Source organism: Xenopus tropicalis, chromosome 6, assembly GCF_000004195.4.
Source record: "Xenopus tropicalis strain Nigerian chromosome 6, UCB_Xtro_10.0, whole genome shotgun sequence".
NCBI classification, from domain to species: Eukaryota; Metazoa; Chordata; class Amphibia; order Anura; family Pipidae; genus Xenopus; species Xenopus tropicalis.
Window position 1 is genome coordinate 2,549,915 of NC_030682.2, and position 72,089 is coordinate 2,622,003.

The 72,089-nt window shown below is 44.0% G+C and overlaps 1 protein-coding gene across 1 annotated transcript; it reads left to right on the forward strand.

Moving 5' to 3' along the window:
* The first annotated feature begins 2,484 nt into the window (after window positions 1–2,484).
* On the forward strand, window positions 2,485–33,492 carry LOC116411661 (zinc finger protein 665-like). Its single transcript, XM_031904416.1, has 4 exons — window positions 2,485–2,851; window positions 6,499–6,609; window positions 29,521–29,663; window positions 29,745–33,492. The coding sequence occupies exons 1-4, from the start codon at window positions 2,812–2,814 to the stop codon at window positions 32,214–32,216; spliced, it is 2,766 nt and encodes a 921-aa protein (XP_031760276.1). The 5' UTR covers window positions 2,485–2,811; the 3' UTR covers window positions 32,217–33,492.
* Window positions 33,493–72,089: the final 38,597 nt, after the last annotated feature.

Here is a 72,089-nt window from a genome sequence, read left to right on the forward strand (position 1 = left end):
GTGGATAGGTCAGTATGGGTCTGTATGTGAGTGGATAGGTCAGTGTGGGTCTGTATGTGAAGTGGATAGATAGGTCAGTGTGGGTCTGTATGTGAGTGGATAGATAGGTCAGTGTGGGTCTGTATGTGAGTGGATAGATAGGTCAGTGTGGGTCTGTATGTGAGTGGATAGGTCAGTGTGGGTCTGTATGTGAGTGGATAGATAGGTCAGTGTGGGTCTGTATGTGAGTGGATAGATAGGTCAGTGTGGGTCTGTATGTGAGTGGATAGATAGGTCAGTATGGGTCTGTATGTGAGTGGATAGATAGGTCAGTGTGGGTCTGTATGTGAGTGGATAGGTCAGTGTGGGTCTGTATGTGAGTGGATAGATAGGTCAGTGTGGGTCTGTATTTGAGTGGATAGGTCAGTGTGGGTCTGTATGTGAGTGGATAGGTCAGTGTGGGTCTGTATGTGAGTGGATAGGTCAGTATGGGTCTGTATGTGAGTGGATAGATAGGTCAGTATGGGTCTGTATGTGAGTGGATAGGTCAGTGTGGGGTCTGTATGTGAGTGGATAGGTCAGTGTGGGTCTGTATGTGAGTGGATAGGTCAGTGTGGGTCTGTATGTGAGTGGATAGGTTCAGTATGGGTCTGTATGTGAGTGGATAGATAGGTCAGTATGGGTCTGTATGTGAGTGGATAGGTCAGTGTGGGTCTGTATGTGAGTGGATAGGTCAGTATGGGTCTGTATGTGAGTGGATAGGTCAGTGTGGGTCTGTATGTGAGTGGATAGGTCAGTGTGGGTCTGTATGTGAGTGGATAGGTCAGTATGGGTCTGTATGTGAGTGGATAGATAGGTCAGTATGGGTCTGTATGTGAGTGGATAGGTCAGTGTGGGTCTGTATGTGAGTGGATAGGTCAGTGTGGGTCTGTATGTGAGTGGATAGGTCAGTGTGGGTCTGTATGTGAGTGGATAGGTCAGTGTGGGTCTGTATGTGAGTGGATAGGTCAGTGTGGGTCTGTATGTGAGTGGATAGATAGGTCAGTGTGGGTCTGTATGTGAGTGGATAGGTCAGTATGGGTCTGTATGTGAGTGGATAGGTCAGTGTGGGTCTGTATGTGAGTGGATAGATAGGTCAGTGTGGGTCTGTATGTGAGTGGATAGGTCAGTGTGGGTCTGTATGTGAGTGGATAGATAGGTCAGTGTGGGTCTGTATGTGAGTGGATAGATAGGTCAGTGTGGGTCTGTATGTGAGTGGATAGATAGGTCAGTGTGGGTCTGTATGTGAGTGGATAGGTCAGTATGGGTCTGTATGTGAGTGGATAGATAGGTCAGTGTGGGTCTGTATGTGAGTGGATAGATAGGTCAGTATGGGTCTGTATGTGAGTGGATAGATAGGTCAGTGTGGGTCTGTATGTGAGTGGATAGGTCAGTGTGGGTCTGTATGTGAGTGGATAGGTCAGTGTGGGTCTGTATGTGAGTGGATAGGTCAGTGTGGGGTCTGTATGTGAGTGGATAGGTCAGTGTGGGTCCTGTATGTAGTGGATAGGTCAGTATGGGTCTGTATGTGAGTGGATAGATGGGTCAGTGTGGGTCTGTATGTGAGTGATAGGTCAGTGTGGGTCTGTATGTGAGTGGATAGGTCAGTGTGGGTCTGTATGTGAGTGGATAGGTCAGTATGGGTCTGTATGTGAGTGGATAGATAGGTCAGTATGGGTCTGTATGTGAAGTGGATAGGTCAGTGTGGGTCTGTATGTGAGTGGATAGGTCAGTATGGGTCTGTATGTGAGTGGATAGGTCAGTGTGGGTCTGTATGTGAGTGGATAGGTCAGTGTGGGTCTGTATGTGAGTGGATAGGTCAGTATGGTCTGTATGTGAGTGGATAAGATAGGTCAGTATGGATGGAGTCAGGGTCTGTATGTGAGTGGATAGGTCAGTGTGGGTCTGTATGTGAGTGGATAGGTCAGTGTGGGTCTGTATGTGAGTGGATAGGTCAGTGTGGGTCTGTATGTGAGTGGATAGGTCAGTTGTGGGTCTGTATGTGAGTGGATAGGTCAGTGTGGGTCTGTATGTGAGTGGATAGGTCAGTGTGGGTCTGTATGTGAGTGGATAGGTCAGTATGGGTCTGTATGTGAGTGGATAGATAGGTCAGTATGGGTCTGTATGTGAGTGGATAGGTCAGTGTGGGTCTGTATGTGAGTGGATAGATAGGTCAGTGTGGGTCTGTATGTGAGTGGATAGGTCAGTATGGGTCTGTATGTGAGTGGATAGGTCAGTGTGGGTCTGTATGTGAGTGGATAGATAGGTCAGTGTGGGTCTGTATGTGAGTGGATAGGTCAGTGTGGGTCTGTATGTGAGTGGATAGATAGGTCAGTGTGGGTCTGTATGTGAGTGGATAGATAGGTCAGTGTGGGTCTGTATGTGAGTGGATAGGTCAGTATGGGTCTGTATGTGAGTGGATAGATAGGTCAGTGTGGGTTTATGGGTGCTGGGTTTAATTGGAAGGGTTGAACTTGATGATGGTGTTTTTCCAACCCTATGTAACTATGTATGTAACAGATAATTAAATTAGCATGGGCCCAAATGTACTATTGCAGGCTGTCTGGGGTCTGTGTATTGTGGGACAATAGTCCGGGTGGGGCCCTTTGTCTCCCTAGTGACTGGGTCTCTCCATACCTGATACATATGGAATTACCCCCCTTGGTTAGGGGAGGAGACAGGGGATTACTAGGTGAGACAAAGGGACCAATTAGATGTTCAGAGGAGGGGTAACTGGGAAGTTGAACATAAATATTGGGCAGAATCTCAGTACTGAGGGGGCAAAGAGAAGAAATGGAGAATCAGCCCAGAGTGACCCGGTATCCTGGGATTGGTAACTATACTCATATTCATATATTGTGTATCATTTATGCTGTGGGGGTAACAATGGGTTCCTATAAGTAGACCCCTGGGCAGGGGCAGGTAACAGTGTGAAGGGTGTATATCCAACCATTGTGTCTGTAGGCAAACTGCTGTATTGTAAAATGTCTATTTGTCTCAACCTGCACTTCCTCAGCTTGCCTAGTAACAACCCATATACTCAGCTTGCCTAGTAACAACCCATATACTCAGCTTGCCTAGTAACAACCCATATACTCAGCTTGCCTAGTAACAACCCATATACTCAGCTTGCCTAGTAACAACCCATATACTCAGCTTGCCTAGTAACAACCCATATACTCAGCTTGCCTAGTAACAACCCATATACTCAGCTTGCCTAGTAACAACCCATATACTCGGCTTGCCTAGTAACAACCCATATACTCAGCTTGCCTAATAACAACCCATATACTCAGCTTGCCTAGTAACAGCCCATATACTCAGCTTGCCTAGTAACAGCCCATATACTCAACTTGCCTAGTAACAACCCAAATACTCAGCTTGCCTAGTAACAACCCAAATACTCAGCTTGCCTAGTAACAGCCCATATACTCAGCTTGCCTAGTAACACAGACCTGAGATGTGGCTTATACATATGGCTTTTTGCACTCGGCTCTGCAAACCAAACCCCCTCCCTGAGTATAAAATCCCCTGCGCTGAAAACAATAAACATGAGAAGTTTCTTAGTACTGAACCTGTGGTGATCCTTCTGGCCCAGACCCTTACCTATACCTATACCTATATATATATATATATATATAATTTGGATGGGAATAGATATCCTTAGTGCCACTCGACAACAGTACTCAGTATCACTGCATACTCAGTGCCTTATTGCCATTACAGGGCTATTACATAAAGTGACATTACCCCCTCCGCAGTATTGGTGGGAGAGAAACTGGTCCATTTTGGGCTGATACAGAACCTGCCTAAGGATTTGGACCCTTGATCAGTTCTCTCCTTTTGCTGTCAGATCCCAGATATAAAAGCTGCAGATAAAGTACAGCTGTACATTCCTTTACACAAACATGTACTCACACTCACGTACACACACTCACACTAACGTACTCACACTCATGCACTCTATTGGTGACACCAGCGCACCCCCAAACATAGCTACAATGTACAATGACAAATATGGTGCCTTATTCAATACTGAGGCTGATTCACGGAGGGAGAACTTTACTTTTCACTTTAGTGGCCCGAAGGATGTGTGGCCCCCGCTGTGGCCGGTGCCAAAGAGAAACCTGAGAGTCACACGGGCACAGATTATGACATGGGCACTGGGTTATGCATATGTGCCAATTCTCCAAGGGCACCCCTTTTAAAAGAAAGACGGAGTGCTCATCATCTGGGGGGGGGGGCACTAGCACTCTCATAACTGTTACCCAACTTGACCATGTTTTTCCCAGCATGCTGTGGATTTTAGTGGGTCGGACGTACTCCCAGATTCACTCAAGAGGGCTTTTTTACTACTGGTACAGGCACAAGTGATTAGGGTACAGAATTGGGGCCCATACATGGAGAGCAGCACTTACACGTTTCAGTGGCGCGGGTAAACTGCCCCCCTCTGTCTTGCAGAATTCATTTCTGTGCCCAGAAATTCTGTCAGCAGCCCCAAGGTTCAGTCCGGTAACCCTGCATAAAGCCTATTGGCCACTGATAATAAGTCTGGAAAGAGACTGGTAACGGATGTGATTAGAGCTGATTAGAAACTGCCCATTGATAGGTCCATAGGTCATCAATACAATCAGTGTGTGATACAGTCATGTGATACAGAACTTGCCCACAAGGAGGCACCCCAATAACGGGGCAATTTCATCAGCAGCACAAAGGCTCTTCCCTCCGTGTAAGAACCCAAATACACTTCCCATTTCTATTATCCAAGTGGAAGTTCTGTTTATGGCAGTTCTGTGTGGGACAATAGTCCGGGTGGGGCCCTTTGTCTCCCTAGTAACTGGGCCTCTCCATACCTGATACATATGGAATTACCCCTTGGTTAGGGGAGGAGACAGGGGATTACTAGGTGAGACAAAGGGACCAATTAGATGCTCAGACAGAGGAGGGGTAACTGGGAAGTTGAATATAAATATTCTCAGTACTGAGGGGGCAGAGTTCTTGGGAGAGAAAAGGGCAAAGAGAAGAAATGGAGAATCAGCCCAGAGTGACCCGGTATCTTGGTATTGGTAACTATACTCATGTTTCTTATCCTTTAGTCCACAGCCTGTTTCCCAAAAGTCCCGATATGAAGGGGAATGTTGGGGGCACATACAGGTGTAAGAGGAAGAAGAGTAGAGATAATGTTGTGCCTTTAGTTAATATATTGGATGTAGAGTGTAAGCTCTTTGGGGCAGGGCTCTCTTCACCTCTTGTATCAGTTACTGATTGCTTTATATGTTACTCCTTGTAGAGTGTAAGCTCTTTTGGGCAGGGCTCCCTTCCCCTCCTGTATCGGTTATTGGTTGCTTTATATGTTACTCCTTGTAGATTGTAAGCTCTTTGGGGCAGGGCTCCCTTCCCCTCCTGTATCGGTTATTGGTTGCTTTATATGTTACTCCTTGTAGATTGTAAGCTCTTTTGGGCAGGGCTCCCTTCCCCTCCTGTATCGGTTACTGATTGCTTTATATGTTACTCCTTGTAGAGTGTAAGCTCTTTTGGGCAGGGCTCCCTTCCCCTCCTGTATCGGTTACTGATTGCTGTATATGTTACTCTGTATGTCCAATGTATGAAACCCACTTATTGTACAGCGCTGCGGGATATGTTGGCGCTTTATAAATAAATGTTAATAATAATAGGTACATTTTCAATTGACACTTCCTGTACGAGAGATTTAGTATATGGCTATTTTGGGGGGGGGGGGGGGGGGACTCATGGCTTTCATTGGCTCAGTGGCTGAACATGGACTCACCCTGGGATGGGACTGTACCACTTGCCAGGGTCTGAGGGAAACAGGGTACAGGTGACTGTATAGATTTAGCTCTTAGGAAGACCAGGGGTAGTAGAGACTGGGAAGGGTAAGAGAGAGAAGGAGGTGAGTAACAGAATAGTTTGGGTACCTAAAGCCCTAAACCCTTTATTATTATTATTATTATTATTATTAACATTTATTTATAAAGCGCCAACATATTCCACAGCGCTGTACAACAAGTGACCCTTCAGCCTTTGCCTCCCACTTGCACAGAAAATAATTCTTTTACTCCCTGCAGGTGAGTTCCCAGCATGCTCTGTAGAACTGTAGTAATGTGGGTAAGAGCACTACTGATAAGAACGGTATAACGCCTATAGTAGCAGTGGGATAATAGCGTAGTGGTGCCTGTAGTATATTCACATGATGAGGCAGTTCAAAAACAAACGTTATTTGCCCCCTGTGCTATTAATGTTTATATCATGAACTCACCCAAACGGTTCCACCTTCAGGAGATCGGCACAAACGCTCCATGGTTTCTCGGTACTGTGCCTTCTGGGTCAGCCCAACGTCATTCATTAACATTAGCCGCGTACTCAGCATTCATTTGTCCAACACCAGTTCTCATTGGGCAGCATTGTGTGATGTTTGGGGGGGATACTATGAAGGAGTAACACTCTGTATGACTTTGGCAGGTTCCCCAGTGGTTCTGTTGGAGAGAATAAGGATTAATCTAGAGCAAATGTTTCCCAGTCCTAAAGACGATCAGGATATGAGCCCCGGGGCAACGATGGCACTTCGGATCAGTAAGTGTCCTACAATCCTTTACTGGCACCAAGTTCTCCAGTAGCCGCTTGGTGTATCATTCAGTCAGCGCTCATAACCTTTCTTCTAATTGTATCAAACGTTATAAGAATTTACAAAACAGAAACTCCGAGACCTTCCTGTTTCATTTATGAACATGATAAGATCATCTTATAACGGCCAAAAATATACACGGACACCCCCCAGCCTGGCAGTATTTATCCATTGTCCAATTTGAAAACCTATGGCCAAACATAGAAAACCCAACTTCTTGGCTGGTCAGCTGGCAGCCTTTGTGTCTGGCTGTTACTGTTTGGTCAGTCTCTCAGACCAAATTGGGTTATTCCAGAAGGTCCACTTCTAAGGCCATTTCTAGTGGAGAAATATAAGGGATGGTAATAATATTCTAGTAAATGGTGAACTAACAAGTTATACCTTATGTCCCGTTCCTGTGGGTCCATGTCTGTCCACCTAGAATCCTGTTACTTACTCCTATTACTAATTCCACATTTACATCCAAATTATACAGCATAGAGCCCAAATCCTTCATTCAGAACCTTAAAGGGGATCTCCCACATGTAAAGGCCAGTCTCTCATCTCCTGTGAGGTCTGAGCTCCTTGCCCTCTTCCAACCATTTCCATTAGTTTTGCTCCAGTGCCAGGATTTACCTATTCCAAAATGTTGTTAGTATAGGTATGGGATCACTTAACCGGAAACCTGTTATTCAGAAATCTCTGAATTACGGAATGCCCATCTCCCATAGACTCCATTTTAATCAAATAATTCAGAAATTTAAAACCGATTTCTTTTTTCTCTGTAATAATAAAACAGTACCTGTACTTGATCCCAACTAAGATATAATTACTCCTTATTGGGGGCAGAACAGCCCTATTGGGTTTATTTAATGGTTAAATGATTCCCTTTTCTCTGTAATAATAAAACAGTACCTGTACTTGATCCCAACTAAGATATAATTACCCCTTATTGGGGCAGAACAGCCCTATTGGGTTTATTTCATGGTTAAATGATTCCCTTTTCTCTGTAATAATAAAACAGTACCTGTAATTGATCCCAACTAAGATATAATTACCCCTTATTGGGGCAGAACAGCCCTATTGGGTTTATTTCATGGTTAAATGATTCCCTTTTCTCTGTAATAATAAAACAGTACCTGTACTTGATCCCAACTAAGATATAATTACCCCTTATTGGGGGCAGAACAGCCCTATTGGGTTTATTTAATGGTTAAATGATTCCCTTTTCTCTGTAATAATAAAACAGTACCTGTACTTGATCCCAACTAAGATATAATTACCCCTTATTGGGGCAGAACAGCCCTATTGGGTTTATTTCATGGTTAAATGATTCCCTTTTCTCTGTAATAATAAAACAGTACCTGTACTTGATCCCAACTAAGATATAATTACCCCTTATTGGGGCAGAACAGCCCTATTGGGTTTAATTAATGTTTTATTGATTCTTCAGTAGACTTAAGGTATGGAGATCCAAATTATAGAGAGACACCTTATCCAGAATACCCTTGGTCCCGAGCATTCTGGATAACGGGTCCTATACCTGTATTATGTTTGTTGTTGTCACCCGTGGATGCATTTCATTAATCTTGACACGTGACTGTGTTTATGATACTAGAGTTCTCACCAGACAAAGAGAATAGAACATTCTTCAGGGCTGAAGGCTATCACTTAGTCCCATATGGATCACAGAGCTCAAGGATGAACAAGATCAAAAGAGAGCAACTTTGCGAAAGTCAAGATGTTCAACAGGACCTCAACCAAATTCACACAACTGGGGGGTCACTGACTTGCAATGAATTAGGTAGAACATTGAGCAAACAGAGCCAGACAGTTATAGAAGATCAAACAGAAGAAAGGTCCTCTGCTCTAACAACACAAAATGGGTCTCCCTATGGCATAAATTCTTCTGCAATGAATGAACTTAAACCTGACCCAGGGGAGAGGCCTTTTGTTTGTAATGAGTGTGGGAAAAGCTTCAAGGCCAAATTTAAACTGAATGTTCATCTTCGAATTCACACAGGAGATCAACGATATGTTTGTAATGAGTGTGGGAAGTGCCTCAGGGATAGAAGTCACCTTAAGGACCATTATCGTTTGCACACAGGGGAGAAACCATTCGTCTGCCCCGAATGTGGCAAATGTTTCACGAGAAATAGCAACCTTAGTACTCATATGAAAATTCACACCAGGGCAAACCCTTCATTATGTACAAAACAGTGTGATGCTTCTCTTCATATTCACACCCATCCAAACCCTTTCGTCTGTACGGAGTGTGGGAAAAGCTACAAAGATAAAAGAAATTTGAAGAGTCATCTTAATGTTCACACAGGAATGACTTTGCCTTGCACAGAGTGTGGGAAAACATTTCCAACAAAGAGGAACCTTATAAGGCACCAAATGACCCACACAGGGGAGAAACCATATGAGTGCACAGAGTGCGGGAAACACTTTAGGTACAAAAGTAAACTGAATATACATTATCTTCTACATGCTGGCGTCAAGCCTTACTCATGTCCTGAGTGTGGGAAACAGTTTACATGGAAACATGCACTTGCAGATCACCAGTTAAGTCACACTGGGGAGAAACCATATATCTGTAATGAGTGTGGGAAAGGCTTTAGGGTTAGCATGCAGCTGAAGCTACATCTTCAATGTCATACAGGTGAGGTGAATGTCATACGGTTTGCCTGTTCTGAGTGTGGCTCTAGCTTCAGGAGTAATGCAGAACTTAAGCGTCATGTTATGATCCACACTGGAGAGAAACCTTTTGCCTGCACTGAATGTGTGAAAACCTTCAGGACAAAGGGTGAACTTGTTGCCCATCATCAGTCTCACACAAGAGAGAGACCTTTCCCTTGCACTGAATGTAGGAAAAAGTTCAAGACAAAGGGTGAGCTCTTGGTCCACTGCCGGACTCACACAGGAGAGAAGCCTTTTGTTTGCTCTGAATGTGGGCTAAGCTTTGGGTCGAAGAAAGTTCTTGTTTCTCATCTAAAGTTTCACACTGGAGAGAATCCGTTTCTCTGTACTGAGTGTGGGAAAAGCTTTAAGGCCAAGAGCGCTCTTGGTACTCATCTAAAGAGTCACACTGGAGAGGGACCTTTTGTCTGTACCAAGTGAGGAGAAGCTTTAGGGCAAAGAGCGCTCTTGGTACTCATCTAAAGAGTTACACTGGAGAGGGACCTTTTGTCTGTACCAAGTGAGGAGAAGCTTTAGGGCAAAGAGCGCTCTTGGTACTCATCTAAAGAGTCACACTGGAGAGGGACCTTTTGTCTGTACCAAGTGAGGAGAAGCTTTAGGGCAAAGAGCGCTAATGGTACTCATCTAAAGAGTCACACTGGAGAGGGACCTTTTGTCTGTACCAAGTGAGGAGAAGCTTTAGGGCAAAGAGCGCTAATGGTACTCATCTAAAGAGTCACATTGGAGAGGAACCTTTTGTCTGTACCAAGTGAGGAGAAGCTTTAGGGCAAAGAGCGCTAATGGTACTCATCTAAAGAGTCACATTGGAGAGGAACCTTTTGTCTGTACCAAGTGAGGAGAAGCTTTAGGGCAAAGAGCGCTAATGGTACTCATCTAAAGAGTCACATTGGAGAGGAACCTTTTGTCTGTACCAAGTGAGGAGAAGCTTCGGTGATAAGAGAGATTTTGTTGCTCATCTTCACAGTTACAAACGATGAACCCTTCCCAAGAACATTTTGTGGGTAACCATTCAGCGATGGGTCTCCAGATGGAGAATTAAGTTCTTTCTGTATCCAGAACTTGAAGTGTGAGAATGAAGGGTGTGTCCATCATGAAACTGAGCCCCTGAACCCACTATTTTTCTCTACCGTAAACTTGCATATGGGCAAGAATCTCAGACTGGTGGACATGATAGCTCTGAGCTTTGGGTCGAAGAAAGTTCTTGTTTCTCATCTAAAGTTTCACACTGGAGAGAATCCGTTTCTCTGTACTGAGTGTGGGAGAGCTCTGTGAATATGAAATAAAGTTATTTTTTTATCCAAATCATTAAAGGGCACGTTATTATTCAATGTTTCTAAATTGATCACAGTGGTGAAATATCTTCTTGCAGCTCATAGGAACCGGGCACTTTTAAAGGGTATAGATCTTGTTTCTCTCAAATACAGGCCTCTGCTTTTCTCTTGCTCCTCAATGCTAAATACAGGTATGGAACCCGTTATCCAGAATGCTCGGGACCTGGGGCTTTCTGGGTAAGAGGTCTTTCCTTAATTCTAATGATCTACCTTAAATCTACTAAATAATTATTTAAACAGTAATTAAACCCAATAGGATTGTTCTGCCCCCAATAAGGGGTAATTATATCTTAGTTGGGATCAAGTACAGGTACTGTTTTATTATTACAGAGAAAAGGGAATCATTTAACCATGAAATAAACCCAATAGGGCTGTTCTGCCCCAATAAGGGGTAATTATATCTTAGTTGGGATCAAGTACAGGTACTGTTTTATTATTACAGAGAAAAGGGAATCATTTAACCATTAAATAAACCCAATAGGGCTGTTCTGCCCCAATAAGGGGTAATTATATCTTAGTTGGGATCAAGTACAGGTACTGTTTTATTATTACAGAGAAAAGGGAATCATTTAACCATGAAATAAACCCAATAGGGCTGTTCTGCCCCAATAAGGGGTAATTATATCTTAGTTGGGATCAAGTACAGGTACTGTTTTATTATTACAGAGAAAAGGGAATCATTTAACCATTAAATAAACCCAATAGGGCTGTTCTGCCCCCAATAAGGGGTAATTATATCTTTAGTTGGGATCAAGTACAGGTACTGTTTTATTATTACAGAGAAAAGGGAATCATTTAACCATTAAATAAACCCAATAGGGCTGTTCTGCCCCCAATAAGGGGTAATTATATCTTAGTTGGGATCAAGTACAGGTACTGTTTTATTATTACAGAGAAAAGGGAATCATTTAACCATTAAATAAACCCAATAGGGCTGTTCTGCCCCAATAAGGGGTAATTATATCTTAGTTGGGATCAAGTACAGGTACTGTTTTATTATTACAGAGAAAAGGGAATCATTTAACCATTAAATAAACCCAATAGGACTGTTCTGCCCCAATAAGGGGTAATTATATCTTAGTTGGGATCAAGTACAGGTACTGTTTTATTATTACAGAGAAAAGGGAATCATTTAACCATTAAATAAACCCAATAGGGCTGTTCTGCCCCAATAAGGGGTAATTATATCTTAGTTGGGATCAAGTACAGGTACTGTTTTATTATTACAGAGAAAAGGGAATCATTTAACCATTAAATAAACCCAATAGGGCTATTCTGCCCCCAATAAGGGGTAATTATATCTTAGTTGGGATCAAGTACAGGTACTGTTTTATTATTACAGAGAAAAGGGAATCATTTAACCATGAAATAAACCCAATAGGGCTGTTCTGCCCCAATAAGGGGTAATTATATCTTAGTTGGGATCAAGTACAGGTACTGTTTTATTATTACAGAGAAAAGGGAATCATTTAACCATTAAATAAACCCAATAGGGCTGTTCTGCCCCAATAAGGGGTAATTATATCTTAGTTGGGATCAAGTACAGGTACTGTTTTATTATTACAGAGAAAAGGGAATCCATCACAGTAGCTCTCCATCTTTTGCCCAACTACTGCACATGCTCAGTCTGCTCTTGGCTGATGTCACTGAGCTTAGGGAGCGACTCACAATATTCTTCTTTCCCCTGCCTGCTTGCTCTAGTCTCTGCCTGTTCCCTATTAAACATGCATACGGGCCAACCAATCACAGTGCTGTCTGGCTGCTCCCTAAAAAAAGTCCTGCTCTGGCACTTTGAGCTTGGGGCTAAATCCTTATTCTTTCCCCCTTGTAATGATCCCAAATACTGAGCTGTATTACAAATACTGTAAGCAGGGCTTGCCCTGGTCAGTGCTTGGAAGGGAGACCGCTGCGTACAGCAGATCTCTTAACTCTTTGAATTTTGTCATGGCCCTTTTGGCTTTAGCTTGCCACCTTTTTCAACTTTGATTCTTTCTCTGGACTTTTAATATTTTTAGTATTTCAAACACTTTCAACCAAGTCACCTGTGGCTCAACTGCACCTGATCTTGATAGATCTGGAAAGCTAAGCAGGGCTTGCCCTGGTCAGTGCTTGGAAGGGAGACTGCTGCATATAGCAGGTCTCTTAACTCTTTGAATTTTGGCTTTAGCTTGCCGCCTTTTTCAACTTTGATTCTATCTCCAGACTTTTACATTTGCCAAAGTATTTCAATTTTTTCCTGCCAAATTACCTGCGGCCACACCATGCAAAATCAGTCCATTGAAGTGAGTGTGCCTGTGTATGCTAGGTCTCTTAACTCTTTGGATTTTGTCATGGCCCTTTTGGCTTTAGCTTGCCGCCTTTCTCAATTTTAATTCTCTCTCTTGACTTTTACACTTTTCTAATGTATTTCAAACAATTTCAACCAAGTCACCTGTGGTCCGAATGAACCTGATCTTGATAGATCTGGAAAGCTAAGCAGGGCTTGCCCTGGTCAGTGCTTGGAAGGGAGACCACTGCGTACAGCAGGTGTAAGAAATTGCTCATCTTAGATGCCATTATTTGTGTTATATACATATGCCTTTGTGTCTTTATACATATTTATGTGTTATACACTGAGTATGGGGGAGTTCTACTGATTACTATAAACCAGTTGCCCAAGTCCCACCCGAAGCCAAATCCCCATATCAAAGGGTATTTCTGGGGATGGGGGTGGGACAGTACGGCTGGTACAGGAGCCATAAACACTCATTACTGTATGGGAGAAGCCTTCTCAACAGTTACTGAACAATGGGCTAGGTGTGGTTTTTATCGACCCCATCTGATCAGTTGGTATGTGGGGCCGTGGCTTAAAAGTGTATAAATGTGGGCTGGGCAGTGGTCAAGAGGGACAACCTGGAGGAGGAACCTGGGGGAGCATCTGGGAGAGCATCTGGGGGAGCATCTGGGAGAGCATCTGGGGGAGCATCTGGGGGAGCATCTGGGGGAGCATCTGGGAGAGCACCTGGGAGAGCATCTGGGAGAGCACCTGGGGGAGCATCTGGGAGAGCATCTGGGAGAGCACCTGGGGGAGCATCTGGGAGAGCATCTGGGGGAGCATCTGGGAGAGCATCTGGGGGAGCATCTGGGAGAGCATCTGGGGGAGCATCTGGGAGAGCATCTGGGAGAGCACCTGGGGGAGCACCTGGGAGAGCACCTGGGGGAGCATCTGGGGGAGCATCTGGGAGAGCATCTGGGGGAGCATCTGGGGGAGCATCTGGGAGAGCATCTGGGGGAGCATCTGGGGGAGCATCTGGGAACTTCATCAGAAGTGACCAGGGAGCATGTGGGGGCTACAGACCAGAGGGAGCCATGATGGTTAAAGAAGAGGAACCAGACCACCATATTCTGTGTTTGTCGGTAGCTATAATGTAGGCTTTGTTATTAATCTTTAAATATAAATAATATATACAGTATATATTGTTTTGTGTTAACTAATCCTTTAATTGTAACAGTCAATTGATTTACTCTTCAATATATTGATTTTAATATACACTTATTGGTGTGGGTTATTTGTCTGCTTCTCAAAAGAACCGGAACCCTAGCAAGAGGGGTGATTATTATTATTAATATATATATATATAGTGAAAAATGTTACAGATGGCGAGCCAATTGTGCAGGAGAGCAATGCATGGCTTTTAGATTATAATTATATAATATTGTGTAGCAAATCAGTAGATTGTTTTGTGTTGTTTTAAGTTTAAAAAATGGATGTCTTAATAAAAAGATTGCCACGGTCACATGTTCAGGGGAGATTGCTAAGTGTATGCGGGGATCCCCAGATCCATGGGCTCAGGCTCAGGCGTATGTGACCAGGGCAATCCAGGAAAAGTGCATGTCTAAATTAAAAGGGAAAAGTGCACTGGTGTTTGCTGCCTGCTGGATAGCGGAACTGTATAAAACTCTAGCGGTGCAGAAAGAGAATCTGGAGGAAAAGATTCATTATTTGAATGATGAGATTGATTCTCTGAAATTTTCTGTTGAAAATGCTGCTGCTATGGCCATTAGCAACCAGCAACCAATGGCAGAACCCAAGGAGATATACAGGGAGAATGAGCTGCTATGGCCATTAGCAACCAGCAACCAATGGCAGAACCCAAGGAGATATACAGGGAGAATGAGCTGCTATGGCCATTAGCAACCAGCAACCAATGGCAGAACCCAAGGAGATATACAGGGAGAATGAGCTGCTATGGCCATTAGCAACCAGCAACCAATGGCAGAACCCAAGGAGATATACAGGGAGAATGAGCTGCTATGGCCATTAGCAACCAGCAAACTCTGGCAGAACCCAAGGAGATATACAGGGAGAATGAGCCGCTATGGCCATTAGCAACCAGCAACCAATGGCAGAACCCAAGGAGATATACAGGGAGAATGAGCTGCTATGGCCATTAGCAACCAGCAAACACTGGCAGAACCCAAGGAGATATACAGGGAGAATGAGCTGCTATGGCCATTAGCAACCAGCAAATACTGGCAGAACCCAAGGAGATATACAGGGAGAATGAGCCGCTATGGCCATTAGCAACCAGCAAACACTGGCAGAACCCAAGGAGATATACAGGGAGAATGAGCTGCTATGGCCATTAGCAACCAGCAAACACTGGCAGAACCCAAGGAGATATACAGGGAGAATGAGCTGCTATGGCCGTTAGCAACCAGCAACCAATGGCAGAACCCAAGGAGATATACAGGGAGAATGAGCTGCTATGGCCATTAGCAACCAGCAAACTCTGGCAGAACCCAAGGAGATATACAGGGAGAATGAGCCGCTATGGCCATTAGCAACCAGCAAACACTGGCAGAACCCAAGGAGATATACAGGGAGAATGAGCCGCTATGGCCATTAGCAACCAGCAAACACTGGCAGAACCCAAGGAGATATACAGGGAGAATGAGCTGCTATGGCCATTAGCAACCAGCAAATACTGGCAGAACCCAAGGAGATATACAGGGAGAATGAGCTGCTATGGCCATTAGCAACCAGCAAACACTGGCAGAACCCAAGGAGATATACAGGGAGAATGAGCTGCTATGGCCGTTAGCAACCAGCAACCAATGGCAGAACCCAAGGAGATATACAGGGAGAATGAGCTGCTATGGCCATTAGCAACCAGCAACCAATGGCAGAACCCAAGGAGATATACAGGGAGAATGAGCTGCTATGGCCATTAGCAACCAGCAAACTCTGGCAGAACCCAAGGAGATATACAGGGAGAATGAGCTGCTATGGCCATTAGCAACCAGCAAACTCTGGCAGAACCCAAGGAGATATACAGGGAGAATGAGCTGCTATGGCCATTAGCAACCAGCAAACTCTGGCAGAACCCAAGGAGATATACAGGGAGAATGAGCTGCTATGGCCATTAGCAACCAGCAACCACTGGCAGAACCCAAGGAGATATACAGGGAGAATGAGCTGCTATGGCCATTAGCAACCAGCAAACACTGGCAGAACCCAAGGAGATATACAGGGAGAATGAGCTGCTATGGCCATTAGCAACCAGCAAACTCTGGCAGAACCCAAGGAGATATACAGGGAGAATGAGCTGCTATGGCCATTAGCAACCAGCAAACTCTGGCAGAACCCAAGGAGATATACAGGGAGAATGAGCTGCTATGGCCATTAGCAACCAGCAACCAATGGCAGAACCCAAGGAGATATACAGGGAGAATGAGCTGCTATGGCCATTAGCAACCAGCAACCAATGGCAGAACCCAAGGAGATATACAGGGAGAATGAGCTGCTATGGCCATTAGCAACCAGCAACCAATGGCAGAAAACAAGAAGGAGAATGAGCAGCTCAAACAGAGGCTGAGGGAGGCAGAGGGCACCATTAAACGTTTGGTTGCAACCTCCAGCAATGTAGGGGCTGATCATTCAAAATGTATATCAGAGATTAAAGGGTTAAAAGCTCAGTTAGGAGCAAGAAGTCCTGTTGTATCAGCTGTTACTGGGCAGAATAATACTAATAAGGGGAGAGATCTGTCTGCTAATGGTATAAAAGAAAGCAGTAGGAAATGTGAAACTGCAAGTGAAGGTAATGTGGCTAGTATAGAATGTACCAGTCATGCCAGGCCTTCTAAACTGATTACTAATTGTGCAGAGTACAGGGCTGATAAACTGAAACATAACAGTACAGAGAAACAGGTTTCTAACCCCCTGCAATCTAGGCAACAGCATCACAATGACAGGGTGTGAGCGATACAGGCTTCTCCCCTGCAACACAGACTTGTAACAATTCAGTTACACACATACAGGAAAGAAAGTGTTTGGGTGCTGTGTGTGTTCCAGAGTTGGGCACATAGCCGGGTATTGTACCCTGAAACACTATTATTGGGATAATAATAACTGGTACAATGAGAGAGAGATTGGGAATTCCTCTAGGTGGGGATTGCAAAAGAAAAGTAGGAATGGGAATCCATGGATCCCATATCAGCTTCTTACAACTCAGAGAGAAAGGCTGAGTGCAGGGAACTCCAACCCCCAAACTGCATGGGGGGCATTTAAACATGAGCTGGAAAGTATCCAATTAGAGCTTTCCCAAATGAAAGGGAGAAGGGCCAATGGGAATAGGGGGAAACACAATGGGAATATGCCCTGACTCTTTCCCTTCACCAAGTTTATGTTTTACAGGATAAACTAAAGATTTGAAGATTATGTGAAGGAGAATTCCGTGCCTGACCCTGTCCTGTGGGAAACATTATAGAGGCCCCTTACTTATAGGTTTTGTTTTCCTTTTTACACAGAAGGAGAAGCCTCTAAATTGGGTTGGTACAGTCAGGTTATACAGATTCAAAAACATTTTTGGTTTTTAATAGTTAGAATGAGCTGCACTGTGAGGGGGTAAAATGGCTGCTGCTTTAGTTTAATAGGAGAGTAAAAAGCTCTGAGGCACAATCTGATTTCATTTCTTTACCCTTTGCATTAGCAGCAACGTGTTTGTGCCATTTGTACACAGAGTGCGCGCTGCTTGGTTCCCTCCATATACGTTATGTGTGTCTGTAGCAAAGCAGCATTCAGTCTGTAGATTATTTTCCAAAGTTTGTCTTTCGTTGTTTGTATGTGGAGTTTTATATGTGTAAAGCTCTCAAGGTGGGGTGTTTTATAACCACTTCACTCTACTAGTCTGTATTATAGTTACCAGCCCAGTCTGTTCTATACATTTCTAGTTACAGCAAATGTTTTACTTTGTTTATGTTTAGGGTCTGTCTGTCCCAACAACAAACCCACTGGGCCTGACAATGATGCTCCTTACATCTATGTTGCTCTATTTCAGATGATCAGGCAGGAAACTGAGGGGAAATACTGAGACAAAGATGACAAACATCTCACTAGTGATTGGGCTCAGATAGTGCCGCACACGTTAGTGTATCTGTTTCATTCCCTGCAGTCAGTATTGGTTATGGTCACACCTATCCCTGAATTGAGGGGCTAATCCCAGCTATGCTGATTAATAAAATGTGCCGCAGAGATTCTCACCCTGCCCCCCAGCAATAAAGTGTTTTCCCTGTGGGGTCTCTTTCATATGGGAACCGGGGTAAGCAAAATGTGTTGGGTGTTGCACACACCAAAGTGTAAGGGCCATGGGTTACTGCAGGGGCCTGAGATGGGATCCAGCCCAGACATGGGGGGCAGAATAAGGTGGGTAAGGGGGGGTACAGCGCACAGACAGTGCAGCAAAGTGTAAAGGCCATGGGTTACTGCAGGGGCCTGAGATGGGATCCAGCCCAGACATGGGGGGCAGAATAAGGTGGGTAAGGGGGGGTACAGCGCACAGACAGTGCAGCAAAGTGTAAAGGCCATGGGTTACTGCAGGGGCCTGAGATGGGATCCAGCCCAGACATGGGGGGGCAGAATAAGGTGGGTAAGGGGGGGTACAGTGCACAGACAGTGCAGCAAAGTGTAAAGGTTATGGGTTAGTGCAGGGGCCTGAGATGGGATCCAGCCCAGACATGGGGGGCAGAATAAGGTGGGTAAGGGGGGGTACAGCGCACAGACAGTGCAGCAAAGTGTAAAGGCCATGGGTTACTGCAGGGGCCTGAGATGGGATCCAGCCCAGACATGGGGGGGCAGAATAAGGTGGGTAAGGGGGGGTACAGTGCACAGACAGTGCAGCAAAGTGTAAAGGTTATGGGTTAGTGCAGGGGCCTGAGATGGGATCCAGCCCAGACATGGGGGGCAGAATAAGGTGGGTAAGTGGTGAGATCCAGGGCTGTTCCAGAAATCTCCCTATTTACTGTATGGGAATAATCACTGCTCCCCCCACAGCCGTTGCCTCCATCTTGGGTCTGAACCATTTTTATTCATGGAACCCAATGCTCAGTACCGCCACCCAGGGGTGCGCACAGAATCCTGCACTTGGGCCCCCAAATAGCAGCAGCTGAACCCACTTACTGCTTATTCCCCTGAGTAAAACCCTCCCTATTTGTCTTTCCAGAACAGTATTCCCCTGGCATGTACAGAGTTAAACCTGGCAGCATTTGGCTTTGGGCCCACAAGAGACAATTAATTAAATATACAACAAGGGGCTGTGGGAAGGTGACACTTATCTGGGTTAGCAGACAATGCGGAGCCGGGGCAGTTGGGGGGAAGTTGGGGCAATTGGTTTTTTGATCTGTTGCTAAAGAGAGGCAATTGTGGCCCTAAGAACAGCAGGGGGCGCAGCTATGAGAAAATATGGATTATAGAAAGGGATCCATATCTCCTTTGCTTTAGGGGTCACATCCCCATAAATCACATATTGGTTATGGGGGGCCCATGCTTCCCAATGGTACCAAACAGGGACTGCCAATACCCACCAGTTAGGGGGATAGTTTCTGGGGGGCTGGGACAGGAGACCCCCCTCATGTTTGGTATCATTCTGATCCCCCACATATGGGTTAAAACAAGCCCCTATTCTCATAATAATATTGGGTACCGGCAAGTGCCAGTATTATATGGCAGAAACTGGCCTGAGAATTGCAGCCTCTACAGGGGGTCCCAAGGGGCAAGTTCCTGGCCACTCCCCCCTCATGCATATGGTACTGAGGGAGGGGCCCAGCGGGGGATAAAAGGGCAACAGACCCAGTGACTAGAGCTCATGGCTATAACTCTTTGCCTCAGGGGGAAACAAAGGAAATTCCTAACTGGGTAACGTACATAGGGTTTCTCTGTTTTATTCCCTTTTATTTACTGTTTGCAATGTAATGTGTGTGTCTCTTTTTGTAATATCTGTGTAACTGCTAATTAACTAGTTGGCTGCTGGCAGGAGAGTGTGTAATTAACCCTTTGGCTGCTAGAGTGCTGGGGGAATGAGTGGAAGCTAACCCTAACTACAGTGAGAGAGAGTGAGGGGTACATGTGTGTATTGGGGAATAGTACCTGTTGTAGGGAGCAGGGAGATATTCACATTAGGTTTCTATCACCTGTTAATGATAGATGGGGCAGGGAATAGTTATTTGGGGTGGGGGGGTGTTTGGGGGTGTCTGACGTTAGTCTAACCTGTGTGTAAGGGGACTGAGTGTAACCCCTTGTCTCCCAGTCCCGGTGTCACGTGCGCCTGAGAGTGGCGTGTTCCTGACACTTACATATAGAGATAATGATGCCCTAATACACTTTTGTTAAGTTGGAGTTGAAAAAGCTCCCCAGCTGTAGTGAGGCTGCCACTCACTCACCCCCGGTCTGGCCTGTCCTACACTCACTCACCCACAGTCTGGCCGGTCCTACACTCACTCACCCCTGGTCTGGCCGGTCCTACACTCACTCACCCCCGGTCTGGCCTGTCCTACACTCACTCACCCACAGTCTGGCCGGTCCTACACTCACTCACCCCTGGTCTGGCCTGTCCTACACTCACTCACCCCCGGTCTGGCCTGTCCTACACTCACTCACCCACAGTCTGGCCGGTCCTACACTCACTCACCCCTGGTCTGGCCGGTCCTACACTCACTCACCCCCGGTCTGGCCGGTCCTACACTCACTCACCCCCGGTCTGGCCGGTCCTACACTCACTCACCCCCGGTCTGGCCGGTCCTACACTCACTCACCCCCGGTCTGGCCGGTCCTACACTCACTCACCCCCGGTCTGGCCGGTCCTACACTCACTCACCCCCGGTCTGGCCGGTCCTACACTCACTCACCCCTGGTCTGGCCGGTCCTACACTCACTCACCCCCGGTCTGGCCGGTCCTACACTCACTCACCCCCGGTCTGGCCGGTCCTACACTCACTCACCCCTGGTCTGGCCGGTCCTACACTCACTCACCCCCGGTCTGGCCGGTCCTACACTCACTCACCCCCGGTCTGGCCTGTCCTACACTCACTCACCCCCGGTCTGGCCTGTCCTACACTCACTCACCCCCGGTCTGGCCGGTCCTACACTCACTCACCCCCGGTCTGGCCTGTCCTACACTCACTCACCCCCGGTCTGGCCGGTCCTACACTCACTCACCCCCGGTCTGGCCGGTCCTACACTCACTCACCCCTGGTCTGGCCGGTCCTACACTCACTCACCCCCGGTCTGTTCAGTCCTACACTCACTCACCCCCGGTCTGTTCAGTCCTACCCTCACTCAACCCCGGTTCTGGCCGGTCCTACACTCACTCACCCCCGGTCTGTTCAGTCCTACCCTCACTCAACCCCGGTTCTGGTCAGTCATACACTCACTCACCCCCGGTCTGTTCAGTCCTACACTCACCTCCGGTCTGGCCAGTCCTACACTCACCCACCCCCGGTCTGGCCGATCCTACACTCACTCACCCTCGGTCTGTTCAGTCCTACACTCACTCACCCCCGGTCTGGCCGGTCCTACACTCACTCACCCTCGGTCTGTTCAGTCCTACCCTCACTCACCCCCGGTTCTGGTCAGTCCTACACTCACTCACCCCCGGTCTGTTCAGTCCTACACTCACCCCCGGTCTGGCCTGTCCTACACTCACCCACCCCCGGTTCTGGTCAGTCCTACACTCACTCACCCCTGGTCTGGCCAGTCCTACACTCACCCACCCCCGTTTCTGGTCAGTCCTACACTCACTCACCCCCGGTCTGGCCTGTCCTACACTCACTCACCTCCGGTCTGGCCGGTCTTACTCTCACTCACTCCCGGTCTAGCTGGTCCTACCCTCACTCACCCCCGGTCTGGCTGGTCTTATACTCACTCTCCTCCAGTCTGGCAGGTCCTACACTCACTCACCTCCGGTCTGGCTAGTGCAGTCGGACTGGCCAGACCTGGAGTTAGTGTAGGACTGGCCAGACTGGGGGTGGGTGAGTGTAAGACCAGCCAGACTGGGGGTGAGTGAGGGTAGGACCGGCCAGACCGTGAGTGAGTGTAGGACTGGCCAGACCGGGAGTGAGTGTAGGACCCACCAGACCAGGGGGTGAGTAAGTGTAGGACTGGCCAGACCAGGGGGTAGTTAGTGTAGGATTGACCAGACTGGGGGTGAGTCAGGGTAGAACTGGCCAGGCTGAATGTAGGCAGGACTTAACAGAATGGGGGTGAATGTATCACTGGCACAGACTGAGAGGGAGTGAGTGTAGGACTGGCCAGACTGGGGCTGAGTGATTGTCGGACTGGCCAGACCAAGGGGTGAGTGAGTGTAGGACAGGCCAGACTGGGGCTGAGTGATTGTCGGACTGGCCAGACCAAGGGGTAGTGAGTGTAGGACTTGCCAGAACAGGGGTGAGTGTATCACTGGCCAGACTGAGGGGGAAGTGAATGTAGTACTGACCAGACTGGAGGTGTGTGTAGGACCGGCCAAACTGGGGGGGGGGGGTGAGTGAGGGTAGGACCAGCTTAAATATATTACAATATAGGGACACACAATCCCTGTTTTGCTTAAAGGCAAGGGCATGGCTTGGCAGCTTAATACACAGAATGGGTTAATGCCCTATTGAAAATGGGGGAGTGCAGAGGGGCTCTTGTTGTGTCTATATGTATTTTGTGGTCACAGCCTCATTGCTCCCTGTCTGATGGTTTAAAATTCAGTGGTTGAGCACAACTTCTCCTTTAATGAAGTTTATGTTTAGCAGAATTGTAAGATTTGAACTATATATATAGATAATAAAATAATATTATAATATAATCACCCCTCTTACTAGGGTTCCGGTTCCGGTTCGAGCCCTCTAAATACAAAAAGATATAAAATTCAGGGACCCCCATTAATGTATAATATGTATTTGTGCTGAAAGTGAAAGGAGAGACCCAAGTTATATAACACTCACACAGGCTTCAGTTTTGGGGTACTGTGAGGTAATAATTAACCTAATTATAAAAACAGTTGTTCCTACTCATAATTTTAACCCTTCTGCCAGTTAGAAAATCCCACACACTTTTAGAGGCTTCGTTTCCAGCTCACTTTGCTGCATTGTCTGTGCGCTGTACCCCCCCTTACCCACCTTATTCTGCCCCCCCATGTCTGGGCTGGATCCCATCTCAGGCCCCTGCACTAACCCATGGCCTTTACACTTTGCTGCACTGTCTGTGCGCTGTACCCCCCCCTTACCCACCTTATTCTGCCCCCCCATGTCTGGGCTGGATCCCATCTCAGGCCCCTGCAGTAACCCATGGCCTTTACACTTTGCTGCACTGTCTGTGTGCTGTACCCCCCCCCCTTACCCACCTTATTCTGCCCCCCATGTCTGGGCTGGATCCCATCTCAGGCCCCTGCACTAACCCATGGCCTTTACACTTTGCTGCACTGTCTGTGCGCTGTACCCCCCCCTTACCCACCTTATTCTGCCCCCCCATGTCTGGGCTGGATCCCATCTCAGGCCCCTGCAGTAACCCATGGCCTTTACACTTTGCTGCACTGTCTGTGCGCTGTACCCCCCCTTACCCACCTTATTCTGCCCCCCATGTCTGGGCTGGATCCCATCTCAGGCCCCTGCAGTAACCCATGGCCTTTACACTTTGCTGCACTGTCTGTGCGCTGTACCCCCCCTTACCCACCTTATTCTGCCCCCCATGTCTGGGCTGGATCCCATCTCAGGCCCCTGCACTAACCCATGGCCTTTACACTTTGCTGCACTGTCTGTGCTCTGTACCCCCCCCCCTTACCCACCTTATTCTGCCCCCCATGTCTGGGCTGGATCCCATCTCAGGCCCCTGCAGTAACCCATGGCCTTTACACTTTGCTGCACTGTCTGTGCTCTGTACCCCCCCCCTTACCCACCTTATTCTGCCCCCCATGTCTGGGCTGGATCCCATCTCAGGCCCCTGCACTAACCCATGGCCTTTACACTTTGCTGCACTGTCTGTGCTCTGTACCCCCCCCCCTTACCCACCTTATTCTGCCCCCCATGTCTGGGCTGGATCCCATCTCAGGCCCCTGCAGTAACCCATGGCCTTTACACTTTGCTGCACTGTCTGTGCTCTGTACCCCCCCCCTTACCCACCTTATTCTGCCCCCCCATGTCTGGGCTGGATCCCATCTCAGGCCCCTGCAGTAACCCATGGCCCTTACACTTTGGTGTGTGCAACACCCAACACATTTTGCTTACCCCGGTTCCCATATGAAAGAGACCCCACAGGGAAAACACTTTATTGCTGGGGGGTAGGGTGAGAATCTCTGCGGCACATTTTATCAGCATAGCTGGGATTAGCCCCTCAATTCAGGGATAGGTGTGACCATAACCAATACTGACTGCAGGGAATGAAACAGATACACTAACGTGTGCGGCACTATCTGAGCCCAATCACTAGTGAGATGTTTGTCATCTTTGTCTCAGTATTTCCCCTCAGTTTCCTGCCTGATCATCTGAAATAGAGCAACATAGATGTAAGGAGCATCATTGTCAGGCCCAGTGGGTTTGTTGTTGGGACAGACAGACCCTAAACATAAACAAAGTAAAACATTTGCTGTAAGTAGAAATGTATAGAACAGACTGGGCTGGTAACTATAATACAGACTAGTAGAGTGAAGTGGTTATAAAACACCCCACCTTGAGAGCTTTACACACATCAAACTCCACATACAAACAATGACAAACTTGAAAAAAAAACTTAACAAGAAAAACTCCAGACTGAATGCAGCTTTGCTACAGACACACATAACGTATATGGAGGGAACCAAGCAGCGCGCAGTCTGTGTACAAATGGCACAAACATGTTGCTGCTAATGCAAAGGGTAAAGAAACAAAATCTGACTCAGGCAAATTATATCAAAAATAAAATTAATTTTACCCCCTCACAGTGCAGCTCATTCTAACTATTAAAAACCAAAAATGTTTTTGAATTTGTATAACCTGACTGTACCAACCCAATTTAGAGGCTTCTCCTTCTGTGTAAAAAGGAAAAAAGAAACATATAAGTAAGGGCCTCTATAATTTTTTTTTTCTTTTCAGGACAGGGTCAGGCACGGAATTCTCCTTCACATAACCTTGAAATCTTGTTTATCCTGTAAAATATAAACTCGGTGAAGGGAAAGAGTCAGGGCATATTCCCATTGTGTTTCCCCCTATTCCCATTGGCCCTTCTCCCTTTCATTTGGGAAAGCTCTAATTGGATACTTTCCAGCTCATGTTTAAATGCCCCCCATGCAGTTTGGGGGTTGGAGTTCCCTGCACTCAGCCTTTCTCTCTGAGTTGTAAGAAGCTGATATGGGATCCATGTATTCCCATTCCTACTTTTCTTTTGCAATCCCCACCTAGAGGAATTCCCAATCTCTCTCTCATTGTACCAGTTATTATTATCCCAATATTAGTGTTTCAGGGTACAATACCCGGCTATGTGCCCAACTCTGGAACACACACAGCCCCCAAACACTTTCTTTCCTGTATGTGTGTAACTGAATTGTTACAAGTCTGTGTTGCAGGGGAGAAGCCTGTATCGCTCACACCCTGTCATTGTGATGCTGTTGCCTAGATTGCAGGGGGTTAGAAACCTGCTTTTCTGTACTGTTATGTTTCAGTTTATCAGCCCTGTACTCTGCACAATTAGTAATCACTTTAGAAGGCCTGGCATGACTGGTACATTCTATACTAGCCACATTACCTTCACTTGCAGTGTTACATTTCCTACTGCTTTCTTTTATACCATTAGCAGACAGATCTCTCCCCTTATTAGTATTATTCTGCCCAGTAACAGCTGATACAACAGGACTTCTTGCTCCTAACTGAGCCTTTAACTCTTTAACCTCTGATATACATTTTGAATGATCAGCCCCTACATTGCTGGAGGTTGCACCCAAACGTTTAATGGTGCCCTCTGCCTCCCTCAGCCTCTGTTTGAGCTGCTCATTCTCCTTCTTGTTTTCTGCTATTGGTTGCTGGTTGCTAATGGCCAGAGCAGCTCATTTTCCCTGTATATCTCCTTGGGTTCTGCCATTGGTTGCTGGTTGCTAATGGCCAGAGCAGCTCATTCTCCCTGTATATCTCCTTGGGTTCTGCCAGAGTTTGCTGGTTGCTAATGGCCATAGCAGCTCATTCTCCCTGTATATCTCCTTGGGTTCTGCCATTGGTTGCTGGTTGCTAATGGCCATAGCAGCTCATTCTCCCTGTATATCTCCTTGGGTTCTGCCATTGGTTGCTGGTTGCTAATGGCCATAGCAGCTCATTCTCCCTGTATATCTCCTTGGGTTCTGCCAGAGTTTGCTGGTTGCTAATGGCCATAGCAGCTCATTCTCCCTGTATATCTCCTTGGGTTCTGCCATTGGTTGCTGGTTGCTAATGGCCATAGCAGCTCATTCTCCCTGTATATCTCCTTGGGTTCTGCCATTGGTTGCTGGTTGCTAATGGCCATAGCAGCTCATTCTCCCTGTATATCTCCTTGGGTTCTGCCATTGGTTGCTGGTTGCTGGTTGCTAATGGCCATAGCAGCTCATTCTCCCTGTATATCTCCTTGGGTTCTGCCATTGGTTGCTGGTTGCTAATGGCCATAGCAGCTCATTCTCCCTGTATATCTCCTTGGGTTCTGCCATTGGTTGCTGGTTGCTAATGGCCATAGCAGCTCATTCTCCCTGTATATCTCCTTGGGTTCTGCCATTGGTTGCTGGTTGCTAATGGCCATAGCAGCTCATTCTCCCTGTATATCTCCTTGGGTTCTGCCATTGGTTGCTGGTTGCTAATGGCCATAGCAGCTCATTCTCCCTGTATATCTCCTTGGGTTCTGCCAGTGTTTGCTGGTTGCTAATGGCCATAGCAGCTCATTCTCCCTGTATATCTCCTTGGGTTCTGCCATTGGTTGCTGGTTGCTAATGGCCATAGCAGCTCATTCTCCCTGTATATCTCCTTGGGTTCTGCCAGAGTTTGCTGGTTGCTAATGGCCATAGCAGCTCATTCTCCCTGTATATCTCCTTGGGTTCTGCCATTGGTTGCTGGTTGCTAATGGCCATAGCAGCTCATTCTCCCTGTATATCTCCTTGGGTTCTGCCATTGGTTGCTGGTTGCTAATGGCCATAGCAGCTCATTCTCCCTGTATATCTCCTTGGGTTCTGCCATTGGTTGCTGGTTGCTGGTTGCTAATGGCCATAGCAGCTCATTCTCCCTGTATATCTCCTTGGGTTCTGCCATTGGTTGCTGGTTGCTAATGGCCATAGCAGCTCATTCTCCCTGTATATCTCCTTGGGTTCTGCCAGTGTTTGCTGGTTGCTAATGGCCATAGCAGCTCATTCTCCCTGTATATCTCCTTGGGTTCTGCCATTGGTTGCTGGTTGCTAATGGCCATAGCAGCTCATTCTCCCTGTATATCTCCTTGGGTTCTGCCATTGGTTGCTGGTTGCTAATGGCCATAGCAGCTCATTCTCCCTGTATATCTCCTTGGGTTCTGCCAGAGTTTGCTGGTTGCTAATGGCCATAGCAGCTCATTCTCCCTGTATATCTCCTTGGGTTCTGCCAGAGTTTGCTGGTTGCTAATGGCCATAGCAGCTCATTCTCCCTGTATATCTCCTTGGGTTCTGCCAGAGTTTGCTGGTTGCTAATGGCCATAGCAGCTCATTCTCCCTGTATATCTCCTTGGGTTCTGCCATTGGTTGCTGGTTGCTAATCTCCATAGCAGCTCATTCTCCCTGTATATCTCCTTGGGTTCTGCCATTGGTTGCTGGTTGCTAATGGCCATAGCGGCTCATTCTCCCTGTATATCTCCTTGGGTTCTGCCATTGGTTGCTGGTTGCTAATGGCCATAGCAGCTCATTCTCCCTGTATATCTCCTTGGGTTCTGCCATTGGTTGCTGGTTGCTAATGGCCAGAGCAGCAGCATTTTCAACAGAAAATTTCAGAGAATCAATCGCATCATTCAAATAAACAATCTTTTCCTCCAGATTCTCTTTCTGCACCGCTAGAGTTTTATACAGTTCCGCTATCCAGCAGGCAGCAAACACCAGTGCACTTTTCCCTTAGATTTAGACATACATTTTTCCTGGATTGCCCTGGTCACATACGCCTGAGCCTCAGCCCATGGATCTGGGGATCCCTGCATACACTTAGCAATCTCCCCTGAACATGTGACCTTGGCAATCTTTTTAACTTAAACATCCATTCTTTTAACAAAACAAGAACTAAAACAACACAAAACAATCGATTGGTTTGCTACACAATACTATACACTTATAAATATGAATTAAATGCCATGCATTGCTCTCCTACACAATTGGCTCGCCATAATCTGTAAGATTTTTGACTACATATATATATAAATATAATAATATAATATTATAATATAATCACCCCTCTTACTAGGGTTCCGGTTCTTTTGAGAAGCAGACAAATAACCCACACCAATAAGTGTATATTAAAATGAATATATTGAGTAGCAAATCAATGAATTGTTACAATGAAAAGATTAGTTAACAAAACAAAATATATTTACATTATTTACATTTACAGATTAATAACAAAGCCTACATTATTATAGCTACCGACAAACACAGAACATGGTGGTTTGGTTCCTTTTCTCTAGCCATGGCCTCCTCTGGTCTGTCTCACATCCTGCCCGGCCACTTCTGATACTCTCCCCAGGTGATCCTTCCAGGTTCCTTCCCCCAAGTTCCTCCTCCTTTTCTCTACTGCCCAGCCCACATTTATACACCTTTCAGCCACTGCCCCCCACATACCAACTGATCAGATGGGTTGATAAAAACCACACCTTGCCCATTGCTCAGTAACTGTTGAGTTTTATGGCTTCTCGCAGACGTACTGTCCCACCACCATCTACAGAAAGCCCCTTTGATATGGAGATTTGGCTTCGGTGTGACTTGCACAACTGGTTTATAGTACAACTCCCCCATACATAGTGTATAACACATAAACAGAAACACATATGTATATAATACAAATAATGGCACCCAAGATAAGCAAATTCTTACAGAATTCTCATTGGTAACTTCAGCAGTGCTGTGCAGCAGGGTTTGTTTCCCCTTTAATACACCACAGCAGCCCTCTACACTGTCTTTATGCCTTGTCCAAACATGATAATTCATTCGGACATCATGTATATTAAAGAAAAGATACCGGGAATAAAACAATCTGTAAGAGCAATTTATTCAGCACATTGTGTACAGAGGATTTCTGCCCGGTCCATATCTCTTTTCATTTATTTATATAACTTTCCTCTCAGTCCGGGTGCCATTGCTCCTCATTCCCAGTCACTGTGAGAATAATAATTATGTCTCTTCCAGTTAATACAGGGAAAAAACATTTTCTGTTGTGTTTTGCTGGTAAGTCTTTGCACTCTAACACCATCTAGAGGCAGGATTTAACACTCAAAAAATGGTGCCTTAACATGGTGAGAAAAGATGTGAAAACTTGCTGGCTGCATCTCTATACTGATGAACCCACAATCGATTTTGTAATGTCGGTAACACTTAAAGTTTGGCCTCTGTTTCCTTTTTATAGTGAACTGCTTCAAGGATAAGGGGAGAAAGATCTCTGAAACACCATTACAGATGAAACAAGAGAACCCCCAGAGTGGAGCAGCCAGTGGTCTCCCCTATACACAGGATTTAGCCAAAGATCAGTCCCACCCAGACCACCAAATGGTGAGTGAAGGAGAGAAACCATATCACTGCACTGAGTGTGGGGAGAAATGTAATACTAATCTCCTTCTGTCTTCTCAACAGTTCATCCACAAGAGCATTAATACAGACTCACTGGAGAATTTGGGTACAGATTCCGAGGAGAAGAATTTCTCTCAAAATAATAGTTTTGCCGTAAACCAAAAAGGCTTGAAACCCTTCCCTTGTACTGAATCTGCTAAAGATCCCTCACACCAGCAACTTCTCACAGGGGAGAAACCATTCACTTGTACAGAATGTGGGAAAGAATTTTCTGATAGGTCCAGCCTTCACTCACACCATAGAATCCAGACATGGGAGAAACCTTTCTCTTATACAGAATGTGGGAAAGAATTTTTTGATAGGTCCAACCTTAACTCACACCTGAAAATCCACACAGGGGAGAAACCTTTCTCTTGTACAGAATGTGGGAAAGAATTTGCTTATAAAAGCCGCCTTCACTCACACCAGAAAATTCACACGGGGGAGAAACCTTTCTCTTGTACAGAATGTGGGAAAGAATTCTCTCAAAAAAGCAGCCTTCACTCACACCTGAGAATCCACACAGGGGAGAAACCTTTCTCTTGTACAGAATGTGGGAAAGAATTCTCTCAAAAAAGCAGCCTTCACTCACACCTGAGAATCCACACAGGGGAGAAACCTTTCTCTTGTACAGAATGTGGGAAAGAATTCTCTCAAGAAAGCCACCTTCACAGACACCAGAAAATCCACACAGGGGAGAAACCTTTCTCTTGTACAGAATGTGGGAAAGAATTTTCTGATAGGTCCAACCTTCACTCACACCTGAAAATCCACACAGGGGAGAAACCTTTCTCATGTACAGAATGTGGGAAAGAATTTTCTGATAGGTCCAACCTTCACTTACACCTGAAAATCCACACAGGGGAGAAACCTTTCCATTGTACAGAATGTGGGAAAGAATTCTCTCGGCAAAGCCACCTTGACAGACACCAGAAAATCCACACAGGGGAGAAACCTTTCCATTGTACAGAATGTGGGAAAGAATTTTCTGATTGGACCAGCCATCACAGTCACCTGAAAATCCACACAGGGGAGAAACCTTTCTTTTGTACAGAATGTGGGAAAGAATTTTCTGATAGGTCCAGCCTTCACAGACACCAGAAAATCCACACAGGGGAGAAACCTTTCCATTGTACAGAATGTGGGAAAGAATTTTCTGATAGGTCCAGCCTTCACAGACACCAGAAAATCCACACAGGGGAGAAACCTTTCTCTTGTACAGAATGTGGGAAAGAATTCTCTCAAGAAAGCCACCTTCACAAACACCAGAAAATCCACACAGGGGAGAAACCTTTCTCTTGTACAGAATGTAGGAAAGAATTTTTTGATAGGTACAGCCTTCACTCACACCTGAGAATCCACACAGGGGAGAAACCTTTCTCATGTACAGAATGTGGGAAAGAATTTTCTGGTAGGTCCAACCTTCACAGACACCTGAAAATCCACACAGGGGAGAAACCTTTCTCTTGTACAGAATGTGGGAAAGAATTTTCTGGTAGGTCCAACCTTCACAGACACCTGAAAATCCACACAGGGGAGAAACCTTTCCATTGTACAGAATGCGGGAAAGAATTTTCTGATTGGACCAGCCATCACAGTCACCTGAAAATCCACACAGGGGAGAAACCTTTCTCTTGTACAGAATGTGGGAAAGAATTCTCTCAAAAAAGCAGCCTTCACTCACACCAGAAAATCCACACAGGGGAGAAACCTTTCTCTTGTACAGAATGTGGGAAAGAATTCTCTCAAAAAAGCAGCCTTCACTCACACCAGAAAAACCACACAGGGGAGAAACCTTTCTCTTGTATAGAATGTGGGAAAGAATTTTTTGATAGGTCCAGCCTTCACTCACACCTGAAAATCCACACAGGGGAGAAACCTTTCTCTTGTACAGAATGTGGGAAAGAATTTTCTGATAGGTCCAACCTTAACTCACACCTGAAAATCCACACAGGGGAGAAACCATTCTCTTGTACAGAATGCGGGAAAGAATTCTCTCGAAAAAGCCACCTTCAATCACACCAGAAAATCCACACAGGGGAGAAATCTTTCTCTTGTACAGAATGCGGGAAAAAATTATCTCGAAAAAGCAGCCTTCAATCACACCAGAAAATCCACACAGGGGAGAAATCTTTCTCTTGTACAGAATGTGGGAAAGAATTTTCTGATAGGTCCAGCCTTCATAGACACCTGAAAATCCACACAGGGGAGAAACCTTTCTCTTGTACAGAATGTGGGCAAGAATTCTCTCGAAAAAGCAACCTTCACTCACACCAGAAAATCCACACAGGGGAGAAACCTTTCTCTTGTACAGAATGCGGGAAAAAATTCTCTCGAAAAAGCAGCCTTCACTCACACCAGAAAATCCACACAGGGGAGAAATCTTTCTCTTGTACAGAATGCGGGAAAAAATTCTCTCGAAAAAGCCACCTTCATAGACACCTGCAAATCCACACAGGGGAGAAACCTTTCTCTTGTACAGAATGTGGAAAATAATTTTCTGGTAGGTCCAACCTTCATAGACACCTGCAAATCCACACAGGGGAGAAACCTTTCTCTTGTACAGAATGTGGAAAATAATTTTCTGGTAGGTCCAACCTTCATAGACACCTGCAAATCCACACAGGGGAGAAACCTTTCTCTTGTACAGAATGTGGGAAAAAATTTCCTATAGGTCCAGCCTTCACTCACACCAGAAATCCACACAGGAGAGAAACCATTTACTTGCACAGAATGTGGGAAACAATACACTTGCAAGAGCAGCTTTTGGTTACACCCAAAACACAAAAGAATCTTTCTACTTACAGAATCTTTCTACTTATACAGAATGTGGCAAACATTTTACTTTCCATTATTTTTTAAATATAGAAGGAATGTGCTTTAAGAAGTTAAAAAAAATCAGCAGCTAGGCTGACCTGATAGGGAACTGAAGCCTGTCTGTGCTTGTGTGACTGCAGGGCTGTGATTGGCTCTCCCCTTCCTACTGTGCTTCTGGCAGGGACCGTTAGGACACGCCCACCCCTCATTTTAAACACAGACAGGGACCATAGCAGCTCTATGAGCTCTAATAAAGGGGATGTTTTTAAAGGAAATTTACATTTTAGCCCAGTTTGAAACCAGCACCAAATATTATTCATTATTATTATTATTACAAGACTGGGGGAGTCTCACTTACTGTATATGTCTACTTTAACTAACACCATAGAATCCACACAGGGGAGAAACCATTCACAATAAGGAAAAACATTTTCTCAGAACAATGCAATGGAGGCAAATTTGAATGATTAAAGCTGAATGTATAAATGTATGTATTCCTTGTCCCTACGCTGCTGCCATCACCCAATGCAAATAACTATCAAGCCCAGTAGTTAGTTGAGTATTGGGCACCTTCATTTTTATGATAAAATAATTCTTCATGGCTTGTATAGCAAACTGAGGCGTTAGGGCCAAATTTAGCTTCATTTTCTGAGCTTCCAACATTTATCACATGAAACATGTCTTTGGGCAAGAACATAGAAAATTAAAAAAGTTCTCAATTTTGTGCTTTACAATTAGGACATAAATATCTTTCCTGTAATTTATACATTTCTTTGGTAATATCCCAAGATTTTATATCTAATCTAATATGGGAGATTGTCTTCTTCTTCCAAGAAGGAAACATGAAATTCCTCTCAGATTTTGTGAAACATTCCATGTTAAATTGGCAAAGCAGTGGGGAAACCTGGTAATGAAGGAGATTCCTTTTAAATAAAGTTTTCTGAGTTTCATCGTATCTCTATGTATTAAATTTTTACTAGTGATGGGCGAGAAAATTTGGCGGGCATGGATTTGTAGTGAATTTTCACGTTTTGCCATTGGCGGATTTTTTAACGAAATGGACAACAAAATGCTTTTGATGAGAGACAATTCTTTTTGACGAGTGTGTAAGAAATCAGCCATCATTTGTAAGAAATAAGCCATCATAAAAATGACTTTATAGGTATTTAATATTCTAGTTTAAAGTGTAACATCACTGACCAAGAGACAGATGAATAAGGCCTGTTTGGGCAGGGCCATAGTCACTGATAACAACTGGAGTCTCTTAGATCAAAAGTTATTTAATATAAACCATGGACTCTGGGGAAATAGCCAGAAGCATCAGGGTAGTCAGGCTAAACAGTTGACCCTAAGGCGGTGGAGATGTGACATAACTATGATATCATCATAATGTGTAAACGAAGGCTGACTGTATATTATGCAAAGAGCTGGTCATAAAATATGGTATGAGATCGAGCGATTATGGATCAAAAGACTTCCTTTGCATATTGTGCGGGAAACATTTGTTACTAAAACAACAAACTTAGATCCACTCTGGCTTCTGTTTCACCTGTTTAACCTGGTGTCTTGTGGGGGTTGAGGCTCTAAACAGTATAAAAAGTGAGACCAAAATGCAGTCTGGGGTTCTGTTTTGGGGAACAGTCTCTGTGTGCCGGGGTCTCTCTCTAACGAGGAACTCTGTGTGCTGGGGTCTCTCTCTAACGAGGAACTCTGTGTGCCGGGGTCTCTCTCTAACGAGGAACTCTGTGTGCCGGGGTCTCTCTCTAACGAGGAACTCTGTGTGCCGGGGTCTCTCTCTAACGAGGAACTCTGTGTGCCGGGGTCTCTCTCTAACGAGGAACTCTGTGTGCCGGGGTCTCTCTCTAACGAGGAACTCTGTGTGCCGGGGTCTCTCTCTAACGAGGAACTCTGCCGGCCGAGGGACTGACATACTGTCCCAGGATTGGGAAATATTCTCCTGTCTTTTTGTCTCTGATGGTTTTAGGATTTTGTATTGGGTATTGTACTTTATGTATTGGATTTCTACTGTCTGTAATATTTTGATTGTAGTCTTTGACAGATATTATTTGTTGTTTGACGACTGTAAATGTCGTTAGTGCTTATAGTCTAGGTTTGTGTTGCTGGTTGTTTTGGGTTATTTACGGTTTATAATCTGTGATGATTATTTTTGTATGAAATTGTTTTTACGCTTTTATCCTTTGTAAGGGTGTGTAATATTTTTCATTCTTTTCATGAATTGTGTTAGTGTGTTTTGATTTGTGCATGAACTATATTTTAATGAGTACAGCGATTTGATTGTCTTTCTTTGCCAAACCTCCCTTTTTAGTACCTGGTTATATTATTATAGGCTAATATTAATATTTCATATAAATGTTAATATTGTCACTAATAATTATAATCCTACAAGTGAGACAACACTTTTTTGATGCAGGACAATTCTTTTGCATTCACCAGGCATGGATTCTTGTGAATTTCTGCATTTCGCCATTGGCAGATTTCTTCGCGAAATGGGCGACAAAATTCACCACGTAAAAATTTGTCGTCCATCCAAAAATTGTTGCGAGCGTCAATAGAATTGTCGTGCGTCAAAAAGAATTGCTTCTCATCAAAAGAATTTTTTGACGCACAATATTTTCCCCGTTTCACAAATATTTTGAAACAAATTTTTGGAACAAATCACTAATTTTTACGTCTTAAAATTGATCTTTCCATTTTTTGTGAAGGGAACAGACAATACATTTCCCTGACTCTAATAAAGATTCCAGATTGCCAAGATTAAGGTTAATTTCTTCTTCTTCGGAAATCTGTTCCATTAAATATTTGACATTTGATCCAAAATTCAATTTTTAAAAGTGAAGCAAATTGAGCCACCTAAACATTTTGGACTTTTCAGCCAGGATTAAGAAATCTTTATTTTTCTATTTTGCCAAATAATCTTAGTTACAATTTTCTCAAATTTTATATAATTTTTCAACAGAAAAGGATGATTTAAAATCAGGTAAGAATTCAGGGAATATCGACAATTGATCCACATCTTACATAACTAATTGGTATAGATTTAATGAAGGCAGAAAAAATTCAAGGAATGCAGCCTTGATAAATCAGATGAGAGTATTATTCCTAAATAATTCAAAATACCTGTATGGAATTTAAATTTTTTTTTAATGAAAGCCGCCCCCTAGAAATAGTATAAAAAAATTAGAACTGAAAATAATATTAATTGGAATATATCATTTTTGTTTAGTTATCCAATCAGTTGTTCAAAAGAAATGTTAAAAAAGTGCACAAAGGACAATCTTGTTGAGAACCTTTGTAAACATAAAATATATCTGATTGTTCTCCTTCTGCAATTGCTCTTGTTTTTGGAGTAGAATAGAGAAATAAAATTGAAGAGATAATCCTAAAATACATTACCAAAAGCTTTTTTAGCCCCCAATCTAATTAAAGGAGAACTTAAGTCTGAAATTGAAAATCAGTAGAAATGCTGTATTTTTATACTGAACATAAATATAAACATTATGAACTTACTGCACAAGCCCAGGGATTGAGAAGCCTAATTACAGTAATGATTTATGCTTTCATTTGTTGTCCACAGGGGGCCGCCATCTTGTTACTTTGTTAGACCATCTTCTATAAGATTTGGCTCTTGCACATGCTCAGTTTGCTCTGGGCTGCTGTTGGGAGGCGGAGCTTAGGGAACATAGTAAATTATCAAACAGCACATCAGGTAATATCTGCCATAGAAGCTGATTAATAATTAGAAATGTTAATATGCAGCCTGCACTGGTTCCTGTGTTGCCCTGTAATGTAATGTGGGGTTTAGTGTTTTTGTTTAATGAAACCTTTCCCAGCTCCCCAGAGCCAGTGGCTGCATTAATATGCAAAAGAATCCTCCAATGAGAATCCCAGCTGATGTGAGTAAATCCGGCTCCCTGTTCTCTGTTCCTGCAATTGGAGTTCATCCTCTATAGAGAACTAGGTGGAACCTAAAAAGAAATCCATAAATAATACTGGCCAAATGATCCCATTGGCACAGAGACACAGGTGCATCATGGGTACAGGTACATATAAACTAGCGCTGCCCTATTATACACATTGTATTACAGGATATCAATACAAACAAGCTTTAGCTCAGTATTTAGACATACTGTATATACTCGAGTATAAGCCTAGTTTTTCAGCACCCAAAATATGCTGAAAAAGTCACCCTCGGCTTATACTCGAGTCGGGTGCCATGGGTCCTTCTAGACTAGCACCCTGTCTCCTTTGTGTGCAAATTAGGCCCCCCGCAACCAGACCCTCCAGTGCCCTGGCCTAGGCTCCCACTAGTAATACTTATTCCCCCTTACGTGTCCTCCAGGACCGGGTCTGCTGCCAGTTTGCCAATGTGCAATGAGCGTGGGGTAGTACTCATATTGTTTTTGTTGACCCTCTTCTCCACTTACAGAGCTAGTTTACTGTTTTTCTTTGAAATAAATATTGAAAAATATACCACTGATGCCTCAATTAATGTAATTTTATAGGTATTTATTTTGATTATTAAAACTTAGCAGTAGCGGCTACATTTCCCACCCTGGGCTTATACTCGAGTCAATAAGTTTTTCCAGTTTTCTTAGGTAAAATTAGGTACCTCGGCTTATATTCGGATCGGCTTATACTCGAGTATATACGGTAACTTGTTTACAACAGACTCCCAAATATTCCCATATCCCCATCCCCCAAAATATCAGCTCAGAAGGTAACTGTGGCTTTTTCCAACCAAAAAACATGTAAAAACATAAATAAGTGCTGGGGTTTAAAAAGTGCCATAAGCTGACACTTTCATTTTTTTTTTTTTTAAATACCTTTATTAAGTTCAACGTTTCACAAGAAAATCAGCATTAAGGGCACAGACTTCACAACATCTTAATTCCAATTCAAAGCATAATAATACATACAAATCGCATGTTCCCAGGTACATCCCCACTATGTTGGAGAGGGTGCGGCCAGATGGGCACCCTAAACACATACTATGGTTATGTCCTAAAATTGTATCACTATGGAAAGAAGTAGAAAAGCTACTATCTCAGGTTTTATTAAGGGATATCAGCCTAGACATTTATACAACACTATTGGGTAAACCAATCCCCGATAACACCTTGTCAGAACAGCGACTTGTAAACTATATTTTAACAGCATCTAGGCTGGCTATTACATCACAATGGAAAAATCCGCACCCTCCCAAATTAAAAGATATATTAATCAAGGTGAAAGATATGAGGGAAATGGAATATATGACTGCTAATATTAGAGGATCCCAAGAAAACTGGAAAAAGGTTTGGTCCAGATGGGACTATTGTATTACTAACCCACTCGGACAAAGAGAAAACCACTTTTTTCCCCAAAGGTACTGGGTCTCCTCTAGTTTCCTACTTAAGGTTTTGATATATATTTGTAATTGTCAAGATATATGTATGTACATTTTTTTCCTTAGGTTAGACCAATGTTTTATAGCTATACACAGGCTTCATTTGCTAATTTTAGCTAAATCCCAAGCATTAATATGGCCACAAGCCACTACTGCAATAACTCCTGCCTCTAAAACAGGGGTGGGCAAACATTTTAGCTCAGGGGCCACATTAACTAACATACGGGCCGGACCGGGCCGGGACAGCGTTACCCCCGGGGCTGCCATCAAAAATTATGGGGCCTCTCAGCTCCTCCCCAGCGACCCGCTGCTTCCTCTGTCCCGTCCTTCTGTTCCCCGGCTCCCCAGTGCATTCTTTTATATGGTTGCGCCCCGTGCGTGCTGGCGCAACCAATCAGAGCCCGTCATTCTTTTAAGGGGGCCGGAGATGGCGGGCCGGATTAAAAGGGCTGACGGGCCGGATGTGGCCCGCGGGCCGTAGTTTGCCCACCCCTGCTCTAAAAGCTCACGGTAATAAGCAATTGTTTTACAAATGTTATATCTTGTCATTTCTGTATGCCTGAAATAATCAATAAAAATTTTAAGTTACAAAAAAAAAAATAATACAAAGAAATAACACAATTACCTTCCCAGTTCCGCCCACTTTTTACTTTTCCACACCCCTTCAGCATCAATTTCACCTTTTTCCCATACTTCCTGTGGTAGAATGGCCAACAAATGAGAGAAAAGGTGAGTTGTCCCTTTAAGTTCTCCATAGTGGGAGATGTAGGCTTTAAGGGAGAGGGTGATAAACAGAGAATGGTTTCTCTGTTTAAAGGGTTTTGCTGTCTGGCCCTGGAAGTTATAGTGTTCTGGATAGAACAAGCAGATCAGGTGATCCATTCCAGTAGTCCTGCTCACCTATCGGAGCTTACGTGCCACAGGAAGGCTGTCCTGTAGAAAGGTATTTAACTGTTTGGAATGATGTGTAACAGTCTCTCAGAGCGGGGCAGAGAGCAGGAAAGGTACATCTCTGTGTTAGGGCTCCCAGAGGGGCCGGGGGGCTGCCTGCCACTGCAAGGAGCAGAGGGAGCCCAGACTTGAGAAAGCTGCCAAGAGACTGAGGATCTATGGGGCTAAGAGGAAAGCCAGGAGGCTGAGCTAATCCCCCAGAAGTGTTGTGAGTACAGGGGTGACCCCAACATTTGTGTTTTCCCACTGGGAGCCACAAGGGGCCCAGGTTAGTGAGGGAACTAATGTGTGAAGGGAGCACCCCGAGGGAAGGATTTATTTTTATGATTTGTTTTTGTATGCTGAAATGGGCCCCTGTGTAAATAAACTGCCTTAAAGCCAAGAAAGTGTCTGTCCTGGATCCCGCTAGTTTACATATGGTGCTCGGATGCGGGCGAACGCAAAAGTTTGCTAAAAAGAAAAGGAAAAGCAAAGGTTTGAAGATTTAAAGTGACAGACACCATCTTAAAGGCAAGGTTAAAGCTGACCAACAACAGTGAAGTTGGAAAAAAGTATACCGTGAGTTTAAAGTGCCCACGCTGTGTGTTGCAGTTGCTGTGGGAGGTGTGTGGAACCATTGCTGGTGATTCAGTTGCTGAGAGTCTGTGTACAGGTGGAGGGCAACTAAAGTGGCTAATTGAGTCGGCCTGTTTATCCAATGCTCAGAGTGCAAAATGGGCAAGCAAAGCAGAAAAGGTTCTGTGTGTTTGCTGAAAATGTGTCTTGAACAAGAGAAAGGTTTGGGAGACCAAAATGATGCTGTTGAAGAGTGTTTACTGCAAAAAGATGTGAATTTTGTGAACAACCATGAAACTGCTGTTGTGTTAAACAGAAATGGGGCATAGACTGTGCGAATAAATGTCATGAATGTAAAATATCTCTGTGTCAAGCTGAAGATTGTGCAGTTACAGTGTGTGTTTCACAGCCCAAGGGAATTGACACTTCCAGGTGCAGCAATTGTTAAATAAAGTGAAGACTGACAGTCAGAAGCTGCAGCGCCGAATTGATTCAGGGGTTAAAAGAAAGGACTGTAAAGTGTGTAGAAAGTTTTCCAGTACAGAGTGTTGTAGTTTCACTGGTTAAACTGCTGGAAATGAACCATAACTTTGATATTATGAACTTTACCTGCCAAGCATTAAAAAGTATTTTGAAAGTATTTCCTCTCTCTTCTGAAGTAGTAGTTGATGCAGTTCCCATACTACTGGAAGAGGTATAGCGTGCAAAAAACCTTGATATGGTGTGTAAGGTCCCTGACCGCTGATCTTAGATTTAGTAATCCGTGGGAGCCCTCCTACCAGGACAAAGGCGTATATACGGGGACAAGAAAGACACAGCTCCAAGGGAAGTTCAAACTTGTCCAGTTTATTCTTACGTGATCATAGTATTTATACCACTCGTGTACATGCAAAGACAAAGGAATCATTATAAAATAAAGATGGAGTAGAACCTCATTATCTACAAGGATGGCCTTCAAGGATGGCTAATGCGGGACAGGAATTTAAAGGAGGATACAAGGAGTAGAAAGGCGTTAGTGCACAGATAAGATTAAGTTGTTTCTCAAGGCTTATGTTTTGTCAGGTGCAAGTTGTGCAAGGGTACTATTTGGGAAAAACAGCTTATTATGGGATGTTCAAACCTTGCTGGTTGCTGTTACAAAATGGAGATACATCTCTAAAATGGAGTATGATATGCTAAGCATCAAAGTGTATCAAAGTATCAAAATACATGCATATATGAATATATAATTACATGAATATATGATTATATGATATTATATCAAACCTTACAATCCCTCCTTTTATCACGAAGTGATAACATATTGAAGATAAAATCTATGGAGGGAGAATTTTAGGTACCCTCCCTTTTATCACGAAGTGATAACACATAAAGTTATATCATTATAACATGAACAACACATGTGGATTAATGAAGACACACATTGAATGATAATCAAACAAATGATAATAATAACGACAACTTTGAAAAATTAAAGCAGAATAAGCCTTCAAAGTATTCACAACCATGATTATGCTTGAAAAACACGATTTTGCAGTACAGCTTTTCTAGCGTCTCCTATGTCAGTCAATAGATTTGCAATTGCAATGCTGGCAGCATTAATGCTCTTAACTATGATGCAAACGATTTCATTAATTTGTTTACCCTGATATACAGTCAATCCTGGTACTCCTACCAGTGAGAATCCTAGCGCTATTAGTTCAGACTTAGACATTAAGTGTTTTACAATCCTAGGTATGTATTCATAATCTGTGCCTCTATTAGGGCGTTGGGCCTGGGTGGTCTGTCCGGGGTGGGCTGTAGGAACAGCTAAACTAAGTCTAGTTAATGCACAGGGTCCACCAGAAATATTAGCTGGAATGTAATTAAACGAGTTGTTCCTACAAGAGCAGAACCAACCTCTGGGCATTGGCACATGCTTAGCTAAACTAGGTGCCAGGATGGTATGATTACATGACATAGTTGTGGTGATATTGATGCATTGAGAGGTCATCCTACTGCACACTGGGTGCGGGTCAGTACCCTTAAGCTGGCCATACACGTGGCGATCCGACGATGTTTCGTACGACCATCGGTCGCACGAAACATCGTCAGATCCGCCACACACCATTCAGGGCTGAATCGGCAGGTAAGGAGAAACAATAGGATTTCTACCTCCTTCTGCCGATTCAGCTCTGAAGGGAGAATTTTGGTCAGGCGCCTTCTATGGCGCCCGATCAAAATTTTCTAACCTGGCCGATCGGCGAGCCGTCCGATATCAGCAGCTTCCTGCGACATCAGTCGGCTCGCTGACATGCCATACACGCACCGATTATCGTACGAAACGAGGTTTCGTACGATAATATCGGTGCGTGTATGGCCACCTTTAGTCACACGTGCCTGAATGCACACAGGGATGTCGCTAACATTACAAGTCATGTTATAGCATATGTCACTTGCAGTTACATTGTGAGTAACTATGGAAGCAAAATTCTTTCGCATGTGTCTAGTAGCATTTTGATCTGTAACATAAGCATTTACAGAGACATGTGTTTCAATATCAGAATCTTGCACTTCAGAGTCATTTTTAGCATGGAAAATGTCAGTAAGCACAATGGTGGGCGTAGCAACAGCTACAAAACAAGTCTCAATCAGTTCAGTTGCACTAGTGACATCCTTTAAACACCTGTAACTTGTGTTAAGAACAATCCGTGCCATGTATTCCCACAAATTGTCATCACGTATGTCTAATGCTCTCTTGTCTACTGTTATGTTCCTGTTGGGGCGGTCCGGAGACTGTCCACACAAACGGGGTAACTCCTCATGGTGATGTGCACACATGGTGCTAAGGAAAATAATAAAGTAGACAAATCCTGCTAAAACAAGAATTTTGCTGAGGAAAATGACGAGGTAGATTTTCAGACTCGATCGCCCCTTCCTGGGGTGAGGACTGGGTAGGGCCTCAAGGGGGGGTCACCGTTGTCATCTGAGGATGGTGTATCCTGTGGAGTAATCCTCACGGGGTGGGGGCCCTCTTTAGGTGCATTTTGTGTATCCATTGATTGCTGTCAGATGTCAGGACTGCGGTTCTGGTGATGTCTATCACGGTCGTGAGATCTCCGTATGGGGTGGTTCCCCCTTTCTTTGGATGGAGTCTCGCACAATGTCTCCTGGTTAATATGGATGTGTAGGTTTCTGTGAAAAGAGAGATAAACATCATTGTTGTGACTATTCAAAACCTCTATCAACTCAGTTACATATTGTTCCCATATCTGATCCAAATCGCCTGGTATAGTGATCTAAGGGAGTCCTTGTCCACGGAGTGGGAAAAGGCTTACCCATTAAGATTTCAAATGGAATTTTTGTGCTCCCATTTACCTACTGAACCTGTCTACTATGGCAAAGGGGTATTGATACCCTCCAGTTTCAATGTTTCACTTCCTTTCCTTTTTTTTTACATGACACATTTCAGTATTTTACTTGCTATGACTTTCCTGTTTATATGCACTTGCTGTGACTTTCCTGTTTACTTGACACCATGAACTACATAATGAACAGTGGTGCTGCATATTTCTGGAGACCTATTATCCCTCCTTTTGACCAGAGACCATTATTGTCGATGGTCAACATATTATCATATAACTGTAGCTCATATAAGGGCAAATCATGTGGCAGAGATGTGGCACACATAATGCAGTAATATCAGGTGGGGGCTGCGCAGGGGGGGTCAATTGGGTGGGCAGCCACCGGCGGTAGAGTGCCCACGGCACTTAACTACCACTAGGGTGTGTGGAAGCATAAGGGCTTGTCACAATTCTTCTATATAAATAGCATGCGCCATAGGCTTACCATCAACACTTGTAAAGTATAGAAAGTTGTAGGATAGAATAAGGTATTAGCAATAGAAGACTCAACAGCTACCGCGCAAGCTGCTAGCACCCACAGGTAGGCAGATATGCCTTGCGCAATGAGCGGTAGCACCTTAAAGAAGTATGTTATGGGTCTTTAACTGTTTCTGGGAATCTGGGCTAAGCCTGCAACCATGGTCTTACAATTTCCTGCAGTACAACACAAAGGCAGATTATAGTTAGGCAGACTGAGTATAGGTGCAGATGCCAATACCCCCAGTAAAGCTTTAAATGCATTTGTGCCAGTTTCAGTCCATTGCAAATTGTCAGATTCAGAGTCTGTAAGTATGCTCCTTAAGACGCTTTCAAAATATGAACAGTCTGGAATCCATTGTCTGCAAAAACCAACCGTGCCCAAGAATGTGAGCAATTGTTCCTTAGTTTGTGGCTTTCTATGGCTGAGATTGCCTGGATTCTCTGTGGGTTTATTAGTCTATGCCCCTGTGATAGCAAGAAACCCAAGTACTGTACAGATGGTTTGCAATACTGCACCTTTTTAATGATACCTTGTGCCCCTCCTCACACAGGTAATTCAGCAGTGAAATAGTGTCTTTTTCACAACTTTCTCGGTCTGCACTACACAACAATAAATCATCAACATATTGCAGGGGAGTTGACCCTGACTGATATCCCCAGCCCTTTAGAGATTCGCGGAGTACATACCCATAAATCACGCTGCTAGCGGCGTACTTCATTGCTAATTGTGCAAAGGTGATTGACGCCGATCACACGTGAAGGCAAACAAGGGCCTTGTCTTCTCACTTACTGATATAGAATGGTATGCATTCCCTAAATTTATGACACTGTAGTATGTTGAGTCTGAAGGTGTAGCGGTAAGTAAGGGGTTAATGTCTGTTACAACGTTAGTACTAGTGGTTGTATATATAGTTTATGTATGTGAGTGTATAGATTGGTAGGTGTGGGTTAAGTGTGCTGGGTTTACTTGGATGGGTTGAACTTGATGGACTCTGGTCTTTTTTCAACCCTATGTAACTATGTAACTATGTAACGTGTACCATCGGGTGCATGAGTCTGTTGATGGCCCGTATATCTTCTCTTGATACCAGGGATACTGTTTTTGATAAGCAGGTGTGTGGGTCTTTAAGAATGCTTTGTAGGGGGTACAAGACACACATCCTACATTGATTTTGGAAAATAGCCCACACGGCAGGTTAATTTGATCTAATGGACAAATGTCCGTACACTAATATAATTGTGCCATATGTCCTCTAATATTCTCTGAAACCTTCTTGTTTACAGGCTAATACAACTGCCATAGACTGTCTATTAAACCATAATCCTTCCATTTCTACATTCATTAACCCTGACACATATGTCTAAGATATATAAGGCATGAGGCTATGTATTAGAGGAATGTATCAGAACTGTGTAATACAGAAAAGGATATAAGTTATTATTGCACGGATGCAAGTGTTCCTTCCAGAACTGGGATCTTTTGTAGTGGGAGGTGTAGTTCCAAACAGATTCCTTTAGTATCATTTAGTCCTCGGGCTGCAGTTCCCTCAGTGAAGGTTGGATCTGGAACAAAAGAGAACACCTAACCATGCACTTTAGTTAGTTCACAAATTAATTGAGATACAAAATTAGTTAAAACATCAGAGTGTAATTGCAGCTGTTGGGGAAAGTAACACCTTAATCTGGGAGCTGACTGAAACAAAATTTTGAAGGCGACAGTTTACAGCCCCCTCTTAGTCGATATCTAACACTGAACAGAGCTACAGGCAATTTGCCAATAAACTTCTGACTCGGTTTTCTTCGTCTTGCTCACACTCTAACATCCCTTCCTTAGGGGCTGATTTACTAACCCACGAATCCGACCCGAATTGGAAAAGTTCCGACTTGAAAACGAACATTTTGCGATTACTTTGCGATTTTTTCGTATGTTTTGCGATTTTTTCGGATTCTGTACGAATTTTTCGTTACCAATACGATTTTTGCGTAAAAACGCGAGTTTTTCGTATCCATTACGAAAGTTGCGTAAAAAGTTGCGCATTTTTCGTAGCGTTAAAACTTACGCGAAAAGTTGGGCATTTTTCGTAGCGTTAAAACTTAACGCTACGAAAAATGCGCAACTTTTCGCGTAAGTTTTAACGCTACGCAAAATGCGCAACTTTTTACGCAACTTTCGTAATGGATAGGAAAACTCGCGTTTTTACGCAAAAATCGTATTGGATCCGAAAAATTCGTAAAGAATCCGAAAAAATCGCAAAACATACGAAAAAATCGCAAAGTACCGATCATTACGAAAAAAACTCGGACTCCATTCGACCCGTTCGTGGGTAAGTAAATCAGCCCCATAGGGTGGCAAGCACACTCCACGGGTGAGTATCCGCTGGAAATAGCATTTTCCCAAATCTGTATTATACTTTTCCCTAAATTTTCTTGTCCCACAGGGAAATGGACATTAAGCCGGTAACACAGAATGTCCGGAACACTGGGCATTACACGTTTCCTACCCAGGTAAACTTCAGGATACCCCCCTTCCCTGATATTAGCTAGTCGCCACCCCCCTTCTGTAATACCAAACAGAAGTCCACATTCGCAATTATTACACGACATATCTTCCCTGTACACTGTACTAGGTCAACCCACCAAAGCTAAGATATTCCACACACAATCCAGTGTAATTACCCCCACTCCAGCATGCACAGTGCTCAGCTGGAATGTAGCTATTAACCCCTCTTATGCTTGTACATAACAATCCTGTCACTGACCTTCACAGGCACAACTTCAGACGGACGGTTAACAGAGACCAATTACAGGGAGACACAAGAATACATAGAAACAAGAAACATAAATCAGGCAATAAATACCAATGTTCAGGTTCAGTTAAGGGGCTGCAGGCCAGAGGAACCTGTCTTTGCTGGCTGCCAGGAAGCCACTGGGACTACGGACTAATTCACAATAGGATATGGGGATGACACGGTAAAGAAACTAAAATCTAAGTTCCCACCGTGTCCCGGAGGTGATCAGTCTCCGTCCCATCCCGTGTCAACTGTCCGGAACCCTTATATTTGGCTTAAAGACAGACAAAACCTGCAGTCTCACATTGGGCTTAAATTTTTTAAAGACATAATCAGTCCTCACGGTATTTATTCCTGTTCAAATTAGTTCAGCAAAGTATGTGGGTGGCACCGATAGAATCATACTGACACCAGGTTCAGTATTCCTTGCAAGTTTATCATGAATGTGTAGTGATAATTTCTTATTAGAAATTTTATTTCATTTATTTTCAACTCCTTATAATGAAACTTAATTGCAACAATTCCGTAAAAGCAAAAACCTTATTAGCTCAGTCAGAGGTATTCCTTAATGTTGCAATAAATTTTAGATAACCGGTTTAAAATATAACATTTACTTCTAAAGACAATAACAAAGACACAACACAGACAAACAGTAATTCATCCAACAGTATCGCAACAAGAGACCTGTGCCTACCTTTAGAGGCTTATCTTTATGTTTACCAAAAAACTCCTTATTACCTTTGGCTACTTCGCACAATTAACTCTTAATGCCGTTAATTTCCAAAGATCAAAAATATAAGCACGCTTGGCAAAGCAAAGTCGTCGGGGCTGAACTGAGATCAAGGTCCCAACAATACCCGCAACGATATGCGATCAGTCTTAATGCCCTGCGTGTTTATGTGAACATTTATATATATATACAGTACAATATTGGCAGATAGAGAAAAATAAGAAAATCCCTTCAGGAGGCTCCCAGTCAAATATGAACAACTTTGAGCGGCCAAACTCCCGCTACCACAGCAGACTATAAATTTACCTCTGTAAATCCTGCGCTCCTACAGCGCACACAAAAAACCTTGCGCTCTCAGCAGCGCAATAAATCACTTATAGGCAGACTCCGATGTTGCTGCCAAAAAAATACGGACATGGCGGTGCCGTAGCCAGACAGAGTAAAACTCAAAATTAATAGAGTTATACTCACCCTTCCAGCTGACGACACCCCACTCCTGGTACCATGACTGTAAGGTCCCTGACCGCCGATCTTAGATTTAGTAATCCGTGGGAGCCCTCCTACCAGGACAAAGGCGTATACGGGGACAAGAAAGACACAGCTCCAAGGGAAGTTCAAACTTGTCCAGTTTATTCTTACGTGATCATAGAATTTATACCACTCGTGTACGTACAGAGACAAAGGAATCATTATAAAATAAAGATGGAGTAGAACCTCATTATCTACAAGGATGGCCTTCAAGGATGGCTAATGCGGGAATGCTGGAGACTCAGCTGTGTGATTGCAAAGCCCAGAAAGAGGATCTGGATCAGTGCCTACAGGTACAGGCTAAAGCTATGGAGCAGCTTCAGGCCCAACTAACAGTCAGACTGAGAGAAAGCTTCTGAGGGATCAGAACTTTGAGATAAAAGTTGAGAGAGATTCCCTGCAGCAAAGGCTTTATGTGTTACAGGATCAAATATTGCAGGAGGAGCAACAAAGAACCACAGTTCTCCAAGAGATGGAGTCTTTAAAACAGTGTGTTGGTAAGCAGGATGCTGAGATCCAGCTGCTAACGGAGCAGTTGCTACAGCAACAGGAAAAGCTGGAAGATGACATTCAAAAGAAGAATGTGGCTGCACCATCTCCAAGGGCTGAGGAGGCAAGAGGGTTAAATTGTAAAGCCTTATCTTCTGATGAAGTAAGTGATGTGGTTGTGCCAAGACCGGAACCCCAAGCTTTTAAAGTGCCAACAAAGTTATCTGGGGGTGGGTCCCGTACAGACCAGGAAGAGAACCTTGTTGGTAAGATCCCAGTAGGGGTAAGTATACCTCACGGTAAAGAACTGAGTGACTTTGAGCTAGAAAATCCAGTTTGTAATGTGCAGCCAGGTAGGACTCCTCCTGTGGATTCTGATGACCAAAGTCCTGAGGCTGTAAAGCCTTCAGCTAAAGGGTTAATACTGTGTGACTTACAACCAAAAGTAAAGCTGCTGGTGAAAATGACATTGAACTTTCTGATGTGAAAGATCAAGAAGGACTGGGAACAAGACAGAACTGGGGCAGGACTGTTGCACAAATACAAACCGGATTCCAAAAAAGTTGGGACACTAAACAAATTGTGAATAAAAACTGAACGCAATGATGTGGAGGCGCCAACTTGTAATATTTTATTCAGAATAGAACATAAATCACGGAACAAAAGTTTAAACTGAGAAAATGTACCATTTTAAGGGAAAAATATGTTGATTCAGAATTTGATGGTGTCAACAAATCCCAAAAAAGTTGGGACAAGGCCATTTTCCCCACTGTGTGGCACCTCCCCTTCTTCTTACAACTCTCACTGTGTGGCATCTCCCCTTCTTCTTACAACTCTCACTGTGTGGCATCTCCCCTTCTTCTTACAACTCTCACTGTGTGGCATCTCCCCTTCTTCTTACAACTCTCACTGTGTGGCATCTCCCCTTCTTCTTACAACTCTCACTGTGTGGCATCTCCCCTTCTTCTTACAACACTCAACAGACGTCTGGGGACCGAGGAGAGCAGTTTCTCAAGTTTAGGAATAGGAATGCTCTCCCATTCTTGTCTAATACAGGCCTCTAACTGTCCCATCGTCTTGGGCCTTCTTTGTGGCACCTTCCTCTTTATGATGCGCCAAATGTTCTCTATAGGGGAAAGATCTGGGCTGCAGACTGGCCATTTCAGTACCCGGATCCTTCTCCTACGCAGCCATGATGTTGTGATTGATGCAGAATGGGGTCTGGCATTATCTTGTTGAAAAATGCAGGCTCTTCCCTGAAAGAGATGACGTCTGGATGGGAGCATATGTTGTTCTAGAACCTGAATATATTTTTCTGCATTGATGCTGCCTTTCCAGACATGCAAGCTGCCCGTGCCACACGCACTCATGCAACCCCATACCATCAGAGATGCAGGCTTCTGAACTGAGCGTTGATAACAACTTGGGTTGTCCTTGTCCTCTTTGGTCCGGATGACATGGCATCCCAGATTTCCAAAAAGAACTTTGAATCGTGACTCGTCTGACCACAGAACAGTCTTCCATTTTGCCACACTCCATTTTAAATGATCCCTGGCCCAGTGAAAACGCCTGAGCTTGTGGATCTTGCTTAGAAATGGCTTCTTCTTTGCACTGTAGAGTTTCAGCTGGCAACGGCGGATGGCACGGTAGGTTCACTGACAATGGTTTCTGGAAGTATTCCTGAGCCCATTCTGTGATTCCCTTTACAGTAGCATTCCTGTTTGTGGTGCAGTGTTGTTTAAGGGCCCGGAGATCACGGGCATCCAGTATGGTTTTACGGCCTTGACCCTTACGCACAGAGATTGTTCCAGATTCTCTGAATCTTCGGATGATGTTATGCACAGTTGATGATGATAGATGCAAAATCTTTGCAATTTTTCACTGGGTAACACCTTTCTGATATTGCTCCACTATCTTTCTGCGCAACATTGTGGGAATTGGGGATCCTCTCCCCATCTTGGCTTCTGAGAGACACTGCCACTCTGAGAAGCTCTTTTTATACCCAATCATGTTGCCAATTGACCTAATTAGTGTTATTTGCTCTTCCAGCTCTTCGTTATGCTCAAATTTACTTTTTCCAGCCTCTTATTGCTACTTGTCCCAACTTTTTTGGGATTTGTTGACACCATGAAATTCTGAATCAACATATTTTTCCCTTAAAATGGTACATTTTCTCAGTTTAAACTTTTGTTCCGTGATTCATGTTCTATTCTGAATAAAATATTAGAAGTTGGCACCTCCACATCATTGCGTTAAGTTTTTATTCACAATTTGTTTAGTGTCCCAACTTTTTTGGAATCCGGTTTGTATATGACAAATGTTCATGCTCTAGAACTGTGATGCCAGAAAGTAGTGATAAGGAGGTGCCTTACGCAAAGGGACAGTTAGAGACTCGAAAAGTGATGTTTTATTGTCTAACAGTTTCTCTCCGCAGGTTCCAGACCCGGTTGTGTTACAGCAGAGAAGTATTGTAAATGTTGCTTTTGAAAGGAGACTTTAAATTGCTGTGGGGGTCACTAGGTAGGAAAAATGTACCCCAAGCACAGGTGCCCCAAGCTGTAGGGATTCCCAAAATGCATTTGGGTCCACAAAGATGTGGTGAAAGGGATGTTGGGATCACGGTGAGTAAAAATGATCTCACTCCAAGTTCCACTTTGTTAAAGGAGCAAGAGTGTGTGGGACTGAGCTTGAAAAGTGAGAGACAAGCTAAAAATGGTGAAGGTCCTGAAGTAAAAGACCCCAAGTCCCTAGAGCAAGAAAGCAGTAGGATGGCTTATTGCGCTCACTGAAGCAGAGGGGGCGGGGATATGTGGTAGAATGGCCCAACAAATGAGAGAAAAGGTGAGTTGTCCCTTTAAGTTCTCCATAGTGGGAGATGTAGGCTTTAAGGGAGAGGGTGATAAACAGAGAATGGTTTCTCTGTTTAAAGGGTTTTGCTGCCTGGCCCTGGAAGTTATAGGGTTCTGGATAGAACAAGCGGATCAGGTGATCCATTCCAGTAGTCCTGCTCACCTATTGGAGCTTACGTGCCACAGGAAGGCTGTCCTGTAGAAAGGTATTTAATTGTTTGGAATGATGTGTAACAGTCTCTCAGAGCGGGGCAGAGAGCAGGAAGGAGACCTCTCTGTGTTAGGGCTCCCAGAGGGGCCGGGGGGGCTTCCTGCCACTGCAAGGAGCAGAGGGAGCCCAGACTTGAGAAAGCTGCCAAGAGTCTGAGGATCTAAGGAGCTGAGAGGAAAGCCAGGAGGCTGAGCTAATTCCCCAGAAGTGTTGTACAGGGGTGACCCCAACATTTGTGTTTTCCCACTGGGAGTGCACAAGGGGCCCAGGTTAGTGAGGGAACTAATGTGTGAAGGGAGCACCCCGAGGGCACGATTTATTTTTATGATTTGTTTTGTATGCTGAAATGGGCCCCTGTGTAAATAAACTGCCTTAAAGCTGAGAAAGTGTCTGTCCTGGATCCCGCTAGTTTACATTCTATACAATAATATACATACACAAAAAGATAGAAAGATTGCCAGTGCTTAGTTTGCCTTTAAAAATAATTTTTACAAAAAAATGAGGCATTAGTACCACACTTTGGCCAAAATATGTAAGCTCACGTGCCACGTCAAGGCCCCTCATTGTACGTGAGTCCTACACTAATGACATTGAGTCTGTGATGCAATTAAAATAAAGTCCCCCAGCAAACAATGTGAGTGAGTAGTGAGACCCCGTTGCACCTTTAGCTCAGAGGCTCCAATGAGAAGGCAGGTTTAACCCCAGCTCAGTAGCATATACATGAAAGGGATTCATTAGTGTAAAGGCTACAGGGCAGCTAGAAGCAAAATTTGGCTGCAATTTGTACACAAAACACAGAAAGAAATTGCCAGCGCTCGGTCTAACCCACGCTAAAGCACTGACCAGTTTAGTTTAAAGGCAAACTAAGCGCTGGCAATCTTTCTTTCTCTTTGTCTATAATTAATGGCTTTTTATCATTTCTAGCAGCTGGTCAACTCCAGAATGTGGGTTAGTCTGAGCGCTGGCGATTTCTCTCTGTGTTTAATTATATACATACAGTCTGCTCAGAACTAAATTCCCAGCCTGCCTCACAGGTAACTCGTCTTTTTTAAAACTAACAAATTCCTACTTTCCCATAATACCTGCTTATAATTTACTTTCCCCAAACTCGTTAACCCAAAAGCTATTACCATAAATGTGTCAGGGGCAGGCACTGGTGCTAACATTTCCCAAGTGCTAATATTTCCCAAGTGCTAGGAAGGGAAATGGCAGTTAAACAAGGCAGTGCTAATGTTTCCCAAGTGCTAGGAAGGAAAATGGCAGTTAAACAAGGCAGTGCTAATATTTCCCAAGTGCTAGAAGGGAAAATGGCAGTTAAACAAGGCAGTGCTAATGTTTCCCAAGTGCTAGGAAGGAAAATGGCAGTTAAACAAGGCAGTGCTAATATTTCACAAGTGCTAGGAAGGAAAATGGCAGTTAAACAAGGCAGTGCTATTTTTTCCCAAGGGCTAGGAAGAAGGAAAATGGCAGTTAAACAAGGCAGTGCTAATATTTCCCAAGTGCTAGGAAGGAAAATGGCAGTTAAACAAGGCAGTGCTAATATTTCCCAAGTGCTAGGAAGAAGGAAAATGGCAGTTAAACAAGGCAGTGCTAATATTTCCCAAGTGCTAGGAAGGAAAATGGCAGTTAAACAAGGCAGTGCTAATATTTCCCGAGTGCTAGGAAGGAAAATGGCAGTTAAACAAGGCAGTGCTAACATTTCCCAAGTGCTAGGAAGGAAAATGGCAGTTAAACAAGGCAGTGCTAATGTTTCCCAAGTGCTAGGAAGGAAAATGGCAGTTAAACAAGGCAGTGCTAATATTTCCCAAGTGCTAGGAAAAAGGAAAATGGCAGTTAAACAAGGCAGTGCTAATATTTCCCAAGTGCTAGGAAGAAGGAAAATGGCAGTTAAACAAGGCAGTGCTAATATTTCCCGAGTGCTAGGAAGGAAAATGGCAGTTAAACAAGGCAGTGCTAACATTTCCCAAGTGCTAGGAAGGAAAATGGCAGTTAAACAAGGCAGTGCTAATATTTCCCAAGTGCTAGGAAGAAGGAAAATGGCAGTTAAACAAGGCAGTGCTAATATTTCCCGAGTGCTAGGAAGAAGGAAAATGGCAGTTAAACAAGGCAGTGCTAATATTTCCCAAGTACTAGGAAGGGAAATGGCAGTTAAACAAGGCAGTGTTAATATTTCCCAAGTGCTAGGAAGGGAAATGGCAGTTAAACAAGGCAGTGCTAACATTTCCCAAGTGCTAGGAAGAAGGAAAATGGCAGTTAAACAAGGCAGTGCTAATATTTCCCAAGTGCTAGGAAGGAAAATGGCAATTAAACAAGGCAGTGCTAATATTTTCCGAGTGCTAGGAAGGGAAATGGCAGTTAAACAAGGCAGTGCTAATATTTCCCAAGTGCTAGGAAGGGATTTTTGCAGTTGTATTTGGTTGCAGCACAGAGCAACACCTAGGAGCTAAAGCATTTTTCGTAAGTACTTTATACAAAGTTCACCAATAATTTTTCATTTTTGAACGTATGTTCTGTGCTTGGGTGAACTTGTATTATCAGCTTAAGGGCTGTTAAAATGCTTGGGTCAGTGGATGCAAAGACCAGTTCGACATTTGCCTATAGTGAAATGGATTTGGAGCGTATATTGTGTCAAGATGACCAATTGAAATTAAATTTTGCAGTTGGCGATACAGAGGAATCTGCATTTGCACTTTTGCAGCTTGAGAAAAGACTGTTACATTTAAGATTACATCGTTCAACATTGACGGAGTATGTTCGCAATGGCAAAATTCCTAGAGGCTTAAGAGTGAGTAACAAACCAAACTTATGCATTAATAACCCTTTAATGGCCACAAGGTGGCAAGAAATTTGTAATAAATGCTCAATAGACTTTATGTTACTCACTATTGAATGCCTAGATACTGAGATAAATGACTTGAAACTTGATATTGCCACTGCCAAAACAGGAGTGATATGTGCTGTTGGTAATGCCAGGGCGGAAGTGACGTTTGCAGACCACGTTGGAACGCTTGCACGACTACAGGAGGAGGTCACGGAGAGGAAACGGCGCAAGTACCAGCGCGATTGCAGGGACTACGAGATGGGTCGTGTCTATAATTGGAGAGAGGAGCGCGTTTGGCAGCGTCGGAAGAGGGCAGCAGATGGGTCGCCAGCCCTGGTGAGTGAGAGGCGCAGGGATGTCGGAAAGTACCCGGTAATGAGGGAACAAGCTGCAGGATCTCGTGATTATAATCAACGCAGACCCCAGCGTACCGCAAGGAAACCTCACTACAGCATAAGCAATACCAATTCCTCAGCATACACCAGTACTGAAGAGGAGGAGTATCTACCAGGAAAAAGTTCTGCACATTTTTTAGGGGAACCACCCAACAGAAGTATGGCTATTACGAGAAGGAGAAATCCACGGCACCCCATTCCCAGAGAAGCTTATCCTCAGAGGGAACGCAGCACCAGCAGCAGGAGGTAAATAGCCTGGTTGTTAACTTATCCTCCAGCACTTTAACTGAGTTTGAACTGTCAGTTATTAATAAGGGACTGGGTTTTGTACCTGATTATTTCACTGAATTTTTTGATTGGGAAGTAGACTTTTTTAGGTTTATTAGATCCCTTAAGATAAAAATGTGTTTTACTGAGACCCAAACAGGGACCCAGGTCCAATATCCGGGTCTTAAAAAGAAAAGTAATTATTTACCTGATGTCACAAGTGTGTCTTTGGATACTTTTGTCAAAGTGGTAACTAATGAAGTTAAAGATATTTGGGATAATGATATAGGAACCAAATATCACCCCAATCTCACTAAAAGGGAACGACATGCACTGATTACTCTCAAAAATAACCACAACATTATAATTAAAAAGGCAGATAAGGGGGGAGCGGTGGTGGTCCTAGATAGAGACAAATATAATGAAGAAGTAATGCGGTTATTGAATATCCAGGGGCACTATTGTACTATAGACTCAGATCCCACGGGCAAGATTAAAAATACTATAGATACAATGGTTTATGATGCATTCCTTATGGGCACTATTGATAAGAGTACCAGGGATTTTCTTACTACAGAATTTCCTAAAATTCCATTATTATATATACTGCCCAAGATTCATAAAACTTTAATTAATCCTCCAGGTAGACCAATTGTGTCAGGTGTGGGTTCAGTCCTTGAACCACTTTCTAAATTTGTTGATTTTCACTTGCAAAAATTGGTCAGCAATTTACCCACCTGCCTTAAAGATACTACCGATTTATTAAATAAATTGAATGCTTTGGGTCCATTGGAAGGTGACATTATCCTCTGTAGTATTGATATTGAAAGCCTTTTTACATCAATACCACAGGAGGAGGCTCTAAGTTGTGTGGAAAACGCACTATTGGATACAAATTTATCTAATGCCCTGATTAACTTTATTCTGGACTGCCTTGAAATAGTGTTAAAGAAAAACTATTTCATGTACGATGGGCAATTTTTCTGGCAGCAACAAGGCACGTCAATGGGGTCAGCGGTCGCGCCATCCCTTGCCAACCTTTTTGTTTATGAGTTGGAGAAAAAATTGTTTCTTAACAAGACCTATTTACCATATATTAAACAGTATTTCAGGTATGTGGATGATACCTTAATTTTATGGGTTGGTCCGATTGGTAAATTTGAGCAAATGGTATCTGAAGCAAATAAATCACACCCAACGGTTAAATTCACTTTTGAGACCTCTACTACTGAGATTAATTTTCTTGACGTCAACATTAAATTGGATGGTAATAAACTAGTCACAGGGCTATATCGCAAAAAAATGGATAGGAATAACCTTTTGCATATCAGGAGCTGCCACCACCCCCTTACATTGAAAGCAATACCTAAGGGTCAGTATATTCGGGCAAGGAAAATCGCTTCTAATGACTCTTTGTATAGAGATGCTGCTAATGATTTGACAAAGCGTTTTATGGATAGGGGTTACCCCAAACAAAAATTAGAACATGTCGCTAATGAGGTTGGTAAGTTGCCTCGTGAGCAATTATTAAAGCCTAAATCTCATATTTGTAATGACAATAGAATGACTTTTGTGGGGAAATTTGATAAGAAAAGCCGGAAAATAGAAAATGTGATTAGAAAGTACTGGCCCATATTACAATCAGATACAAAACATGGCAGTTTATTCAGCAAGCTTCCTAGGTTTGCGTATAAAAGAGGTTCGTCTCTTAAGGACATTTTATGTCCAACACAATCATTTAGTACAAAGACATTGTTTGAAGGCAAACCTAAGATAGGCACTTTTCCATGTATGGAATGCAATTGCTGCAGTTCCATTATTAAGGGGTCTAACATACACCATCCACTAAGTGGAGTGGAAATCCCTTTAAAAGCATCTGCCACTTGTAAGAGCAAGTTTGTGATATATGTATTAAAGTGCCCGTGCGGAATGCTATACGTGGGAAAAACCTTCCGTCCGGTTAATACACGTATAAAAGAGCATAAGAACTATATTCGGAATTTTAAGAAGGATTCTTACACGGATACATCTGTGTCACGGCACTTTATTGATAATAAGCACAGTGCCTGTCAGTTAAAATGGAAAGTGTTGGAGGTGGTACAAAAACCTGTAAGAGGTGGGGATTGGAAGAAGCTGCTATTACAAAGAGAGGCTGGTGGATAAGGCGCCTAGACTGTGTCATGCCCAGAGGTATGAATGAACAATATAGTTTACTCTGTTTCCTGTAGGTTCAATTATGTATTGTCCACTCTATTTTTCAGGTGAATAAAGTTAGCCAGCTAGTCGTTGCGAAACACGGATTTCCTACTGTATAAAAATAAAAAAAATAAAAAAATTGGTATGGGTGAGTCACCTATTACAGGAGATAGAGATATATAATAAGGCCGGCCTGTTAAAAGTAATACTTCATTAGTAACTTTTTGCATATTTTGCAGCTTATTGTATCCATTTTGTAACAATAATTTTTACGTAAATGATTTGAAAATGTTGCATTTAAACATGTATAGGCAATTTCAATATATAAAGGATTACATTACCCTGGATAGGCCCTGTATGGGCAGTTTCCTATCATTGGTGTGGTTAGACACGTGTAAACGTGCAGTGGCCCCCAGGAGTGTTTCTTGTGGATTCGGTTCAACTGGACCTCCCTTCCTCTTTTATGGAACTGTTTTTAATGGATTTCCAAGGACATTGGATCAACACTTACGGACTTAGTATTTGGACTGTTTGCTTTATTCACTTTGCACTTGTTTTTGATTATCTTATAAATTATTATCTTTTATGCTATTTTAACAAACCTAAACAAATCTATGCACATTGTGGCATTATTTATGCTAATTGCTGCACTATCACTTTAATGTTAATGTATAATGAAACATTACCATATTTAACTATAGCATTTTTTACACAAGGTATATTATATAATGACCCTTCACTTATGTTTAACTTGTTAACTTATTATACTATCACTTTAAGAATGTTTCCTGAAATGCTGTGTGCTTGGTGGGTCATAGGTCAATTTGGCTTTAAATGAGATCACATGGTTATGGTCTTTGTACACTTGATAAAGGGTATTAACCCGAAACATGTCGTGTTACCACTACCCATAATAAATGTTTTGCAGTTAATCTGCTGGAGCTTTTTTTTTTCCTATTTTTGGATTTTTGCTAGGAAAGGAAATGGCAGTTAAACAAGGCAGTGCTAATATTTCCCAAGTGCTAGGAAGGAAAATGGCAGTTAAACAAGGCAGTGCTAATATTTCCCAAGTGCTAGGAAGGGAAATGGCAGTTAAACAAGGCAGTGCTAATATTTCCCAAGTGCTAGGAAGAAGGAAAATGGCAGTTAAACAAGGCAGTGCTAATATTTCCCAAGTGCCAGGAAGGGAAATGGCAGTTAAACAAGGCAGTGCTAATATTTCCCAAGTGCTAGGAAGGGAAATGGCAGTTAAACAAGGCAGTGCTAATATTTCCCGAGTGCTAGGAAGGAAAATGGCAGTTAAACAAGGCAGTGCTAACATTTCCCAAGTGCTAGGAAGGAAAATGGCAGTTAAACAAGGCAGTGCTAATATTTCCCAAGTGCTAGGAAGGAAAATGGCAGTTAAACAAGGCAGTGCTAATGTTTCCCAAGTGCTAGGAAGGAAAATGGCAGTTAAACAAGGCAGTGCTAATATTTCCCAAGGGCTAGGAAGAAGGAAAATGGCAGTTAAACAAGGCAGTGCTAATATTTCCCAAGTGCAAGGAAGGGAAATGGCAGTTAAACAAGGCAGTGCTAATATTTCCCAAGTGCAAGGAAGGAAAATAGCAATTAAACAAGGCAGTGCTAATATTTCCCAAGTGCTAGGAAGAAGGAAAATGGCAGTTAAACAAGGCAGTGCTAATATTTCCCAAGTGCTAGGAAGGAAAATGGCAGTTAAACAAGGCAGTGCTAATATTTCCCAAGTGCTAGGAAGGAAAATGGCAGTTAAACAAGACAGTGCTAATATTTCCCAAGTGCTAGGAAGGAAAATGGCAGTTAAACAAGGCAGTGCTAATGTTTCCCAAGTGCTAGGAAGGGAAATGGCAGTTAAACAAGGCAGTGCTAATATTTCCCAAGTGCTAGGAAGAAGGAAAATGGCAGTTAAACAAGGCAGTGCTAATATTTCCCAAGTGCTAGGAAGGGAAATGGCAGTTAAACAAGGCAGTGCTAATATTTCCCAAGTGCTAGGAAGAAGGAAAATGGCAGTTAAACAAGGCAGTGCTAATATTTCCCAAGTGCCAGGAAGGGAAATGGCAGTTAAACAAGGCAGTGCTAATATTTCCCAAGTGCTAGGAAGGGAAATGGCAGTTAAACAAGGCAGTGCTAATATTTCCCGAGTGCTAGGAAGGAAAATGGCAGTTAAACAAGGCAGTGCTAACATTTCCCAAGTGCTAGGAAGGAAAATGGCAGTTAAACAAGGCAGTGCTAATATTTCCCAAGTGCTAGGAAGGAAAATGGCAGTTAAACAAGGCAGTGCTAATGTTTCCCAAGTGCTAGGAAGGAAAATGGCAGTTAAACAAGGCAGTGCTAATATTTCCCAAGGGCTAGGAAGAAGGAAAATGGCAGTTAAACAAGGCAGTGCTAATATTTCCCAAGTGCAAGGAAGGGAAATGGCAGTTAAACAAGGCAGTGCTAATATTTCCCAAGTGCAAGGAAGGAAAATAGCAATTAAACAAGGCAGTGCTAATATTTCCCAAGTGCTAGGAAGAAGGAAAATGGCAGTTAAACAAGGCAGTGCTAATATTTCCCAAGTGCTAGGAAGGAAAATGGCAGTTAAACAAGGCAGTGCCAATATTTCCCAAGTGCTAGGAAGGAAAATGGCAGTTAAACAAGGCAGTGCTAATGTTTCCCAAGTGCTAGGAAGGAAAATGGCAGTTAAACAAGGCAGTGCTAATATTTCCCAAGTGCTAGGAAGAAGGAAAATGGCAGTTAAACAAGGCAGTGCTAATATTTCCCAAGTTCTAGGAAGGAAAATGGCAGTTAAACAAGGCAGTGCTAATATTTCCCAAGTGCTAGGAAGAAGGAAAATGGCAGTTAAACAAGGCAGTGCTAATATTTCCCAAGTTCTAGGAAGGAAAATGGCAGTTAAACAAGGCAGTGCTAATATTTCCCGAGTGCTGAGAAGGAAAATGGCAGTTAAACAAGGCAGTGCTAACATTTCCCAAGTGCTAGGAAGGAAAATGGCAGTTAAACAAGGCAGTGCTAATATTTCCCAAGTGCTAGGAAGGGAAATGGCAGTTAAACAAGGCAGTGCTAATATTTCCCAAGTGCTAGGAAGAAGGAAAATGGCAGTTAAACAAGGCAGTGCTAATATTTCCCAAGTGCTAGGAAGAAGGAAAATGGCAGTTAAACAAGGCAGTGCTAATATTTCCCAAGTGCTAGGAAGAAGGAAAATGGCAGTTAAACAAGGCAGTGCTAATATTTCCCAAGTTCTAGGAAGGAAAATGGCAGTTAAACAAGGCAGTGCTAATATTTCCCGAGTGCTGAGAAGGAAAATGGCAGTTAAACAAGGCAGTGCTAACATTTCCCAAGTGCTAGGAAGGAAAATGGCAGTTAAACAAGGCAGTGCTAATATTTCCCAAGTGCTAGGAAGGAAAATGGCAGTTAAACAAGGCAGTGCTAATATTTCCCAAGTGCTAGGAAGGAAAATGGCAGTTAAACAAGACAGTGCTAATATTTCCCAAGTGCTAGGAAGGAAAATGGCAGTTAAACAAGGCAGTGCTAATGTTTCCCAAGTGCTAGGAAGGAAAATGGCAGTTAAACAAGGCAGTGCTAATATTTCCCAAGTGCTAGGAAGAAGGAAAATGGCAGTTAAACAAGGCAGTGCTAATATTTCCCAAGTTCTAGGAAGGAAAATGGCAGTTAAACAAGGCAGTGCTAATATTTCCCAAGTGCTAGGAAGAAGGAAAATGGCAGTTAAACAAGGCAGTGCTAATATTTCCCAAGTTCTAGGAAGGAAAATGGCAGTTAAACAAGGCAGTGCTAATATTTCCCGAGTGCTGAGAAGGAAAATGGCAGTTAAACAAGGCAGTGCTAACATTTCCCAAGTGCTAGGAAGGAAAATGGCAGTTAAACAAGGCAGTGCTAATATTTCCCAAGTGCTAGGAAGGGAAATGGCAGTTAAACAAGGCAGTGCTAATATTTCCCAAGTGCTAGGAAGAAGGAAAATGGCAGTTAAACAAGGCAGTGCTAATATTTCCCAAGTGCTAGGAAGAAGGAAAATGGCAGTTAAACAAGGCAGTGCTAATATTTTCCGAGTGCTAGGAAGGAAAATGGCAATTAAACAAGGCAGTGCTAATATTTCCCAAGTGCTAGGAAGAAGGAAAATGGCAGTTAAACAAGGCAGTGCTAATATTTTCCGAGTGCTAGGAAGGAAAATGGCAATTAAACAAGGCAGTGCTAATATTTCCCAAGTGCTAGGAAGGGAAATGGCAGTTAAACAAGGCAGTGCTAATATTTCCCAAGTGCTAGGAAGGGAAATGGCAGTTAAACAAGGCAGTGCTAATATTTCCCAAGTGCTAGGAAGAAGGAAAATGGCAGTTAAACAAGGCAGTGCTAATATTTCCCGAGTGCTAGGAAGGGAAATGGCAGTTAAACAAGGCAGTGCTAATATTTCCCAAGTGCTAGGAAGGAAAATGGCAGTTAAACAAGGCAGTGCTAATGTTTCCCAAGTGCTAGGAAGGAAAATGGCAGTTAAACAAGGCAGTGCTAATATTTCCCAAGTGCTAGGAAGAAGGAAAATGGCAGTTAAACAAGGCAGTGCTAATATTTCCCAAGTGCTAGGAAGAAGGAAAATGGTAGTTAAACAAGGCAGTGCTAATATTTCCCAAGTGCTAGGAAGGAAAATGGCAGTTAAACAAGGCAGTGCTAATATTTCCCGAGTGCTAGGAAGGAAAATGGCAGTTAAACAAGGCAGTGCTAACATTTCCCAAGTGCTAGGAAGGAAAATGGCAGTTAAACAAGGCAGTGCTAATATTTCCCAAGTGCTAGGAAGGAAAATGGCAGTTAAACAAGGCAGTGCTAATATTTCCCAAGTGCTAGGAAGGGAAATGGCAGTTAAACAAGGCAGTGCTAATATTTCCCAAGTGCTAGGAAGAAGGAAAATGGCAGTTAAACAAGGCAGTGCTAATATTTCCCAAGTGCTAGGAAGGAAAATGGCAGTTAAACAAGGCAGTGCTAATATTTCCCAAGTGCTAGGAAGGAAAATGGCAGTTAAACAAGGCAGTGCTAACATTTCCCAAGTGCTAGGAAGGAAAATGGCAGTTAAACAAGGCAGTGCTAATATTTCCCAAGTGCTAGGAAGGAAAATGGCAGTTAAACAAGGCAGTGCTAATATTTCCCAAGTGCTAGGAAGGGAAATGGCAGTTAAACAAGGCAGTGCTAATATTTCCCAAGTGCTAGGAAGAAGGAAAATGGCAGTTAAACAAGGCAGTGCTAATATTTCCCGAGTGCTAGGAAGAAGGAAAATGGCAGTTAAACAGAACGTCTTGGAGCTGATAGAGAATCCTCACTGACTGTATCAGCAATACATTTACTGCAAAGCTTCCTGCTAAAGGTAGCTGCTAGTTCCTAGTGGCGAATGGGCCGCGCGTCACGTCTCCAACACGTAACTTTCTGCGCCTTTTTCAAATGACTGCTCATGGGTGAGTGCGCTCCTGCTCTCTCGGGCACAGTGCTGAGTGAGTATTGGGTTGCTATGGAGAGGATGGCTTGTTACAGGTAGTGGCACAGTGCTGAGTGAGTATTGGGTTGCTATGGAGAGGATGGCTGGTTACAGGTAGTGGCACAGTGCTGAGTGAGTATTGGGTTGCTATGGAGAGGATGGCTGGTTACAGGTAGTGGCACAGTGCTGAGTGAGTATTGGGTTGCTATGGAGAGGATGGCTGGTTACAGGGAGTGGCACAGTGCTGAGTGAGTATTGGGTTGCTATGGAGAGGATGGCTGGTTACAGGTAGTGGCACAGTGCTGAGTGAGTATTGGGTTGCTATGGAGAGGATGGCTGGTTACAGGTAGTGGCACAGTGCTGAGTGAGTATTGGGTTGCTATGGAGAGGATGGCTGGTTACAGGTAGTGGCACAGTGCTGAGTGAGTATTGGGTTGCTATGGAGAGGATGGCTGGTTACAGGTAGTGGCACAGTGCTGAGTGAGTATTGGGTTGCTATGGAGAGGATGGCTTGTTACAGGTAGTGGCACAGTGCTGAGTGAGTATTGGGTTGCTATGGAGAGGATGGCTGGTTACAGGTAGTGGCACAGTGCTGAGTGAGTATTGGGTTGCTATGGAGAGGATGGCTGGTTACAGGTAGTGGCACAGTGCTGAGTGAGTATTGGGTTGCTATGGAGAGGATGGCTGGTTACAGGTAGTGGCACAGTGCTGAGTGAGTATTGGGTTGCTATGGAGAGGATGGCTGGTTACAGGTAGTGGCACAGTGCTGAGTGAGTATTGGGTTGCTATGGAGAGGATGGCTGGTTACAGGTAGTGGCACAGCGCTGAGTGAGTATTGGGTTGCTATGGAGAGGATGGCTGGTTACAGGTAGTGGCACAGTGCTGAGTGAGTATTGGGTTGCTATGGAGAGGATGGCTGGTTACAGGTAGTGGCACAGTGCTGAGTGAGTATTGGGTTGCTATGGAGAGGATGGCTGGTTACAGGGAGTGGCACAGTGCTGAGTGAGTATTGGGTTGCTATGGAGAGGAGGGCTGGTTACAGGTAGTGGCACAGTGCTGAGTGAGTATTGGGTTGCTATGGAGAGGATGGCTGGTTACAGGTAGTGGCACAGTGCTGAGTGAGTATTGGGTTGCTATGGAGAGGATGATTTGTTACAGGTAGTGGCACAGCGCTGAGTGAGTATTGGGTTGCTATGGAGAGGATGGCTGGTTACAGGTAGTGGCACAGTGCTGAGTGAGTATTGGGTTGCTATGGAGAGGATGGCTGGTTACAGGTAGTGGCACAGTGCTGAGTGAGTATTGGGTTGCTATGGAGAGGATGGCTGGTTACAGGGAGTGGCACAGTGCTGAGTGAGTATTGGGTTGCTATGGAGAGGATGGCTGGTTACAGGGAGTGGCACAGTGCTGAGTGAGTATTGGGTTGCTATGGAGAGGATGGCTGGTTACAGGGAGTGGCACAGCGCTGAGTGAGTATTGGGTTGCTATGGAGAGGATGGCTGGTTACAGGGAGTGGCACAGCGCTGAGTGAGTATTGGGTTGCTATGGAGAGGATGGCTGGTTACAGGGAGTGGCACAGTGCAGGAGTTTATCAGTTGTTGCCTGAATACTGGGGCACTTGCTGGTCTCAGTAAGGTGTGTGCCCTTAATATTAGGGGGTGTTGGAGCCTGCTTATATGTGGGGTGCTTGTATTTTTGGGGTTAAGGGTGCTGATGAGTTTTGGGGTGTGAATTTTTATTTTTGTTTAACCCTTTAAGTGCCAGCCGAATTCGTCATTTCGGTTCCCCCCAGTGCCAGACGTTTTTTAAGCATTTTGTACTCATTCACTTTAACAATGTTTTTTGGTAGGAAAACCTCCACGAAACTAGGGAAATTATATATCGTTTTTTTCGTCACTAATTGGGCTTCGACATACATACCAAATTTTATAACTTTTCTGGAGATATGATGTGTATTTTGGGTGAAATATGTAAAAAAAAAATAAAATTATGAAAAATTTCTGTATATTTTGAGGTTTTTTTCCATAGAAAAGTTAATTTTACTCACTTTTTTTTATTGTTTGTAAAAGCCCTGATACTCCCAATTCCAACGATACCAAATATGTGGTGGTACCCCACAGTTCCTGTCCAGAAGTAACCCCCAAACTAAGGCAATACTTAGTACAATATCACACCAGAACAAAGCAGAAAAGCGCTTGTAACAGTTAATGCAGCATAACTTATATGTAAATCTAAAATATCCCCTCATGTTTGGTATCTTTAGAAACTACAGACCTTCAGGTTTCTAGGTGCAATGTAGTTTTCACTCAAAAGCCAAATACCTTTTGTCAGTGCATTGTGAAATTTGGAACTTTTTATGACATTTTTTTTTTTTTTCTAAAACGTAAACTTGGACGCATGATCAAATGTGGATTTGACAAAAAAAAATCTCATAAAAATTTTCTAGCAAAGGCATATTTGAAAGACAAACTTCTCCTGAATAAAATGATGCCCCATATGTATGGGTGCACATAAAGACATGGGCACCAAACACTCCAAAGCAGGGGCAATGCACAAGGGCAATTACAGCTAAAAATGTGGGGGCTGCGCTCTATGTGCACTTCCTGCAGTTTTTCAGTGTTAACCCCCCCTACCTGTGAAATAACCCCCACAAACTATATATTTCTGAAAAGTGCACACCTTCAGCTATTCAGAGACGCCACTCTCCTCTTTCTACATGGAAAATTGTGGCCGCAGTCCCTTGCAGAAGTTAGCGCTTTGGTCAGAAATCAAGGAAAAACCAGATACAAACCTAGATTTCTCCCCAAAATCTCCATGGCAACTACCAAAAACTTACTAACCATCAATCTGCAAGTTCCCCTGAATAAAACGATACCCCATATGTATGGGTGCACATAAAGACGTGGCCACCAAATGCCCCCAAACAGGGGCAATGCATAAGGGCAATTTCAGTTGAAATTTTGGGGGCTGCGCTCTATGTGCACTACCTGCAGTTTTTCAGTGTTAACCCCCCCTACCTGTGAAATAACCCCCACAAACTATATATTTCTGAAAAGTGCACACCTTCAGCTATTCAGAGACACCACTCTTCTCTTTCTACATGGAAAATTGTGGCCGCAGTCCCTTGCAGAAGTCAGCGCTTTGGTCAGAAATCAAGGAAAAACCAGATAAAAAACCTAGATTTCTCCCCAAAATCTCCATGGCAACTACCAAAAACTTACTAACCATCAATCTGCAAGTTCCCCTGAATAAAACGATACCCCATATGTATGGGTGCACATAAAGACGTGGCCACCAAATGCCCCAAAACAGGGGGCAATGCATAAGGGCAATTTCAGTTGAAATTTTGGGGGCTGCGCTCTATGTGCACTACCTGCAGTTTTTCAGTGTTAACCCCCCCTACCTGTGAGATAACCCCCACAATCTATATATTTACGAAATGTGCACACCTTCAGCTATTCAGAGACACCACTCTTCTCTTTCTACATGGAAAATTGTGGCCGCAGTCCCTTGCAGAAGTTAGCGCTTTGGTCAGAAATCAAGGAAAAACTAGATACAAACCTAGATTTCTCCCCAAAATCTCCATGGCAACTACCAAAAACTTACTAACCATCAATCTGCAAGTTCCCCTGAATAAAACGATACCCCATATGTATGGGTGCACATAAAGACGTGGCCACCAAATGCCCCCAAACAGGGGCAATGCATAAGGGGGGGCTGTGCTCTATCTGCAGTTATTTAGTCTAAACACCCCCATACCTGTGAAATAACCCCCGCAAACTATATATTTCTGAAAAGTGCACACCTTCAGCTATTCAGAGACGCCACTCTCCTCTTTCTACATGGAAAATTGTGGCCGCAGTCCCTTGCAGAAGTTAGCGCTTTGGTCAGAAATCAAGGAAAAACCAGATACAAACCTAGATTTCTCCCCAAAATCTCCATGGCAACTACCAAAAACTTACTAACCATCAATCTGCAAGTTCCCCTGAATAAAACGATACCCCATATGTATGGGTGCACATAAAGACGTGGCCACCAAATGCCCCAAACAGGGGCAATGCATAAGGGCAATTTCAGTTGAAATTTTGGGGGCTGCGCTCTATGTGCACTACCTGCAGTTTTTCAGTGTTAACCCCCCCTACCTGTGAGATAACCCCCACAATCTATATATTTACGAAAAGTGCACACCTTCAGCTATTCAGAGACGCCACTCTTCTCTTTCTACATGGAAAATTGTGGCCGCAGTCCCTTGCAGAAGTCAGCGCTTTGGTCAGAAATCAAGGAAAAACCAGATACAACCCTAGATTTTTGGTCAGAAATCAAGGAAAAACCAGATAAAAACCTAGATTTCTCCCCAAAATCTCCATGGCAACTACCAAAAACTTACTAAACCTCAATTTGCAAGTTCCCCTGAATAAAACGATACCCCATATGTATGGGTGCACATAAAGACGTGGCCACCAAATGCCCCCAAACAGGGGCAATGCATAAGGGGGGGCTGTGCTCTATCTGCAGTTATTTAGTCTAAACACCCCCATACCTGTGAAATAACCCCCGCAAACTATATATTTCTGAAAAGTGCACACCTTCAGCTATTCAGAGACGCCACTCTCCTCTTTCTACATGGAAAATTGTGGCCGCAGTCCCTTGCAGAAGTTAGCGCTTTGGTCAGAAATCAAGGAAAAACCAGATACAAACCTAGATTTCTCCCCAAAATCTCCATGGCAACTACCAAAAACTTACTAACCATCAATCTGCAAGTTCCCCTGAATAAAACGATACCCCATATGTATGGGTGCACATAAAGACGTGGCCACCAAATGCCCCCAAACAGGGGCAATGCATAAGGGCAATTTCAGTTGAAATTTTGGGGGCTGCGCTCTATGTGCACTACCTGCAGTTTTTCAGTGTTAACCCCCCCTACCTGTGAGATAACCCCCACAATCTATATATTTACGAAAAGTGCACACCTTCAGCTATTCAGAGACGCCACTCTTCTCTTTCTACATGGAAAATTGTGGCCGCAGTCCCTTGCAGAAGTCAGCGCTTTGGTCAGAAATCAAGGAAAAACCAGATACAAACCTAGATTTCTCCCCAAAATCTCCATGGCAACTACCAAAAACTTACTAACCATCAATCTGCAAGTTCCCCTGAATAAAACGATACCCCATATGTATGGGTGCACATAAAGACGTGGCCACCAAATGCCCCCAAACAGGGGCAATGCATAAGGGCAATTTCAGTTGAAATTTTGGGGGCTGCGCTCTATGTGCACTACCTGCAGTTTTTCAGTGTTAACCCCCCCTACCTGTGAGATAACCCCCACAATCTATATATTTACGAAAAGTGCACACCTTCAGCTATTCAGAGACGCCACTCTTCTCTTTCTACATGGAAAATTGTGGCCGTAGTCCCTTGCAGAAGTCAGCGCTTTGGTCAGAAATCAAGGAAAAACCAGATACAAACCTAGATTTTGGTCAGAAATCAAGGAAAAACCAGATAAAAAACCTAGATTTCTCCCCAAAATCTCCATGGCAACTACCAAAAACTTACTAAACCTCAATTTGCAAGTTCCCCTGAATAAAACGATACCCCATATGTATGGGTGCACATAAAGACGTGGCCACCAAATGCCCCCAAACAGGGGCAATGCATAAGGGCAATTTCAGTTGAAATTTTGGGGGCTGCGCTCTATGTGCACTACCTGCAGTTTTTCAGTGTTAACCCCCCCTACCTGTGAGATAACCCCCACAATCTATATATTTACGAAAAGTGCACACCTTCAGCTATTCAGAGACGCCACTCTTCTCTTTCTACATGGAAAATTGTGGCCGCAGTCCCTTGCAGAAGTCAGCGCTTTGGTCAGAAATCAAGGAAAAACCAGATAAAAAAACCTAGATTTCTCCCCAAAATCTCCATGGCAACTACCAAAAACTTACTAACCATCAATCTGCAAGTTCCCCTGAATAAAACGATACCTATGTCTGGTTGCACATAAGTACATGGCCGCCAAACCTGAAAATGCATAATATTGGGGCTGCACTCTATGCACCCCTTTTTTTTTGCCTGCACCCGAATGAATGGGATACGCTCGGGTGCAGGCACATGTAGCCGATATACGCATGAAAACGCGTGAGAATGCAAAGTCTCGCGTTTTCATGCGTATATCGGCTACACGTGCCTGCACCCGAGCGTATCCCATTCATTCGGGTGCAGGAACAAGTAGCAGGCGTAGGGCTGAATTTTCGGCAAGCGTTTTTCCACTTGCTGAAAAAATCAGCCCTACGCCTCGTGTGGCATCAGCCTAACCCTTGGCAATAGAAACTACCAGAACAATCTTAGCACCTCTGGACCTTTCTAGAACAACTGAAATCAAATGGAATAAAACCACTAAAAGCAATCAAAGAACAATAGTTGCAATGAAATCGGTAAGAGCCCTGGATCCACCAATGTCACTGCAAAAGCAACCTTTTTGGGGCACTAAACACACAATAAAGAACAATGCAAAGATAAAACACCGTAAAATCCAATAAAACCACCTAAACCAACAGAAGAACAATAATTGCAATGAAATCGGTGGTCAGAGCCCTGGATCCACCAACGTCACTGCAAATTCAGCACCAAATAGCAATAAAAAAAGTTACAGTGCAATAGAATAATTCAAAAACAGAAATCAATTATGAAAATGCCAAAAAAACACTAAAATGCAACCAAATAAATCAGATAATTATAGAGCAGATCAGAAATAAAGTTTTAGTAAAAAAAAAGACTGCCAAAGAAAGCAAAGACAGAAAGAAAAGAAAAGAAAGAAAGAAAAAAAAAAAAAAAAAAAAAAAAAAAGTGTAAGTGTAAGTGTGTGTGTAAGTGTCTGTGTGTGCTTGGGAAAGTTGTAAATAAGTGTGTATGTGTACAAAAGTGTAATAATGACAAAGATAGAAGAAAAAATGCAAAAAAAAAAAAAAAAAATTTTTTTAGACAGTTGAGATAGAAATAAGCAAAATAAACAGTGGTAGAGAGTTGTAGTTCAGCTTACCCAAGGCAGGCAGACGATCAGGGGCGATCAGGGGCGATCAATCCAGCAGGAAGGCAGCAGGGGAGCTCCATCTTGTCCCAAGTGCGCAGCAGGAGTGAGGGAGCCGACAGTAGGCGGCGCTATTTAAAGGGACAGCAGTGGACACGTCATCAACGCGTGTCCACTGCTGTCATTGGCTGGCGACGCGATCGGTGCGGCTGGGGGACCCGGATCGGTAAGTATGTCTTCATTGCTCGTTGCCTAGGGGGATCTGAGGGGTTTACAAGCGCTGCGCTGCTTTAAAAGCGAGCGCAGCGCTTGTAAACCCGACAGTGCCATTGGACGTAGATTCTACGTCCCATGGCACTTTGGTCCCTTGGTACCTGGGACGTAGAATCTACGTCCCTTGGCACTTAAAGGGTTAAGGGTGGTTATTTATATTTTTTCCCGGTTATGTTGACACGCTGCACAATTTTGAGTTATGGGGTGTGCTTATGTTTTTGGTGTGTTAGATAATTTTGGGGGATGTTTTTTTTGTGGGGGGATGTTTTTGTGTGCTTAGACCCGGGATGACATAACGAACGCGTGACGCTAAGCGACTATGTCAGCGACGTAAGGCCTGGGGAGCGTCTCTAACGCGCAACGTTTGGCTCCTGTTTGGCGCATTCTTCAAATTCTATTCGTACATTTAGAGCCGAGTCGGCATCTTCTTCGCTTGGCTCTATACACAGAACCCATGTGAGTCCGGCTCTTAGTGCTTATTGGTGCCTGGGGAACGCTTTACTGAACGCACTAAGTGCTTTTGGCTCTTTTGAGTTGAAATGATTCCCATTTGAAGGGATAGAATAAAATCTGTATTCACTTTTCCTTGTGGGATCTATTTAACAACGTTACTGCAAAGTGACCCCACTGCTACTATAGGCACCATCTCTCCCTACTATACCTGCTATCCCACAGCCCCAGTCCCTTCCCAGAGGCTATTATCCCCCCACTGCTACTATAGGCACCATCTCTCCCTACTATACCTGCTATCCCACAGCCCCAGTCCCTTCCCAGAGGCTATTATCCCCCCACTGCTACTATAGGCACCATCTCTCCCTACTATACCTGCTATCCCACAGCCCCAGTCCCTTCCAAGAGGCTATTATCCCACTGCTACTATAGGCACCATCTCTCCCTACTATACCTGCTATCCCACAGCCCCAGTCCCTTCCCAGAGGCTATTATCCCCCCACTGCTACTATAGGCACCATCTCTCCCTACTATACCTGCTATCCCACAGCCCCAGTCCCTTCCCAGAGGCTATTATCCCCCCACTGCTACTATAGGCACCATCTCTCCCTACTATACCTGCTATTCCCACAGCCCAGTCCCTTCCCAGAGGCTATTATCCCCCCACTGCTACTATAGGCACCATCTCTCCCTACTATACCTGCTATCCACAGCCCCAGTCCCTTCCCAGAGGCTATTATCCCCCCACTGCTACTATAGGCACCATCTCTCCCTACCTATACTGCTATCCCACAGCCCAGTCCCTTCCCAGAGGCTATTAATCCCCCACTGATACTATAGGCACCATCTCTCCTACTAATACCTGCTATCCCACAGCCCCAGTCCCTTCCCAGAGGCTATTATCCCCCCACTGCTACTATAGGCACCATCTCTGCCCTACTATAACCTGCTATCCCACAGCCCCAGTCCCTTCCCCAGAGGCTATTATCCCCCCCACTGCTACTATAGGCACATCCTCTCCCTACTATACCTGCTATCCCACAGCCCCAGTCCTTCCCAAGAGGCTATTATCCCACTGCTACTATAGGCCCAATCTCTCCTACTATACCTGCTATCCACAGCCCCAGTCCTTCCAGAGGCTTTATTATCCCCCACTGCTACTATAGGGCACCATCTCTCCCTACTATAACCTGCTATCCACAGCCCCAGTCCTTCCAGAGGCTATTATCCCCACTGCTTACTATAGGCACCATCCTCCCTACTATATCCTGCTATCCACAGCCCAGTCCTTCCCAGAGGCTATTATCCCCACTGCTACTATAGGCACATCTTCTCCTACTATACCTGCTATCACAGCCCCAGTCCCTTCCCAGAGGCTATTATCCCCACTGCTACTATAGGCACCATCTCTCCCTACTATACCTGCTATCCCACAGCCCCAGTCCCTTCCCAGAGGCTATTAATCCCACTGCTATACTATAGGCACCATCTCTTCCCTACTATACCTGCTATCCCACAGCCCCAGTCCCTTCCCAGAGGCTATTATCCCCCCACTGCTACTATAGGCACCATCTCTCTACTATACCTGCTATCCCACAGCCCAGTCCTTCCAGAGGCTATTATCCCCACTGCTATAGGCACCATCTCTCCCTACTATACCTGCTATCCACAGCCCCAGTCCCTTCCCAGAGGCTATTATCCCCCCACTGCTACTATAGGCACCATCTCTCCCTACTATACCTGCTATCCCACAGCCCCCAGTCCCTTCCAGAGGCTATTATCCCCACTGCTACTATAGGCACCATCTCTCCCTACGTATACCTGCTATCCCACAGCCCAGTCCTTCCCAGAGGCTATTATCCCCACTGCTACTATAGGCACATCTCTCCCTACTATAACCTGCTATCCCCACAGCCCCAGTCCCTTCCCAGAGGCTATTATCCCCACTGCTACTATAGCACCATCTCTCCCTACTATACCTGCTATCCCACAGCCCCAGTCCCCTTCCCAGAGGCTATTATCCCCCCACTGCTACTATAGGCACCATCTCTCCCTACTATACCTGCTATCCCACAGCCCCAGTCCCTTCCCAGAGGCTATTATCCCCACTGCTACTATAGGCACCATCTCTCCTACTATACCTGCTATCCCAAGCCAGTCCCTTCCCAGAGGCTATTATCCCCCACTGCTACTATAGGCACCATCTCTCCTTACTATACCTGCTATCCCACAGCCCCATCCCTTCCCAGAGGCTATTATCCCCACTGCTACTATAGGC

What these genes read in the sequence shown, in the direction of transcription:
- LOC116411661 (XM_031904416.1), top strand. Translation starts at nt 2,812, where the DNA reads ATGGAGAATCAGCCCAGAGTGACCCGGTATCCTGGGATTG. An exon ending in GACCCGGTATCCTGGGATTG is followed by an intron (nt 2,852 to 6,498) that starts GTAACTATACTC and finishes TGACTTTGGCAG; the next exon opens with GTTCCCCAGTGGTTCTGTTG. An exon ending in CCCACCCAGACCACCAAATG is followed by an intron (nt 29,664 to 29,744) that starts GTGAGTGAAGGA and finishes TCTTCTCAACAG; the next exon opens with TTCATCCACAAGAGCATTAA.